At 36.3% G+C, this 58,309-nt stretch overlaps 8 protein-coding genes and 1 non-coding gene across 9 annotated transcripts; 5 read left to right on the top strand and 4 right to left on the bottom strand.

Annotated features, from left to right (window-relative positions):
• Positions 1–6,907: 6,907 nt before the first annotated feature.
• On the top strand, positions 6,908–8,408 carry LOC140760357 (transcription factor MYB36-like). The gene is made up of 3 exons (XM_073097290.1): positions 6,908–7,105; positions 7,284–7,413; positions 7,518–8,408. Exons 1-3 carry the CDS (start codon positions 6,970–6,972, stop codon positions 8,230–8,232), a joined length of 981 nt encoding a protein of 326 aa, XP_072953391.1. The 5' UTR covers positions 6,908–6,969; the 3' UTR covers positions 8,233–8,408.
• A 9,426-nt stretch (positions 8,409–17,834) lies between these two features.
• LOC140760318 (protein GLUTAMINE DUMPER 4-like) lies at positions 17,835–18,706 on the top strand. Its single transcript, XM_073097240.1, has one exon. It carries the CDS (start codon positions 17,945–17,947, stop codon positions 18,425–18,427), a length of 483 nt encoding a protein of 160 aa, XP_072953341.1. The 5' UTR covers positions 17,835–17,944; the 3' UTR covers positions 18,428–18,706.
• A 3,645-nt stretch (positions 18,707–22,351) lies between these two features.
• Positions 22,352–22,424, bottom strand: TRNAK-UUU (transfer RNA lysine (anticodon UUU)). The gene has a single exon. It is a non-coding gene; the product is annotated as a tRNA-Lys (tRNA).
• Positions 22,425–27,678: 5,254 nt separating this feature from the next.
• LOC140760105 (mitogen-activated protein kinase kinase 5-like) lies at positions 27,679–29,458 on the top strand. Its single transcript, XM_073096918.1, has one exon. It carries the CDS (start codon positions 27,800–27,802, stop codon positions 28,892–28,894), a length of 1,095 nt encoding a protein of 364 aa, XP_072953019.1. The 5' UTR covers positions 27,679–27,799; the 3' UTR covers positions 28,895–29,458.
• A 321-nt stretch (positions 29,459–29,779) lies between these two features.
• On the bottom strand, positions 29,780–34,527 carry LOC140760426 (U-box domain-containing protein 35-like). The gene is made up of 10 exons (XM_073097362.1): positions 34,350–34,527; positions 33,876–33,973; positions 33,653–33,774; positions 33,339–33,535; positions 33,205–33,250; positions 32,841–33,114; positions 32,655–32,756; positions 32,143–32,568; positions 31,317–32,069; positions 29,780–31,008 (listed from the first exon to the last, which is right to left on the bottom strand). Exons 1-10 carry the CDS (start codon positions 34,525–34,527, stop codon positions 30,904–30,906), a joined length of 2,301 nt encoding a protein of 766 aa, XP_072953463.1. The 3' UTR covers positions 29,780–30,903.
• Positions 34,528–36,763: 2,236 nt separating this feature from the next.
• LOC140760425 (pathogenesis-related protein PRB1-3-like) lies at positions 36,764–37,303 on the top strand. Its single transcript, XM_073097361.1, has one exon. It carries the CDS (start codon positions 36,764–36,766, stop codon positions 37,301–37,303), a length of 540 nt encoding a protein of 179 aa, XP_072953462.1.
• Positions 37,304–37,741: 438 nt separating this feature from the next.
• Positions 37,742–38,919, bottom strand: LOC140760345 (pathogenesis-related protein PR-1-like). The gene has a single exon (XM_073097274.1). The coding sequence runs from the start codon at positions 38,869–38,871 to the stop codon at positions 38,383–38,385; it is 489 nt and encodes a 162-aa protein (XP_072953375.1). The 5' UTR covers positions 38,872–38,919; the 3' UTR covers positions 37,742–38,382.
• A 3,580-nt stretch (positions 38,920–42,499) lies between these two features.
• Positions 42,500–45,215, top strand: LOC140759876 (anthocyanidin 3-O-glucosyltransferase-like). Its single transcript, XM_073096552.1, has 2 exons — positions 42,500–43,058; positions 44,214–45,215. Exons 1-2 carry the CDS (start codon positions 42,560–42,562, stop codon positions 45,083–45,085), a joined length of 1,371 nt encoding a protein of 456 aa, XP_072952653.1. The 5' UTR covers positions 42,500–42,559; the 3' UTR covers positions 45,086–45,215.
• Positions 45,216–47,674: 2,459 nt separating this feature from the next.
• LOC140760169 (diacylglycerol kinase 7-like) lies at positions 47,675–57,911 on the bottom strand. The gene is made up of 12 exons (XM_073097007.1): positions 57,414–57,911; positions 56,019–56,141; positions 55,743–55,880; positions 55,578–55,663; positions 55,106–55,193; positions 54,928–55,003; positions 52,723–52,805; positions 50,317–50,387; positions 49,139–49,216; positions 48,933–49,020; positions 48,717–48,833; positions 47,675–48,107 (listed from the first exon to the last, which is right to left on the bottom strand). Exons 1-12 carry the CDS (start codon positions 57,753–57,755, stop codon positions 47,949–47,951), a joined length of 1,449 nt encoding a protein of 482 aa, XP_072953108.1. The 5' UTR covers positions 57,756–57,911; the 3' UTR covers positions 47,675–47,948.
• Between the last annotated feature and the right edge of the window lie 398 nt (positions 57,912–58,309).

Here is a 58,309-nt window from a genome sequence, read left to right as displayed (position 1 = left end):
CTAATTAAGCAAACAAAGATAAATTAGAAGGATATAACAACTGCTGTCCTTGGGCAGCTCTTTAGGTTGAGTAAAATAAAGAGCTCCTATCTTTGAAGTCCAAAGAGCTTCTTAACAAGACCACTAACACAACCTAGTATTATATGTCATCATTCCTTTCTGAAAGTCAACTCACCTTATCCTTGAGAGAGCAGCAAACTGTTGAATCCATTGGAATTATGCACTTTACTCTTTATTTCTAATAATGGAGGTTACTATAATTTAAGTTGTTTAGGTGACTCTGCTCCATGAAGTCACAGCTACAACTGGAAGAAGGTCAGCTCTGCAACTATCTGTTTGGAAGATTTCCAGACTAATTATTCGTCAAGATTTAGCTAATTCTACTGCTTTCATGGCAATGTCGGATTTTATTTTCCTCTGTGTACTTCACATGCTGATTCTATTTCTTCTGAGTTTTAGACTCTAAAACTCATATAATTATTATTGTCTCTAGACCACGGATTGACACTACTTTAATCCCTTTATTACTTGAGAATAAGGTTTAGTGCATCTTTTCTATAACCAAGCAAGATTGGAGACTACCTTTGTCATGACATTCTATGCTTAAAATGCAGTGACATTCTCTATTCAACTGCTACATTTTATGTAATCTTGGCATGTCTCTTAGAGTAGATACAGTCTTGAAAGTTAATAAGCATTATATTTTCTTTATAGGGCTAGTATCATTGACTTCGAGTACTTTAGGTTGCTTGATGCTCTTTTGCCTCTGCAACATGGATTTGGAAACAATCTGTCTAATGAAGTGACTGATTACCAAACCACACCTAAGAAGAATTTTAACATTTCTTTGATGCTTTAAGTCAAACATATAAACTACTTGAGAAGATACAGATCATCAATTTTTTTGTTCAAAGTTCATCAATCATTGGTAGAATGGAACACATTTCTAGCAATGTTTAATGTGTTGTTGTTTTTTTTGGGGGGAAATTAATTATTGCCTGAGTTAATTAAAGATGCAAGAGAAAGGCACTACTTGAAGATAGAGAAGTTGGTTTGGTACATGATTGATAGTAGGTGGAAAGCTTTGGTAAATGATAGCCAAATCCAGCTTAGCTTAGAAAGGAATCAATTTACCAGAGAAAATAATATTAGATGGCATTTAAACGTGTTTAAAGAGTGGATCCATACATGAATGCCTGCATCTGTCACTGACCATGTCATTTCTTTTTCAATTGAATTAGCCTCAAATTCAATTTTCTTTTTCTTTGACAATTTGCACCTGGTATATTTAATTTAATGTAAGGCCAGTCATTAAGAAACACCTTTTCTTTTTCTTTTACACGTCTTCCAGATAAATGACAGATGAGCTAATAAATATTCCAAGGGAATAAAATCTTTCATAAGTTTTAATTTATCTTCATTAAATAATATCTTAAAGCATTGCGACAAACCTAATAACGTCTTAAGTTTTGTACGTGTTTTACGCATGACTGAAAAATATATTTATATGTCTTTTCATTAGGTATGAAAACAAAAATTGTACATAATTATAACGACTCAAATATAATCGGCTAAACTATATATATATCATCACGGTCTGCATCATGTCCAAGATATCATTATTCTCCTAACGAAGAAAATCATAAAACTTACCCCTTATTCTATCGTGATTTAAAATTATAATATCTTTAAAAAAATAATAAATATTATAGATCCATTACTTAATAATATATCCTATTATTTAAAAATTCTAATGCAATTTATGCATGTATTATATATATAATATCCAACCACTAGCACAAGTAGTTGATGTCATACCATAATGAAATTTTGAATCCCAATTTAGACATGAAGAAGAATCTCCTTTCAAGGACTATTGCACCATAGTGAATTAATTGCGACTAGAGTAATGGTTAATAATCCAACTTAATTATCAAAAATAATCACCATATAGCCTATAATCTATGAGCTCTTAAATTATCAAATAACAAAAAATATATATAATCTATGTCATGCTTTAGTCACCTCTTTAGCAAGACAGAATACCTGAAAAAGATGATGATTTAGTATAGCAGCTATGAATACTTTTGATACGGTAAGACCTTTCCATAAGCAAGCGAGAAGGGAGGAAGAGGTCTTTAGCTGAAGAATGCTTGCTTATGGAAGCATTCAGATATCATTCGACTTATTAAGCTTGGTCTTTTGGTAGGTAGGGCTCCTAATTCTTCCAGATTTACTTAGAACTAGAAAAGGAGTACATAAGGTGGACCAAGGTGTCAGTTGTTTTATCTTGTTCCACAGTTCGATAGTTTTTACAATCAATCAAAAGTCAAATAGTAAATACTTTTTAATATCCTAACCTAGATATTAGAACATCACTCAACATACATTGGGAGTATTTTGGTGGTATTGTTATTTGGAAGTAAGAATCTGTTACTCTAATACCATGTTAACTAATTACTTAAGCTAATTGAGAATAAAATTTTTAATTTTATATATTCTAATAGTGCAGATAGAATAAGGGGATAAAAAAAAGATTTTCTAACTCATTTAATCTATTTTGGTACTACTTCGAGTATCAGTCTATGGTTCGAATAACTCTAAGCATGCCTATCATCAGTTTATGTTACTATATTGATTGTATGTATCTGACGATTATAATCATACTCAAAAGTGAGTGAAATTGTATGATTAAAAGAGAGCAAATTGGAATCTTTAGATGTATACAATTGAATTATGGAATTTTTATATAATTGCCACTAAAAATTTTCAAAATAGTGAAATGCTCTTTGAAAAATATCATTCTATTAGCTAAATCTAACTAATTATTATTAGAACACAACTTATATCTAGAAAAATATTTTACTCTTGCATAAATTATTAAAAATAATTTAAAAGCTATCCAATATTATATCTAATATTATAGTATAATGAAATATATCTTATTTTATGTGAGACAAAAATTGTTGATAATAAACATTTTATATTCCAAACTTAAAAAAGGGGGATAATTTAGTCAGATATATGTTTTTATTAACTTTAATAACAATCTCTTAGGAACACTCTGTTAAAATATAATCATAATAGCAATTCTAAAAGAATCAAAACATTTTAGTAGCAATTTTGATAGTTTAAAGAATGTAGTGCCAATTATGATGGTTTGAATATTTTTAGTGACAATTATGTATAAATCCCTTAATTTATAGTGTAGGACCTCAAACTACATTAAGTCTTAATCAAGAAATGAAATCAGGGAAACCAGCATATATTAAGTCACTTCTCATCTCTATCCATTCACGCAATTAAATGGTCGGATCCACTGGTGTGTTATGGATGGAAACAGCAGTCTGGACTTTTGCAGTTGTACTAGCTACTAGTGACAGAATGAGACAAAGATGCCACGACATGGATTACTTCATTAATTAGTTAGAAAAGGAGAGTGAGAAAGGTTGACAATTTAATTATAAGGGTTCTTCAAGAGGAAGGAATGACTCGATTTGCTTTTCTAGTTGATGCTTTGGATTTCTTCTGAAGTAAAAAATATATAGGTTATTACCTGGGGTGAGTGAGTCATGCGATATAGTGCATCGATCTTATGCATGATTGTCAAATATAACGACGATTATTGCACACATATGATGATCATGATTGTATTTCAATTATATATAATGAGGCTTGTATGATTAGAACAGATAGTGTTCATCTTGCACTCTGACCAAATTTTAATTAAGCAATTATATTTTGATACCGGCAAATGAAAAGATCTAATAATGAGCTATTAGCATACTACCATTTCTCATTTATAAAAGCTTGGTATTTTGGATTTGTTTCTAGTTCATGATGTTTTGGATTTTTTTTTTTTTTTTTTTTTGAGGTGAGAATTTTTGTCAAAGTATGTCATTGAATACATATTAATACATTATTCACGTACATTTCACATGCTTGATTGTATTGAGAATCAAACACAATCATTAAATGTACAAGATAAATACATTGACGTTCATCTAACAGCACAAGATGTGGCCGTTATTGTGTTCCAAATCAAATCAAAAGATTTAATAATGAGCAATATAGCATAGCTACTATTTCTCATCTATAAAAGTAAACTCTAACTATGAGCTGGCTCACCCATTTCGGTCTAACCACATTTCTCCTTATTAAAAGTTGGCAAATTTGTCAAGCAATCCAACCGATACAAATGCAAAGGCAAGTATATGTCAAATGCTAAATCCAATTAGGTCCATCAACATAATCCCAGTAATAATTCCCACTTCTCTTTTTCCTCTTCTCAATCTTTTCTAATCCCTGTTCTTATCCCAACTGGCTCTTTCCAAAGCTTTCAGAGTGGTCTTTGTGCTGACAAGAGCGAAGCTCCATGAGATTCCCAACATTGGGCAAAGACAAGGATAAAAATGACAACACTCTTCCCCCTTTTCTTCTCTTTGCTTGCTTATAGTTTAGCCTTCTTGCTTTATGTTAATTAAATGTTTGGGAGTGAGGGATTCCTTTTGATATTGTTTTAGCATATCTTTTGAAAAGTGGTAGTGCCTCATTAAGAACCCAAAAAAAAAAAGTAATGCCAATCCCAACACCTTCATGTTTGGATTTTCTTCCTCTTACCATAGAATAAGAAGAGAGTCCATCCACTTGTCCAATAAAAGATTACTTGGTGCTTTAATGCAGACATTTTTTTAAAAAAACTTTAATGCAGACTTAGCTTGCACCAATCTCTCTTCTCTCCTTTGTTTCTTTATAATATTGATACAATAATAATGAACTGGAAAGGTAAAACAAAAAATGGATGATCTTACAAATTAAATCAAAAACTATTTTAATTTTCTGTGAACTGGCCTACTTTTGATTTGATTATGGTGCATGAGATATAGAAGATGGACCATTAATTAAATGACTAATGGTCATGTTAGTTATAGGGTTGTTGGGTCTCCTTGTGACTTGGGATAATAACTTGTTGACCTAGATTTCGACTGACTAATATATATATATAAATATATATACATAATAAATGAATGTAGCTTAAATAGCCCCAATACATGTTTTTCTACGTTAGTTAGGCGTTTGAAGAAAAGCTCTGAAAGGGAAATAGACTTTGTAGATAGAGAAGGGAGCATATAACACTAGAGTGAAAGCTATTTAGCACATTCTAATGAAGATTTTGTGGGTAAACTATTGAGCAGTCCAAATTGGAGTTGTCTTATCTCCATATAAACACATAATTAGCTAAAGACAATTGATAAAAAAAGAGAGAGTAAAACTGTGGGTCTCTTGATGAGTATCCTAGTGGTTAAGGCACTCGATTTCTATTGATGAGTTGGGAGTTTTACTGACAATGAGTGCTTTAAAGTAGTCATATTCAACATTTGGACTGAGAAAGATTTCCTTAATATTTTATGCTTATACATAAATATAGAATAAGAATCAAGCAAAGAACAATTTCTTAAGATGATATTGAATAATGAAATCTATTGTACCAGATGTACAATAAGAAATAATTGCTCTAATTTTTATGTTAGATGACTAATTTATTGTAAACTTAAACTGTTAGGAAACGAGTTAACAAAATATATATATCATGTTAACACATATAATAGAATGTAAGCAGTTAAAAATAGAGGGTATAATAAATTATGCATGCATATTAGCATGGTTTAAGCCTAATAAAAAGCAATAAACTAGCTTTTAATTCATTAATTTGATTGAAATTCAGTTGGTACGTGTTAGTCAATGCATAATTTAAACAGTAATTATTTTAATGGCCACCTTTGGACTGTTGTCTCCTAGCCTCCTAGGTCATACTTTCTGGGTGACCTTATGTGGTGTATCCAACCCATCGTGATCTATTTGGTCTTCAAAAAATCACAGAATAACTTTTGTAGGTTAAGTAATAGTGTTAGGTACGTCTCATGGGATTGATTAATTTCCATATATATATATTATTTAGGCAAGGTTCATGCACAATGGCTGCATCCATACCACATTGGAAATTTGTCAAATTATAGAGGTTGAAACTTGATGAGAGCAAGAGAAAATAACATTTAATTATATACTTAATTACCTTAATCATACATACATATATATATGCTCAATATTTCCTAGGTTTATTTGATCAGAAGTAACAAACACAAATCTGATGATCTAATTAGAATAAATGATTATATAGCACCAAGCCTCTTCTGTAGTAATTTTTTCTTCTTTTTGAATATTCTTCTTAAAATATAAAGGTCTCTTTAGAAATGTAAAAATGATAGGATTTGAACACGATTAATTGATAATGAAACCATTATAAAGAAAGGCGAAAAAAGAAGATATATTTCACTCTACATTTTTCACGAACTTATGATTCATAATCTACTCATTCAGTTTTAACATCTCAAGCTCACTAATTTTAATTTTACTTTAAGTAATCAATCTAAGTTAACCCTGGCTAATGAAAAGGTATCGTCAAAGAATATTTTTCTTGGTTTTCCAAGAATATCGAGCTCAAGCTCTTCAAAAAAAAAAAGAAGATGCTATTCTTGGAAAATCAAGTTTAATTATGGTAGAACATTTTGTATTTAAGATCTTTCTGTTAATGCAGTGCGTTGCTTGGAGAATAAATTAAGCTCAAAAATATAATTCTGGAATATAATTTTCTCTAAAAAATCTCCTGAAAGATTATATATATAGTAAGAGAGGCAGGAAAAAAAAACCATGCATCGGAAGATGTCGTAATATTGTCCCCAAATGTGATCCAGAAAATCCCAGGAGTCCGTTCACCAGCAGATTTGTCATATAATATATGACCATCACATCAACTGAGCCCTAACTTTCTCTCTGGTGACTTCCTATAAAGCTTGGCCAAACCTTCTTTGGTTCTTCCTCAACCAAGCCTAAGGACCCATTCTTTTCTTTTACCTTTTGTGAACCTAGAGAGAGAGAGAGAGAGAGAGAGAGAGAGAGAGAGAGAGAGAGATGGGGAGAGCTCCATGCTGTGACAAGGCCAACGTGAAGAAGGGACCATGGTCACCTGAGGAGGATGCAAGGCTCAAGGCGTATATTGAGGAGCATGGCACTGGTGGCAACTGGATTGCGCTGCCTCATAAGATTGGTTAGTCTGTTCTTGATCCATTCCTCTTTGATGCTTCTTATCATCTTTATAAATCCTTGAGTAGGTTTTAATATACCCTTTGGGAGAAGAAATTATGAAGGTAAAGGTTGCAAGTAATAGTACTCAAAATATATCTTCTTGTTCTGAGATCTATTCTAATTATTGATAATAATTTTAGGGTTGAAGAGATGTGGGAAGAGCTGCAGGTTGAGATGGTTGAATTATTTAAGGCCAAACATTAAACATGGTGGTTTCTCTGAGGAAGAGGACCATATCATCTGCAGCCTCTACATAAGTATTGGGAGCAGGTAGATCATATCTCAATTTTGATTGCACTCCCTTAATTCTCTTAAAATTAGGGTTGGTAAATCAATTAACTGGAGTCTAAATTACAAACATATTGTATCAATAGGTGGTCAATAATAGCAGCCCAATTGCCAGGGAGAACAGACAATGACATCAAGAACTACTGGAACACTAAGCTGAAGAAGAAACTGTTAGGCAAAAGAAGAGATCCTTCCCACTCTCGCCGTCCCCTCGCTAACCAAGACGCGAACGAGGAAGCCAACGATGGCGTTCCTTCGCAAACCCTAAGCGCGTCGGCTCTCGAAAGGATGCAACTCCACATGCAGCTCCAAGGCCTCAACAACTCCTCCTTCTCCTTCTACAGCAATCCAGCACTATGGCCAAAGCTATTCCAGAACCATCAGATTGATGCCATTGCAGCTGCTGCAGTGCAACAGCCCCTCCAGTGCAATGGTAACAATGGAAATATGCAGGAAACTCTTGATAGCTCCAAATTAGGGTTTCCTTCGACAGCGAGCGCCGACACCATCGCCGTGGATAATTCCGGCGCGAACTTGAGTTCGAGGGCTGTAGGGCTTCAGGCCGAGCTGCACGACTTGCTCTACGGCGAGAGCGGCTGCAGTGCATTGCAGGAGGAGCAGGCGCCATTGAGTGAATTGGACTGTCTCAAGGAGATGGGTGGAGAAAAGGAGAGCATCAACTGGTGGGCTAGTTATGGTAATTTGGATGGGAAAAGGTCTTCTGGTTCATGGGATTCCTGTTCCAGTACTCTTCAATCTAGCTCCATGGTTCAAGATTATCTACTAGGATACGAGTTGTAGGCGTGCATGCATCTTTCAAGTTGAGATACTATAATGTCGATACAAGTGAACCCCTTTGAGTATTACAATCATGTTGTTGATATGTGAATAATATTACAATCTACTGTTAACTACATCTTGTTCTACCATTCTGGATGTACAATATTTTAATTGAAGAATCTTAGATGTTAGTTTCATAGTGGCTGGTTCCATGTAAGTGTTCTTTTCTGGCTAAGATTCCTTGTGAGATTTATGCTGATATATATATTGCTTGGCGGAAAGAATCTACTACTTGGATTATAGCCATTAATCTCATACTTTTCGATCAAACCAGGTGGCATCTATTACTCATGCTACTGAACAAGACAGGTATTGCAGCTTCTTTTACTCCTATTAATGTTTCCTTTATGTGGGTATATTTGAAACTTATCTTCTTGGAAGGTTCTAGTACAGATGGATACTGTTGAATCCTTTGCTTTTGGTTAGATTCTGAGGAAATTCTGAATTTATTGTACTTGGAAACTAAGGATAAGAGGACTTGTGCATGGACTTAATGCTGGTATGACAAAGGAATGCTTTCATGAAATTCGTAGTTAACTCATTCAAAAGTCTACTTTAGAAGAAAACAAGACTGTCAACTTAATTAGAGTTCTAGCTGCTCAAGGCATAACTAAGAAAGATTAGGAATAGGCCTAAAGCAAGCAGGGAGCCAAGAACAATAACTGCAGCCATTATGCATCTATGGCTAAAAGTGCTACTCTTCATGCAAGAAGAATTAACTGCAGAGAGAGATGTACATGCAAAACCTTGAATTGCCAAAAAAAAAAAAATTAATAGTTGAGCTTTTTGGGTGGCTAACAGAAGATAAACAGTACCAGGAAAAATAAAACTAAGATTAGGATAAGAGAAGGCAAGGGGAAAATTTTCTTCTAAACAGCCACCCCAATGTAGTCCAATGGTCTGATCTTAACCCATGGGCCATGCGGAGATCTTATGTCCGATTCCCTCCATGAACATAGAGATTAATATTTGATAGATTTTTTCACTAGAACACTAAATTACATTGTTTGGCCCTTTGTGGCTCGTTTTCTAGGAAGGTATATATTTGATTTAATTATCTAATTAATTTATGATTAGCCTGTAATTATTATAGGTAAGAAAATGTACTAACTTTTATCTAAGATCTACAACAGTCAAGAGGAAATCTTCTCTCTCTTCCATTCTGGGGTTAAAAAAAGGACCAGTCAAAGGAAATCAATGCTCCCTCATATAGACGACGCTCATGACAGGAGAGTGAGAGGAACTCAAAAGTCTTGGACTATGTAAAAGGACAAAAAAAAAGTTGGTTTGAAATTGGATAGGTAGATAGAAATAATACCAACTTGGAGTTCCTGGATATAACAGCTGTTAGGCTATTCTTGTTCTTGATTTAGAGGGTAGTTATCCCTAGTCTCATGTTTTCGTACGTGATTGGATTGCGATAATATAATAGAGAGGCCAAATACGATGAACATTTCATGTCCACCTCTAAATTTGGCATGGAATATGGATTACATAAGATATGGTCTCAAGTTACAGGAAGGAGTTGCTCATGGTTTAATCTACAGTTCTTTGGAAATGAGATCTGGAATATAACATGAGGGCATACCTAGCTATATTCCTTGTTAAGTGTAGAATTGGCGTCCTACAGTGAATAATCTATTGTTCAAGAAGAATAATAGCATAAAATTATAGACGTAGAATAAGGCCTGGCACCCAAACCTGGGCTTAAGAGGCCCATTGGTTTGGGCTAGGCTAGGACTGTATAGCCCGGTTTAGCTCTGATTTTTTATTTATTTTATTTTATTTTGTTTCATATTTTTTTTTTTTGAGAAAAATATGAAATCAATCTATATGGGCAATGGTTTGTATCTTTTTGAGGTTTGATTTTTATAAATGTAAATCTTATAATTTGTTACCTTATATGATCACTCTTTAATCTATGATATCCTTCGTTAGGTTTTCCTTTTGACCTATATTGTTCTCTAATTCTAACAGTGTCTTTTATAATATTAACTGATTTATAAAATTAACTTAAAAAAACTAAATCCCTATGGATTTTAGAATTATATTATCTTCCCAGGACCAATTTTATAATTATTAGGAAAAAATTATTTTAACTTAATTTATAACAATTTATATAATATATAAATAGCATCAAAGATAAACATTCTATATCTAACATTATAATTTTACTATAAATATATTTTATTATATTATCAAATATATTATACTCACGTAACAATGTGTTCCTGAACCTAAACTAGGATAAAGATTTGTCGTAGGCAAATTTGTTTGGGAGATAACTTTCTTTTATCCCAACAAAAACCTAGGATAAATTTAATCAAATAAACTGAGTTTATATAACTTTTTTTTTATCCCAACAATTTATCACTCAATGAATTTCAAGATAAAGGAAAATTTGTCACGGATAGATAAACCATCTTATCCGCTTTTGCTGATGGGGCCTTAGACAAACCCTATGTTGGATAAATAGTTTAGACAACTAAGAAACAGACTGCAATCCAATCATAGTGTACTCTAGGCAAATCATAGTTGCGTGATAGCTTAGCTTTCTTTTTGAAGAATTAGATGGCACGCCTTTTAGTAAACCTAAAACGAACCATAACAATATGGGATTTTTACTTAAGTGTCACTATACAAAATTAAAATATCATAGTATTATAATTGCTATCGAATTGTTCTCGAAATTTAAGATCTTTTAAATAAATAAAAAAAACCATTCAATTAGTTAAATCTAACTAAACACAGTTAAATTAAACTTAGATTAAGATAAAGACTTAAAATAGTTTAACAACTATGTAGTATTACTCAATATCATATTACCGAAAATAAAATTTTTTATTATGCAAAACAAAAATCATCCGTAAATATTTTACGCTCTAAACCTCAATAGAATAGTATTTTAATAATTTACATGTATATGCTAATCTTAACAAACATCTGCTAGGAATATTCTTTGAGTATTTTGTTAAAAACTACGTATGATGACAGTTGTGGAGGACCGAGAAGTAATCTAGACTTGGCTAAGAAATTTTATTTAAGATGATAGTGGTGGACAATTTGGTGGTGGAATCAATTGAAATGGTGTAATATGGAGGATGGAAAGCGTAATGGATAATGGAAGTGATGGATCTAATACTTAGAAAGGAAAAATAGGGAAAAATGGTTGACCCTAAAGAAGAAGCAAGAGGGACTGACGAAAGAGAAGTGAGGAGCTAGCCAACGGCTAAGGTTTGAAGGAGGGGGAAGAAAATGACCAACCCAATTGGACTAGGGTGATCGACAACCGAGAAAGAAAGAAATGACATCGGCTTGACAGTGTTGGCCTTAGATTGAAGGGGAGCATTGAGAGAGATAAGAGGTAGGAGAAGATAGAAATGTCAATTGTCTTCTATAATATAAAAGTGTTTGCCTGCCAAATATTTAGATACTAGCTAAAAATTTAAAATTATTTAAATTAACCTAAATACAAAATGATCTCGACATTGAATGTTCAAACGTCATTAGGTAGGTGTTCGAATGTTTTGTCAAAACTCCAAATCTGCACTCTAGATTTAGGCGTTCGAACGTCATTGGACGATGTTCAAATGCCAAGGATGCTCTCGAACTATAGTGTTCAATCACTGTTGGACAGGCATTCAAATGTTTTGATGAAGACTGCTCTTAGATTAAGGCGTTCAATCACTGTTGGACGACGTTCAAATGATTCAACGATTTGCTGCCCCTTGGATTATGGCATTCGAATACCTCGATATAGATTTTTCTCGAATTACAGCATGTGAACGTCATTGGTCAAGCGTTCAAATGCCTCAACGAAGGTTGCTCAGATATTTCGCCATTCGAATGTTATTGGCCAAGCGTTTGACTACTGAGCCTTATGCCAAATAAAAATATAAATCACTAATATTAAAATAAACAGGTTTGACCCAGCAAACGTAATCCCCCTCGTGAGTTGGCCTAATTAGGCTCAAATCACATCTAGAAAATTTTAGTGCTAATTATAATATTTTAGAAGTTTTGAATGGTAATTGTGTTAATATATAGATATTTTTTTTAGCAAGATTCACTCTCGAAATATTAAATGAATATCTATACCTAGACACCCTGAATTTTTTTTTTAACCCTTTGAAATGCGCATTTCATTAATTATTGGTTCGTTAGTATCATATGATCAATTTTAAGCTATCTAAGAATTTTTTCTTTATTTTAGGGAAAAGAAAGATAGAAAATTTGAGGATAATATTATTACTTGATAATTTTTTTATTAACACGGTTAAAAAGCGATATGTACAAAAAATAATAATAATAAGGGATGTATGTGGTAATTTGACAATAGTTTAGAAAGTTATAATCCAATTATCCTATAATTAAGTAAATAAAAAAGTGAAATTAAAGAATGCCAAAGATTCACGCGGTGAAGTAGATCATCACCAATATATATATATATATATATATAATAAAAATAAAAAGACCATCACCCCATCTCCACTTCCCATATGGTTCTCAGAATTAAACCCCATTTGCACCCCCAAAACCCCCCCTCCTCCTTTTCGCGCACTAGTCTCTAGTGGAGAACAGCGTTGCTTTATCCGATGCGACCTATCGTTGGAGGTGGAGGGGCAGCGATAGAGAGCCCCAATCACACCCCTCGCAATTCTCCCCCCCCCGGATACCCACCTGCCACTATCCCCATGCTTATACGCCCTTATCCGAGTCTGGCCCTATGGAGACAAGCAGCATCTCTCATATTCTCTCTCCCCCTCTCTGCCTCTCTCATGGCTTGGCCAAGCTGCCCAAGTTGCAATCCCCGGATAGCGACCTGCCGTATTCGTATGACGGATAAGTTCCTCGATTGATGTCATAAGTCCACCTGCGAGGAGAACAAGGGGGACCCACCAACATTTCAGGAATTAGTGCGCCCGCCCGCCCGCCCTTGTGGTCCTACTGCTTGGGTTTCTAGATTCTGCCATCTTGCTTGCTTGCCTGCCTGCTTGGGTTAGTGCCGTGATTTGGATTGCACGCAGGTTTGATCGATGCTTGATCACTTCTTGCAACACTGCTTTCTGTGGGGCCGTTTGAACGATGGTGACGAGGGTGGGATTGGGATGGGAATATTTGTTTTGGTTCCATGAGGTGATATTGTTCTTCCGGGAGATCTTAGTGGATATGGTATAGCATCCGTTTTGGGATTAATAATCAGCAAGATTGAGTAACTAAAAGAGATTATAAGGATACTCAATGATTGCTTAGGCTACTAACACATCCCACTTGTTTTGCTAGCTAGGTTGATCTTTTGCCAATTTTTCCAACATAAATATTAGAAAGAGCTGCTCCTAGATTGCAACACATGCACGTCCATGTGTCAACACGATACGCGCGAGACACGAAATAGAACAGGCAGAACCACATAATTTATTATAAATTATATTATTAATTAAATAAATATGTTAATATATTCATATCTAAATCCATAATAATCATATGAGACAACTACATAATCTAACAAAAAGTTAATCTGCAGGAACTTTTTGTTCTCTTAATATAATAAAAAATTAAATCTCCTGAAAAGAATAAAAGCCTATTACTATCTCTTTCTCTTTGAGTTAATTCTCTGTGTACTTATTTATAAGATTATTCACAGTACGGTGGAAAGTCATATATCTAAAGTAGTTATTATATCTCATGGTTTCAAATTCCAACCGTACATTAAAAACAGATATATGATAAGAAATAGATATATTTTTATTATCATTGCCCACGTTTTTTCCCATCCTGCAGCCAGACGGCTGCAAACCAAAGGAGGCCAAATGCGAGCAGACTGCATATTATAGAGAAAAGATTCAGGTGAACAGTGTGCAGCCTCTCTATATCCTAAGAATATATATGAGAATATGATGCACATCTCTATATATCCTGCAACTTTGTTAGGTGAGGTGAATGCAAGTAGGAGATAAAGCTCATATTGGTGCAGTAGCAGTAGTAGCTTAAAGCTATCTTAAATTCTATCAACTCCACTAGTGGAAATAATGAGAAAGAGAGAGAGAGAGAGAGAGAGAGAGAGAGAGAGAGAGAGAGAGAGAGAGAGACATTCCAAGGGCACAAGTGATGATCACAAGAGTGGACTTTTTCACTCATCCAATTATATTTGAGCTTCCAACTTACCCAAACCCTAAATCATATGACATCATCCATGGTGAATAGGAAAAATTATTCTGTGTCATGTCATGGTATTTAGTTATGCGATGCGCATTTGCCGCGAAAGCTGCGTGTGGCATGGTGGGGTATCAAATGTGTCATGCATGTCGCCCAAATCATTCATGTATGTGGGCATGCCGTATAGGTTTTGAGGAATGGCCATGGGATATGGAGGCCTATGGGAGAAATAGTAATAGTAATAGTACTGGTTGTACTGAAATGGATATAAAGAGTGGAGTTTTTGATCAAATTATACCATTTTACGAAATGCTAAAAACTTTATCCAAAAAGTCGTCACGTAGAATAGGAAATCTATTTGACATAATGATTCGTAATATAGTTATTAATCTTGTTAATATAATAAAAAGTCATCATTTCTCTATGAACAATATGGATAGTGATTTATATTATAAAGAAATACTTCAATAGTTTTATAAATAAAATATGAGAAGCGATTCGTGTGATGTTAAACTGAAAGAAATTATACTTAGTTTTGAAATAAATTTGAACGTGTTATACTTTGATTAAAAAAAGATTGTAACAGTAATGGTAAAAAATAATCCTAAAAAGTGTCTGCCATGGTGAAGCATGACAGGTACTAGAAACTTCATGATGTACTTTGGTTAGTATTTTAATAGATTCAGGAATAAAGTGCATGAATGGAATGAATACTTAGAGGTTGTTTGGTTTGGTACGTTTCATGATGCAGCATTATTAAATAAATAATCATTGTTAATAAATATCTTATATATTCTGTCCACTAATTGTATGAATAAGCTCGTTTTGGCCATTAAAATTTCGGAATTTTTATATTACATTTTATATACGTAGATTTAGTTTTTTTTAAATATATGAAGTCAAAAGACCCTTAGAACGAAATATATAATATTTTTAATAAACTTTTCTTTTCTTTTTCTATAGAAGTTTGACAATATAATCTTTAATTTGTTCTGACAGTACATGGATGACAGTTCTGATACTTGTTACAAAATTCAAAGTATGAATCATATGATGTTCATAATGGCAACAACTCCTGACGTCCAAATACTCTTTGTCTTGCATCGTGCTCAAAAAATAATTTGCATGGCTACAGATCGAGGTATACTAATACGAGAGAAATGATGATAATAATAATTGTCAGCGAGCACTAAGTTTTGTTCTTGGGAAGTCTTGCCGGCATGCAGTACTTTCTTAGAGAGGCAACATTGATTTGGGTGGCATAATTATGACCTTCTTGTAAATGTTTACATGGCCTTTTAATTAGTAGATGATCATGGAGGAACTCTTTTCATTATAAGTTTAGAGTTAACTTAGAGGGATAATATGTAAATTTTTAAATTATTTTGGATCATTGGAACCAAAAAACCTAAAATAATTGATATTTTGGTTTAACTTGACACCAGATTATGGATTTAATGTAAAACTAGAATGTGAATGATATTTTCTTAGGGATGGTTGTTCTTTTTTACATCTACTAGGTGTAAGTTTTGTGTTATTTTCCATTCATATTGTTAAATCATATCTTTTTATTTGGGTTAATTACATTTTGCTTATTGCTTAAGTATTTAATCTTCATGTTGTCTGAACTACAGTATAGCAATTACTTTTTGTATCATATTTACAACCTAATTGTCAAATTTAAAGACTTATTACAAACAAAGTTGTAGGAAATAGGAGAAATTTTTAAGCATCTAAATACTTAATATCAATCAGATTTCAAATGATAAAAATATAATATTTGCACTTTAATCTAGAGTAAGGGAGTTAAGTGCTCTTGCACAATTGAGTTAAATCACAATGCGGTAAAGTATAACTTCCCCCTGTTAATTATCTATCTAGTTTATTAGGGATGTTTGCCTCATTTGTTTTCCAAGCTAATTAACAAAAAAATCTTCCAAATTAATGGTGGGGGCAAAGGATCCAATTAATATTCTTTATCCACAGTGGTCTCAAATAGCAACCAATGATTGCATTTATTGCAAGGCCGAGTATGGCATGTCCTCATTCATGAATCTTGACATTAATTATTGATCTCTTCCTACTTAACAATGCATGCATCACAAAAGTTTCTCATTAAATTTTTTTAGAAAAAACACTCAACTATTATTAATTGCACAGCTTGGTTGCTGGTAATCTCCATGCGTTCTCTATTTACATTCCTGTGTTCACCACTACATCAAACCACGGATGTTATTATAATGAAAAGAAATAAGTGCTCGCCACCTTTCCTCTCTCACCATACTTTTTTTTTCTTTTTTTTTTTCTCATACAATAATGTTACATGCACCTCAAATTGTACCAAGAAAAAAGAAAAGAAAATATAGTTGATGGGACAAGTAATCACCTATTGTAAGGCTCAAATAGAATACAATGATAACGTGACTTTTAATTAAGGCAAACTCTAATTCCCCTTGTTCTTTTTGGCTCGATTCGGTTTATACTTAGACAGCATTGAATTTATTATAATTAATTAATATCATAGTTAATATTATCATTCCATACCATGCCGAGATGTCCTTCTTCAACCAAACAAGGGCTTAATTCTCTTGTGGTCCAAAGTAGATCCTAACTATTATGTTTTCATCCAAAACCAACTAGATTAGTGCCAATTTTTTTACCACAAGTAAGTTGCTACATAGCCAAATTACCACTCCTATTATCGAATTAATCAAACTATATTTATGTAGAAATAATTAAACTGTGTGAATTACTAACAATTATATCTTCATCAACGGTTGATTAAAAAGTACAATTTATTTTGATGCTGAAATGGAACTAAACCACGAGAAGATAAAGTGTATAAATTACTCCTTAATTGAATAATGACTAAGAAATTAAAATAGTCAATTATATCCAAGAGTACATTTTGTTTGTATTCTCCTCCCCCTCTCCCCTTGTCCATTATTGTTATAGTGCGCTTCTCACTATACTTTTTTGAGTGAGGGGTGATCAAATCACTTGGAGCTTTTCCACCTCTATTCATCTGAAAACTATTTCTAACTAACAAAAAAATTATATTTTTTTCACCCTCCTTTTTTGTATATGATTAATTTACACTTTGCTGGGGGTTTTTATACGATTATTCGAATTTTTTAGTTGAAACTCTCTCTGATATTAATTTGAAATAATTATAGGCATCGAATGATATAAAAACTTATATATTATCATAGGGCGAATTTCCGTATTCAACTTTTTTCCTTTAAGAAAGAGAGGAAACTAAATTCTGACTTTTAAGCTATTCTGTAAAGAATAATAGACACAAAAGAAAGGGTCCAAATGTAAATTTTCCCACAATAACATCCATCAGAGCTTATCCCTGTCTCTCCTCTTATATATACAGCCCTCTTCATTCCACTGCTTCCAATATACAATTCCTCAAGAAACAAAGCCCTCTCTCTCTCTCTCTCTCTCTCTCTCTCTCTCTCTCTCTTTCTCTCTCTGTCTTCTACTCTTCTCCTACAAGTATAACACAAGAATGAGGCCAGGAGCTGGGTTCAACGCCACGGAGGTGGCGGCCGCGGCGGCGCCGGCGGTGGCAGGAGTGGCCCACTCGGCGTGGCACTCGCCTGTGCCGTACTTGTTCGGCGGGCTCGCCGCGATGCTAGGCCTCATCGCCTTTGCGCTCCTGATCCTCGCCTGCTCATACTGGAAGCTCTCCGGATATCTCGGAGCCAGCGGCGACCGAGACGGCGGCAGCGGCGCCGCGGCCCCCGAAGAGAAGCCCGCCTCGATGGCCGCCGTGGTCGCGAGCTACGAGGAGAAGGTCGTGGTCATCATGGCCGGGGACGAGAAGCCGACGTTCCTTGCGACGCCCATCTCGAGCCGCGCGTCGTCCTTCGGCGATCACGGCAATGGAGAAGGCGACGAGAAGATGAAGAAGAAGGAGGCGGAGGAACTGCCTAGGGAGACCCGAAAAGAGAACGAAGATTTGGACCACAGTAATAATAGCCATATTTAACTTTTATTTCTCTCCTTTTTCCTTAATTTTTAGGGCTTTTTCCTCTCTTTTATTTTATAAATTTATTTGCGTACTCTTTGCCTCTGCTCGGAAGTGTGTAATTGTATAGTATGGAGAAAAAAGAAAGTGAACGGAAGAGTGGCTTCTTTTTTTCCGGCCGTGCGTATCAGCTAGTGTGTAAGTGGAGCTGCTGCTTTTTCTTCTCTCTTTTCAAGCAAAAAAGAAAGAAAGTTCTTTTCCTATTGGCAGTTTAGAATAGTTCTCTCTCAGTGGGATTCCCAAGTTTGCCAAGTTATTCTTTTCTTTTTAGGAGTTTTTTTTGTCTACATATATATATATATACCTTTCAAAATCACTTATTTATATGTATACTAACTAACGAGTATTCTTATAGATTTGAATCGCCTAATGAGCCTGCGTAGAGTTACCATTTGTCTTCCAAAAAAAAAAAAACCAAAGGTTCTCCTCATTTAAAGCATATAGTGTTCATAGTTCAGTCTTCAGTGGATATGAAGAAGTTGGTGGATAATGCAGTAAGTAAACAGTTCTTTCCATCCATTATTTATTCAGCCATTACAAGTGCGACGCGGCAAGCCGAATGAGAGAGCTCCACAGTTGCATAATAATGTGAGTGATGACTATCTAGAGCTCTCATTGCAACCTCTGTTTCCATTTATCTCACAGTTTTCTTGAATCTAAAGAAGGACTAGTCCTGCATATAATATTATATGAAAAAAATATTTTTAATTTTTTTCTCATTTGAAAAAAAAATTGTTTACTCACCAAGTACCATGTTAACATGGTATCAAAGTAGAGCTTTTGAGTTTATATCTTATTAGATTCATCTATTATTTAGAAAATATAGTTTTTTAGTTAGTGAAATTAATGTTTGATGAAAATAACCTATATATAGCCGTTTTTTTAGTTAGGGCTCTTCTAAGTCCTTTAATGAACAAATTTTGTTGATACTTGGTTTAACTTCATTAATACAAGTAGCCTACATCCCCTAAGTATTTTAAAGCACCAGCATGCAACTTAAGTTGCTATAATCATCAATATTCATTTTATAGCAGTACAGTCATGCACTAGTTTTTCCCCAACTTGGTCTAAATTTATGCATGGTATAAACTATACCGGCATTGCTAGGCTAAGAATGTTACTATAATTTCCACCACAAATCATGCAGCAACTTCTAAAACAATCAGATGATCGATCAAGGAAATGGTGGGTCATGCATGGATCCATGGAATGAGTCATATTCGACTGCGACGAGACGATGGTCGCCACGGTTGGCTATGGACATTTTTTTCCCTTTTTTTATGGCACTATTTATGTCAATTATTGAAGACATCCATCGCCATGAGTGATGTATGTGAGAGCACGATTGATGTCTACATGACAGGCTCGATATATATGTATATATATATATATATATATATATATATTAGATTTAATTGGACTAACAACCCTTTATAAGACATCAAGAAACTTTAGCCCTTTAGAGTAGATTGAATCTCTTTAGAAAGGGGAGAAAAAATGGTGCAATTTCTCTTTTGTTTTTATTGCCTCAAGAATATCTTACCGACAATATGAATCACACTCAAGGGGTGTATATGATATATAGTAAATCAGCATTTCTATTGACGAATAATCCATGCTTAAGTACTTATCACTCTTTGGGTCGTAATTAAGCTTCTATTTGCTCTTAAGTGGGGATTTAATGATGTTTCAGTTAAACCAAAGCTACTGAAATTTGAATATGAGACTACTTATTCAATATAAGTCTATTTAACCAACCGAACACAATTCCTTTTGCCTCAAGAATATCTTATTGTTAGAACGCCTAACCCATAGTAATCATAGAGACGAGAAAGATTTAATTATAAATATATAACGACTTATCTTTTATAACATTGTATTGTTACCTAGTAGATGATATTACCGAGAGGCATCTCGAGTATTTTTATATTTCAAAGTAATGGATTATTCTCTATTTCGTCAACTATTAGTAAATCAGCAAGACCAGTTTATGAGACTTAATGTGGAAATGTATATGAATATTGATGAAGAATATTGTTGGTTGTTCATTTGCACAATTGGTGATTGCATGGTCCTATTGAGTGAGTGTTAGGGTTTTGGAAAGTGAAGAAGTGAAAGGTGAGGAGGGGGAGAAGGTGGCCGACAATAAGATGCCAGGAAGGTGGTCAATTGCCCAAAGACTAGCTTTTTACATGCCACAAATGAAGGAAGGGACAAACGGAGTAGGGTCCTTTGTGCACTATAGCAAGTGCCAAAAGCTAGAGAGAACTCACAAAGGAAGCAATGTAATATGTCTACATGATCCATTGAAGGGATGGGGCTTTTGATTCAAGAAGAAAGTACTTGTAAAAATTAAAAATGGTGGATGGTATACCAACAAGAGTTAGCAGCAGTGGACCATTTCATGCCGGCTTGTTTAGAGGTGATGATCAAATGCTTGTTTTGGGAGTTAATTAGTTGCAAGCATTAATTAGTAAGTCGTTAACGGGGTTGTAAATAGACTTAATAGCAATTTACTTAGAAAATATTGGCTCTAATGAACCACGTTGTTTCCAACATTTTCACTATTAATTTTGAATGGAAAATTTATTAATTGTATCTTGATTGGAAGAGTTAATTAAGTGTTTAAGTTTAAAATGTAATAATAATAAGTTAAACTTAGGTCAAACAAGAAGAGGGTAAATTGTCAGTTAACCAATATAGAAATATACACCATATAGTTATCATTAACCAAGTTATTAATTAACTTCTTATTCTTTAGGAATAGCTTCCAAAATCTGCCATAAAGCTGAGAATTTCTTAGCAAAAGTCAGATATAGATCCACATCACACAGCTTAAGTACTCTTCCAATGCAAGCTGGAAAATGAATAGTCCTGCTATGGAACCATGAACCATCTTCCACATAGAACCGAGCTGAGAATTTAATACATGAGTTAATTCAAGTGAGACTTCTTAAAACATTATCGTTTTAAATGTATTTTTCTGAACTTTTTTTTTATCCACGTAGATTCTTAGTTGAGAAAGTTCATGCAATTACTTCTTTTTAACACAAAATATCTATATAAGTTTTTTTAAAAAGTACATAAGATATGTGAAAAACTATTATAAATATTCTTTACGAGAGTATCATCTCCCATAAACCATATAAGAGAGAGACTCTCTGGTCGAGGATATATATTCTTTTCCTACTATCTTTCGTCTCTCAACATTTGATATCCTTCAACAAAAATTTGACTTAGATTATGAGTTATAGGTGTGCTTGGGAAGGGGTCCCAATGTCTGATTCTATTGTACATGTTTTGGCTGCCATCTTTAATGGCTCTTTGTAGAAATAATTTTACTTTAAGTCACTGTTTTATATATATATATATATTATAAACTAGACAAAATATATATAACTATATTGACATCTAAACTAAGAAAGTAAATACACAAACAAATAGTAATAGCTCAGAGAGTCTAAATAAAATTGTCTCTTGCCGATATTTAATACATTATATTATCTTTCTCTATTTAAATAGGGAGAGAGAGAGGGGGAACAAAGAAACTTTTTAGATCGAAGAGCATATGCAATAAAAGAAATATTGAGAAAATAAATACATAAATAGTAATAATTCAGGGAGTCTAAATAAAATAATCTCTCGCTGATAATTAATACATTATATTATCTTTCTCTTTAAATAGGGAAAGAGAGAGAGAGAGGGGGACAAAGATAAATAATTAATTTTGGCTCAGTTGCTATGGTTTTGAGAGGTACTGATGGATTGTTACTGGGAAGCTAAGTAAAGTAGCTCATTAGGTTTTAAATGACATCGCACTAATAAAATTAGAGGCAAAATTACGTTTAATAGCTAATTAATCCGAATACTGAAAAAATGCAACAACGCCGTCTGTGGGAATCGAACCCACGACCACACGGTTAAAAGCCGTGCGCTCTACCGGCTGAGCTAAGACGGCATTTAACTTGAAGTATTATATCATAATTAATAATCTATACTTCCGACACTGTTAATTCCCCAGCATTACCAGACGACTCCTAACTACGGAAACCACTACTCATTCACAAGGGGAAATTTAACGCATGATTTTTATTATAGTCTAGTAATACTCAATCATTGAGCTACAATAATAATTTAGTATAATTTCTATGCTTAGTTCATATATAAATTTAGAGCTTCATCGCACTCGGGGCGAGAATTTGTGAACCCAGGCCCGGTCCAAGCCCGATGGGCTAATCTTATTAGACTCGGGCTCGGGCTCGGACTCGGCTTGAGATATAAAGTCCGCAAAGTTTCAAACTTAAAATTCTAATTTACTCATAACTTCATAACGGCTCAGGAAGATGTTATACACATGGAAATAAAAATTGAGGCAATGAATTTAATGATATATTCACTTGTCCTCACTAATAAACTCCATGATATTATCCATGACTATAATGCTCTACATTGCTGAAATGAGAGCCTAGTATTAGAAAGAAAGGTGGTTTGCTATTTGATAAATATTAAGAGTAATGTATGTTTATATTAACTGGGATTTTATTATCTTTCTTACAGTCTCTTATATTTGAGCTGATGTTTGCATATATTGAGCCGTTATTTTATCTATATTATAAACTTTTTAAGGGTGCATATGTGAAAAATAAATTATTTAATTAGCACCAAGGCATCAAATTAAACAACTGGATACGACCAAATCAACATGGGTCCAATATTTATTTTTATTTTTGGTCCTATTTTAAGGTGAGCCCACAAAGATTAGTTGTTCAAAGGGAAGACTTAGTTTAGAGAAAGACTCATGGAAGTCCAAGGAAGAAAACCCCATCTTTGAAACATTCTCCTGAAATCGAAGTCGTTACGACTCCGTCAACCTCATCTCTTTTATCTCTCTAAATCTCCATATTCCACACTCAATTTCCTCTTTTCTCCACTTAGTCAGCCTGGGGAAACCCCCACGAAGCCGACGTGGAAATGGTAGGTCAAAGGCGACGTCTGAGTTCTCGACGTACGTGTCACAAGTGCCACGTATTCAAACTCACACGTCCCATGTGGCTGGCAGTTTACGTGTGGTGGTGCATGTCCTTCCTTTCCTTCGAGTCTCCTTTGCCTCTCGTTTGGTTCATATATGAGGTTCTTTCTACTTGTAATTATTAAGTTATTGTTTAGTTAGACTTAGGTTTTGATTGGTTGGTATATAAACTTCAAACGTGAATAAGAGGTATATGCACACACCTATGCATACCAACCAATGAATAGTTATTCGCAGCAAGGGAGACTTACATGTACACCTAAGGGTGTTGCATTTCTAAACAGTGATGTATTTAGTTTGTTACTTAATAATTTAGGGTTGGTTTGATTAGTACGTAAGCCTCCCTTATTTATAAATAGCATCCAAACACGAAACACCACTCTCTAAAAATATGTTTTAAGTGTTGTTAACATGGATAACTTCTATCTTAATGATGGAGTAATAGAATTATCACATCTTTTCCTTAACAAAATGTGCATAGATTATTTTTATTCTCATTTAATGCTTATACACCAACAAAACATGTAAGTGAATGTGTTAGTTTTTGGATTATTTATACATTGTATGATGTTGTGAAGGACTCAACCTTAATACGAGTTACACGTATTTTGTAATTTATAAATAAGGAAGGTTTATTCATAAATAACATTATATGAACCCTAATATATAGAAAGATGGTGCATATTAATAAAGATATTAGTATAATATATATATATAAATATATAATATTTATAAATACCTAAAATCTTATATTAATTTGCCCCCGTGTGATTTAGACTAATGTGAAACTATTAACTTTCCATTCAAACTTAATAGAAAAAATATATATTACCACTAATAATCATATTGTTTGAATAATTATGAATCTAAAACCCATATTTGAAAACAATATGTTTTTTACTTGAAGAATAAAATACTATGAGTAAATTTGATGGAAGGATAAAGGGAATTATGACATTTTAATATTTCTTATGGTAAAAAAAAAAAATTTAATAACTTTTTTATATTTTCTCCTTTTTAAGTTTGGATGAAAAAATTCATGTTTAAATAAAAGTTTATCAGTAATTTTATTCTAGGCAAAACTATTAGGAGCAATTTATAATTTACTTTTATTAATTATGTCATAAAGTCAATTCCCATCAATAGTAATTATAGGAAAACTATAATGGTCCAAAAGGATTATCTCTAAATATTTGTGGAGGTTGTGATAATTATGAAAAGAACTAGAGAGAGGTAATCAAACAAAACTAAGCTTATTATATACTTGCTTCACATTGTTGACTTAACTAAGCATAAGTTTCTAGACTTATTAGTTCGTCATCCTTGCGTCAACATTAGCAATCCCATAACCATGTTGAGATACTCAATTCCAAGTGATCATAACTATAATATTTCAAACGTTTTCCACGAAAAAATATTTAAAAAGTCCTACCTGAAATTATTCAATCAGGGGGTGGAATTGCAAATGGAGGGTGCTGAATGCAAATTTACCTTACAAATTACCTTATTAGTATTATAGTTTATCGTTAGATTCTTAGAACTGCAAGTTGACTTGTTGGGGTGCATTAATACAATTAAAGAAGTTAAAAGTTAAAACTTTACCACTTTATATCTTGCCAAGATTCTATCTATCATAGCTTTCATACGGAAGCTATAGAAAGTCGGCATGTCAATATAATTAAAAACAAATTAATATAACTCGTTTTTATTCAACTGCTACAATCTAAAAAGAAAAAGAAAAAAAAAACTGATGGCAAGCTCTCTCACTTGATCACACGATAATGACCTTAGTTTTATAAAATAGCGATTATACGGGATCTTTTCTCGTGACAAATTGACTATTAATCTAGAATTTTATTTAGTTTTTAATTTTTTTTTTGACATAATTGCCACCGAAAACTTTTAAACTATTATATGTGTTATTATATTCTTTAAAATACCATATTTGTCCCTATAATTTTTTGATTATGTTAAATTTCTCGTTGTATTGGGCTGTCAAAATGGCTCATTAACTCGTGAGAAGCTCAAACTCTACTCAAGATCGGCTCGTTTAATTTTCTAGGTTTAAATAATAGTCAGGAGTGCCGTCAATTTTTCTTTTACCCTCTCCTAGCTCGAGGAGAAGCCTCCCCTCTCCTATTTTTTATTCTTCTTTTCTCTCTCCCTATTGAAGCTTCCTATATACCCTCAGCCACCGTTTGACTCTTTTTCTCATTGCTTATCTCGAACTCCTCTTTCTCTATCTCCACCACACACTCTCTCATCCAAACCTACTTCATTACCGCCTATCTTGTCCTTCAAGCTCACATTCCTTCCTCTGCCTAATTTATGCTTTTGTCGGTGCTCCCCCATCAAATTCGAGATTCACCAGTTCCTCGCTAAATCCAAGCCCTGCCGTCAGATCTGAGCTTTGTCATCTCACCTCCATCTTCCACCCCGGAGTCCACCCATCTTCTACCTCGGCTCACTTCCTCTTTCAGACTACACCTTTCTCTCTCTCCTCCTTCGCGTGATCCCTTTACTACTACCGTAATTCCTTTATCACCACTAACCTCCCTCTCCTTCTGGTTCCCAACAACTAATAGTTTTTACTATCTTGCTGGCTAGGCAAGAATCCATTGGGTGGGTACAAGTTCGAGACCTATTCATAGTAGTAACTTGTGCTAACTGGAATTTTAATTCAATATTCCTAGTGTTGATTGAATTTGAACAACATGTTTTTGGGGGTTTCTTGGCTCTATTATTTTTCTTTGCCACACTGTTGGGTTTAAGTTGTTAAAATATTTTGTTTTTAAAATTTCTTTTGTTCTTGGTGGGTAATCTTCCTTTTAAACCATGTCTTTGATTATTTGATTGATAGAATATGCAGGCTAACTCAAGGCTCTTTGCTTCTGGGAATTGCTAATGTTATTCTTCATTTAATTATATTAGTGTTTATTATAGTTCAAGTGCATACTAGTTTGTATCCACTCTATTTTTATGTATTAAGATTGCATTATTATAAGTTTTGGATATTTATGAATTGATCTAAATTTTTGACCTTTGTTCATAGTAATGTTTAACCGTTGTGTGAAATATCCTTACAAGTCATTTTATTTATAATTCTTTTATCAGTAGCAATTCTTGCTCCGTAAATATAATTTTCTGAAGATAAAGCTAGTGGTTGCTCATTGTTGTGTATAGATACATAAGCGGCTAAAATACAAATGGAAGAGTTTTTTTTATCAAACTAATCTCGTTCCAATCTTTATTTACCAATATAGACCGTCACTCAAACTTATTACTAAAATAGATGTATTGCACTCTAGCTCTCTAAAAAACGTTGAATTTAGAAGCATTTTATCTCAAGGGTAAAAACATAAAACGATTATGAGTTTAGCATTTTATATATTTCTATAATTAAAAATTCTATTTTAATAACAAGTTTGAGTGACAATCTGTTTTGATAAATAATTAAAATTAAAAATTGTGCTAGTTTGATAAATCACTCCAAATGAAATATCAAATTATAAAAGAAGTCAAATGACAGAACCAAAAGGAAATCCAAGTTCTTTGGATGGACTTGTACTTTCCAGATTTCATATATATATAATATATATATAATATTATGATTATCTTTTATATTACTTTTATTGGTGACTCTAGAAGATATTCATGCAGAAAGAACAGGGTTTGAGTGGAATGCATCCATATGTCAACATTAGAATGGGTATTTTCAAAAATAAGCAGGTAACAATGCAAACAATTGTTTTTTAAGTGGTATACATGCAAGAAAAAAAGAGAAATTACATATTTATATTATGGCTAAATTTAATTCATACTCTTATAGTTTTATTTGCGTAGCTTTATCTAATTACGATTATATTAAAACTAAAATAATTATTTTTTCTATCATATTTGATTAATATACGGGTCGTATTTAAAAATACTCTTATAAGTAATAGAATAAACTTTTCGTATATAAAAAAAATACTAATTAGATTTCTATATATTCAATATATTTATTATATCTAAAACTAATTGGTATTAATTGAGACAAATGAAATCATTAAAATAAAATAAGTTTACACTAAAAAAATAGAAAATAAGAAGATATCTTTTAAGAAAAAGAAAAAGAAAAAGAAAACGGCAAACTCCTCAGCCTCTTTCTTATATAGAGTAGACTGCCATATACAATTCCCTGCTTAAATCTCTCTCGATCTATCTGGTTCTCTCTCAATTTTGTCATCAAACTCCATTTAGTCGTTTACTCATATTTCCAAACTTAAAACATATATATAATAAAATCTCCTCCTCTTCCTCCCATGCCATCCTCTTCCTCCTTCTCGTCCTCCTCTCCTTTCTCTTCTAAAACTCTGACTCAGACCACCATGCGATCCGGTGCACCACCCAACAACCGCCCGGTGAAACCCGATAGCCCCAACCCGACCCGCAACCGCCGGCGGTCCGACCTCACCCTCCCCCTCCCCCGCCCCGAACCGTCCTCCCTCGCCGTCCCCCTCCCCCTCCCTCCCCCATCCACCTCCTCCACCCCGTCACCGGCGGTGGCGCCGCCGATCTCGGAGCTCGAGCGAGTCCGTCGCCTCGGGAGCGGCAGCGGCGGGACTGTCTACATGGTCATCCACCGCCCTTCCGGCAGGCTATACGCCCTCAAGGTCATCTACGGCCACCATGAGACCGCAGTCCGCCGGCAGATCTACCGCGAGATCGAGATCCTCCGCACAGCCGACAACCCCTTCGTCGTCCGCTGCCACGCGATGTACGACCACGCTGGGGAGATCCAAATCCTCCTGGAGTACATGGACGGCGGCTCCCTCGACGGCTGCCGCCTCGACTCTGAGCCCCTCCTCGCTGACGTGGCGCGCCAGATTCTCGGCGGCCTCGCCTACCTCCACCGCCAGCATATCGTCCACCGCGACATCAAGCCGTCCAACCTCCTCATCAACTCCGCCCGCCGAGTCAAGATCGCCGACTTCGGCGTCGGCCGCATCCTCGACCAGACCATGGACCCCTGCAACTCATCCGTCGGCACAATCGCCTACATGAGCCCGGAGCGGATAAACACCGATCTCAGCCACGGGATCTATGACGGATACGCCGGAGATATCTGGAGTTTTGGGCTCAGTATCTTAGAGTTCTATCTGGGCCGGTTCCCCTTCGGGGATAACAGCGGGAGGCAGGTGGATTGGGCGACCGTCATGTGCGCCATTTGCTATTCCAGTCCGCCCGAGGCGCCTGATACGGCATCGCCGGAGTTCAGAAGCTTCATTAGCTGCTGTCTACAAAAGGATCCTTCGCGGCGGCTCACGGCGCCGCAACTTTTGCAGCACCCATTTATTACCAAATACTCTTCTATACATCTTCCTCCTCCTCCATCTACTTCTTCTGCTTCTCGGTGACTTTGATATTAGATTTCTTCTTCTCGACCTTACAATTTTACCGGATACCCAAGTGGGTCTCCCCCCCGAGGAGATGAACTGATCGATCGTAAGTGGAGAAGATCTAATTTTGGAGTCGCCAAGCGCCAGCCATTTACCTCAACTAGGTTTCACGGTGGAAAAGGTGTGATTTTTACTCTTTTCTTTTTCTTTTTTTTTGTCTAAATTAAGCTTTTAGTCTATTCGCGTTCTCTTGTTCTTAGTTCTTTAATGTAAAAAAATATGGAATTTGGGCGATCTTGGAAGGCGGAGGAAGAGATTGAGAAGGGGAAAGAGGTTGAGAAATCATGGTGGGCTGTCGTTTCTGTTGTACTGTAACCTGTGAAGGGATTTGGTTGAGATTGATGGATGTACTATGAAAGCAAATTGCTAATTGAAATGGGAATCAATCCCCTCGTTTATGCGCTCTCTCACTCTCTTCTAGGGATTCTTCTCTGCCCTTTATTCTTTTGTCTTACTATTCTCATGTGCTTGGCATTGGGTTATGGGTCGTTTTGTTTTCATCATACTTCATACTTCATACTTCATACTTCATTATTATTATTATTATATCTTCTTTGGTAGCGAACTTTTACACCAGAGATAAATGCTGGGTGTTGAGAGAGACATATGCATGGAAAGAGGGAAAGCGAGCAACACAAAGAAAGAGGAAGATGTCTACCTCCATTAATAGAATGCACCATGCATGTGATAGAAAAGAGTGATGTACAAGGCCTTCCAGTCCCTGCACTCTTTGCAAGGTTTGGAGGGCTGCTTTAGGGAATAAATGGTACACTAAATAGGATGGTGTGCGAAAGAAAGAGAGAGAGAGAGAGAGAGAGAGAGAGAGAGAGAGAGAGAGAATACTCCACTGGATGTCAGGCATGGCTTTTGGAGATATCCATGATAGAGTGAAATCTTATGGGGTGGAAGGATGTGCTTCTGCATAAGAGAAGACATGGTATGATGCCTGTGTTATAGCTCTGTAGGCTAATGTAGAGAAGCATTCTTGCAATCACCTACTATACTCGAGTCTCTCTTTGAAATACTGATAGATAGCTGCTTCTTTGTGCGAGTTTTTTTTTTCTTTTAACTTCTTTCTCAGTAATCTTTGAGGTGCTATGAAATCCACGTATTATTTGTTTACCTGATAGGAAAATTATTCCAATGCGTTGCTTCCATGCACTCAACTCCGCAATCGCCAACATTGAACAGTCAAATAGATTTCAACAAATTCCTACACTCAAGGCTGCGAGCTTTCACACATATCGCAAGTCTTCTCAATGCAAACTGGCAACTGGTCTCAAGATTTTCTTCTAGGAATAGAAGGGAGAAGTTCCTCTCCCTTCAAAATGGAACGATCTCCAAATTCAACTTCGATCAGATCCACTCTTAACAGGGTTCAAAGGAAGAAGGTGTTTAATGAATTGAGATAGACTAGAAACCCATCAAGAGAATAGTTTCATCACCATTGGATCTTAGCTAGAATCTCTAATATAAATTCACAATATTTCTTTAATTACACGTTGCATGCATATATTGTAAATCATCCAAGCAGGGGTCCTCTGCTTTGCTTTTAGGACCACCCTCCCTTGAATTTGAAACAGGAATTGTAACATTAAGAGCCTTGTTACATATCATTATTTGTGAGGAAAATAAGTATAGTTTTCTTGACCTTTTGACAAGATAAGAATGCAGCATCTGGCCGCAAATAAATGTGTTACAAACTACCAAACGCTTAGAGCATTCAAGGGCTCTCTGCCTCCACTTCTTTTTGTAGAATCTAACACTACTAAGGGCAAATATATCCTTTTGTATCACCATATTTGCCATTATTATGATCTTTTATACATAATCGTGTAAAGCTTATATAATAGTTGTTCTTCATTCTCATACACTGACACTTCTGCATGGTCGCTATGAACCTGCATAAAATAAGAAGGAATTAGCGAGATTTGCTGCCCCTCGAGTTCTCTTCCATACTCTTCTTCTTATGTTGCGTTCGATCTTCGTCCAACGATTGATGATGAATCACTCGATTGAGTTCTTGAACTATATCCAGAATGTGCAAACAACAATGGGTCACTCATGTAATCCTGAAGAAGAGAAGGACAAAAAAAAAAGAACCAAAGATTAGTTCCAAGTATTCTTATGCTACTGAAACTTTGATTGGATTGAAATCTACCTACATTGCTAGTTTAAATGAACTCTTCACTAAAGTTAAACCTAAGTAACTGTTAAGATTTACTTACACTCATTTCAGTTAAATTACTAAGATCTTAATTAGTTAATTAAGAACTTTAGAGGGTATATAAGGTTTAAAAAAAACGTAGCATTTGCATAATATAATAATAGCTTGAGTTAATTATGATATCAAGTAGATTGATTGCTACTACCAGCTTACCTGATGGGAAAAATGACTTTGAATTGGTGAGAAATCTGTGCTTCTCAGAGTGCAGAAATGCATATGCGCCTCTCCGAGACCTCTCAACCGGTCCAACGCCGGAAGCACGACCGTCGCGAGGTCCGGCCGGTCCTTCCTCCTCATCTCCGCGCATTTGAGCGCTATCTCCGCTAGCCGCCGGGCCTCGTCGACCGGCCAGTCGGCCACTGCCGGGTCCAACATCTCGGTGAACGTCCCGTTCTCGATGGCACGGCTGACGTGGTGAGTCAACCCCATTGGCGGCCTCGCAGTCACGATCTGGAGCAGCAACACGCCGAGCGAGTAGATGTCCGACTTCACCCCGAGCATCCCGGTCTGCTGGTACTCCGGATCGATGTAGCAGAACGTGCCGGCCGTCGACGTCATCCGGTACTGCGTGACGTTGTCGGCGACCGACGGGGGGACGAGGCGGGCGAGCCCGACGTCGCTGATCTTACTGACGTAGTTCCGGTCGAGGAGGATGTTCCCGGGTTTGAGGTCGCGGTGGACGAGCGGTTCCGGCTTGGTCTGGTGGAGGAAGAGGAGGCCGGTTGCGATCTCGGCCGCGATGCGGAACCGGTGCTGCCACGGGATCGGCGGGGTGTTCCCTCGCCTGAAGAGGCGGTCGTCTAAGCTGCCGTTCGCCATGTACTCATATACCAGGCATCCGTACTCCGGGCATGCGCCGAGGAGCAGCACCATATTTGGATGCCTAATGCAGCTAAGTACTTCAACCTGATGGCATAAATAAAGTTATCGTTTGTCAGTTAACGTTTTAGAGAAGCTGACGAGTTAACTGATTCTATACCTCTTGCTGAAATTGTGATCTCCCTTGAGCTGCATCAGGGCGTAACACTTTGATGGCAACTTGAGTGTGATCAAGAAATGACATGTATACCGGACCATAGCCGCCCTCCCCGATCTTGCGGCTGTCGGCGAAGTACTCAGTGGCCACCTCGATCTCCTCGATCGTGTACTTCCGGTATCTAACCTTGGGCGATTGGTCTCCGAAAGCGTTCCTTTTCTCCTCGGTCCGTTTGAGTGCCATCATCTCTAAATTGGCCCTCTTCTGCGTCTCTAGCTCCGCTATCCTTCGTGCGGCCTCAGCTGCTTCCATAGCCGCCTTGCTCTTCTCCTTCTCCCTCTCCACTAGCGCCAGGGCTGCTTCCTCTGAGACTTTAGCTTCTTCCAGTCTCTTGTCCTCGTCCATCTTCCACCGGTGAAGCTCCATCGCCTGCGACGACCAAGAAACGAGTTCGAAATTAGCATATATTTATCTTCGCTGCTTTACGTGATTCTTACAACGTAATCTTTTGCTACCTTTTGTTTAGCAGTCAGTGCTTCTTTGCATGCAGTGCTGTACATATCCATTGTTTGCTTGAGTTCTAGCCTCAACCTCTTCATCTCTGCTTCCACATCATCCTGCAAAGATTATTACTACATGTTAACTGACGAGATGCACATCTACACAAGATTGTTTGCTATTTACAGTGAACTGAAACTTACTAAGCCTTGTGATGACCATGATGTACCAGTGCTGCTCTGCGAGTACGAAGAGAACTCGTAGCCGGTGGAGTAGGAATCCGTCGACTTCATCGGCGTGCGTGCCATCTCGAAGCTGCGATCGAGGCCGTCCGATCCACTGGACAATCGCGGCGGAAGCGGGCACCGGTCGATGCTCGGCCTACCGGAGCTGACGAAGGAGATATCACTGCAATCCGACGAGGAGAAGTCTGCGTACGACTTTCTGGTCCCCCGGGTTCCCCTCGTAAATGGCGACCTTTCCATGAACAATTTGTTTCATACCCAGTTCCTCATCTAATTAATGGAGAGTTATAAGCTAAGCGATTCTTGCTACAGCTTGACTTACCTGATAGAGTTGTCATGCAGACTTGGAGTCTCACACGGTGAATCTTCTGGCCGTACAAGAAAACTCTCTTTGTGGTCAGCTAGGAATTGGAATCAAAGAGTACTAATTAACAATGTGATGGGACGAATACAAACCTTTTGACCAGTTGTGGCTCACTGGTTCGTGTTTGTAGGTTGGGTGGTTCTGGATTTGAGCTCGGAACTCTGAGACGGCCGGCGCCGGGCGAATGGCATTGCGAACGGACGACACCTTCCCTTTGTTGATGACGTAAACGGTGCAGAAGTCCGGGGCTCCTTTGGAGATGGTGGTCGGAAGATCTGCATTCTTAAACCTTCTGAGAAAAAAAGGAAGCTGAGATAAGAAGCTGGTTTACAATTCGTTTCCTTCCTTCTTTCTTCCAACAAAGACTTATATAAAACACAGGAACTTGTTAAAAAAGTATGATCACCTAACAAAGCCTCCCTTGGACGGCGCACCGAGCACTAGCTTCTCGATGGCGGCGTAGGCGACGAATTCGACGATCGCCTTCACTATGTCGGTGTCGTCGAGCACGACGTCCTTGCTTGTGATCTGCGACTAGGAGAGGACTACTGTGAGCATTTGGTACGTGATGAACTAATTAATGTTATATTAGACCATTTTAATGAGGAAGAGGAGATGTTGGAACTGACGTCTTTGCGTGTGCAGAAGCAGCGAAAGGGGAGGAAGATCTCCTTCGTGTGCGGATCCGTCGCGGATCGGTACCCGGTGGAATTATCTTGTGCACCCGCTGCATGCATTAATTGCATGGGACGTGAGGCATGCATCCATGGCAACTTTGTTCAAAATATTAGTATTAATATTAATTATTCCCACTAAATCTTTTTAACATACTATAATTACCAAAAGAATCGTTTGATTCTTTAAGATTACAAGCTTAACGACAAGAAATTTCAAACTTAAAAGTACAGGTAGAAGATTTATATTTGCTTAAACAATAAGGTCATATTATGATAATTATGAAAAAATTAACAGTTTAAGTTTAACCTAAACGACAAAAAAGGGTAATTAAATTTTAGGCATAACATAACACATAACACATAACAACAACTGGGCGTTTTAAATTTAACCCATTCAAATGATGATAATAATAATAAGGATAATACCTGGGGCACCCTTGGTGTTGACATGGACAAGGGTGAGGATTTGTCCCTTGGAAACGAGATTCTCCGTCGCCCATTTCAAGGCATTTTGGCTGCCTTTGTCTTTGTCAATACCAACCGCCACAAGAGGGCAGCTGCTTCCTTCCTCTCCACCATTCTTCATCTCAGTTTTCTTCCCCATAAGTCCTTTCAATAGTTTCCTCTCTCTCTCTCTCTCTTTTTCTTTCTCTCTCAAGTTGTTCCTTTCATGAACTCTCCTTATCCTTCTTAAAATACGTCCCTCTCTACTTGAGAAGGAAGAGGAGAAGCATTGCCTTCGCCTGTCTCCCTCTCCCTCTCTATAAAAACCCTGCCTCACGTCTGGGGTCCGCCGTGAGTTGCGGTTTGTGATCTTGTGGCCGCTAACTGCTTTCCAATATATGGGGTTGACGACTTGTCAACCATTTGAATCACAAGCCAAAACGTATATATTTAGATAGGGTATGTTTGAAACCAATTAATTCTAGGAGGACTTCATTTGAATTTATCTAGATATGAATTTTGATAGACTGAAACCAAGTCTATCTAATATTTGTTCATTTTCATCACCTTCTTTTTCTCTATCTTACCCATGGACTAGTTTTGAGATTATTTTTCTTTAAGAAAACAGAGAAGCTAATTGAAGTGGCAAATGGATAAATTTCATCTAAATCTGGCCTCAGATCATCAGATTTCACTGTATGTCTGTCTCATCACTTAATGACTCGAAACAGCAGCTTATTTAGATAAATTAATTAGAATTCAAAATAAATTGAATATTTTTTTCAGTCCTCACGAAATGAATTTCTACATAGCAAAGTGAACAAAATGTTCAAAATGATTCATAGAAAGAATATTACTATTGTAGCCCCGTAGTTCAGATCTTATCAGGACATGAAACCCTAAACCCTAAACCCTAAATGACTGATATCATCGTTTGGATCAGTGTGAATTTTGGGATTCATATTTAGTGAATTTTTCACTCTAAGCGCTGTATGTGCATAATTTTAAACCCATTATGGTATGTCTATGAGAGAATTGGCTCAATTGTTTAACTTATATTATTTGAGAATCTATATCTCATATTATCTATGAACAAAAATATTTAAAAACAAAATTGATCCAAAATGTATAGATTTTTAATAGCATAGGCCTATAAGATAGGATTATAAGATAGGATTATATCTTGAAAAATTTTAACCCTTGCTTGCTTTGAGTTAATGGAATTCCTGACCTCCGTCGGGACCTAGCAAGTTCAGTAACTAAATATTTTTTATTTTTTTATTTATAACTAAATTCACTTTCCAAAAAATAATATAAATATTTTAATATAAATTTAAATTGATTCTAATTTTAGCTTTGATATGATTTAAATATATAGACTTATTTTTATTTTATTAATAAAGTCAAAGGGCATTTTGATCTATTAATTTTATATATCATTTATTTTCTTCTAAAATTAATATATTTTTACTTTTTTATATCACATCAAAAATAATTATTATAACTTAATCTAGTTCACAACAAAACACTACATTTACTTAGCCTAATCTAAGGTACATAAATTAAGACTAAAATATTGGGCTAGCTGATCAAGTTTTGGACTTAGCCTCAAACCAAACATAGCTCAGCCCATAGAACCACATTGATACTAGAACTAGAAGCTAAGTCGATCTTATTATTTTCCACCAATTTTAGTTGCATTTTATGGCTTAGTAAGCTAAGAACATGTTTAAATCTCAGTTCTAGGATTTAAGAACACCATCATTTCCTACTCGATCTGAGGATTAGCTTGTGATAACTGTAGTCAGAAGTTAGTGACAATTAAAAGTAGCTTAACATGCCATCAAATGCAACACATGGGACCATGTGATTTAAGTTCGAAGTTCAAGTTCTTCTTCTAAACCTTGTTCTTTATGCGCATATTCTGGAAGAATATATATACCATCAATAATTTAGAGGAGGGGGAGGGGAGGGGTTGGTTAGTTAACTTAGAGCTTGAGCAAAGAGCTTAGATTTTAATTTTTTATTTTTATTGTGACATCCCTAACTTACTACTACTAATAGATCCACATAGTATATAGTCCTACAATCATGCCTGGATATGCTCTAAAAATGATTGATAAATCTCCAAAAAATGATTGTAGACAGTTAGGGACGTTAAAAGTCAATCAGGTTGCCATGTTCACTAGCCTGTTTCCTTTCTTGATTCATGTGCTATCACATGAAATGATTCCACCCTACTTCATTCTAACCACTCTAGGCCATCCATAAATTATTAAAAAGATCTACCACAATGAGCAATCTTTAATCTTATATAACTGCCAATAACCAACAGGAAACTTCCATCGTATCTCATACAACTAACTAACCAATAACCTCTCCATCTAGTCTCATCCATGAATATCAACAAATTCCCTTCATATCTTATCTTGGGAATCTTCCTCTTCCTTTCCTCCTCCCTTTCGCCCTCCTTGAGCCACGAGCTTCAAGTGTTACCACCGTCGAGGCGGTTGCTACAAAGCAGTCTAGCGGAGCAGTTTCTCACATCCCATAACATAATTCGGGTCAGCCTCAATTTACCCTTGCTCCGATGGAACAGTACTCTGGTGAATTACGCCGCCTGGTGGGCGAATCAGAGGAAGGGAGACTGCGCGCTAGCGCATTCGGATAGTAACTATGGGGAAAATATATTCTGGGGCGGTGGTAGTAATTGGCAGGTGGGCGACGCGGTGGCGATATGGGCGGCGGAGAGGAGATACTACGACTATAATTCAAACTCATGCAAGTCGGGCCAAGATTGCTCACACTACACCCAAATGGTGTGGAAGCAGAGTGCTCGGCTTGGTTGTGCAAGAGTTGTGTGTGCTAGTGGTGATACCTTCGTCACTTGCAACTATGATCCCCATGGGAATGTTATAGGAAAGAAGCCATACTAATACTAAGTAGCTAATTGAGGCACTATGTCTTGGTGCCAGGAAAGAGGTGATTTATGTCAGCGTTTTCGCCCTTCCTGAAGATAGTAATTAATAAGCTTGAGTTGTTCGATTGGAACTCATTTACATTGCTAGATTCAGGCCCATTCCTTCTAATCGGATCCCAGTGAGCCGAAACTGAAGACCTTTAGGCCCAATGAGGGTTTTGCTTCAAATAACTACTATTTATTTGGAATTAATTTTCTATAAGAAGCATAGTTAAGGAAAAAAAAAAAAGAAATCTTAGTGGCATTGATATTATATGAGTATATTTAGATTCAAATCCTAGCAGCACTGATTTAATTGGGACATTATTAATTAAGTTTTCACCCCTCTCTCTCTCTCTCTTGAATGAAAAAACAAGAAATAATGGAGTTTGCCCAATTAGAGATTAAAAAGTAGAGAACCCCAATCATTCATTTAAGGACTTTTGGAACTCTTTCTTAGATCTTTTCTTATATAGATCCATTCTATGTAGTCAAAAGAGCAAACAAACAAACAAACACAAACAAATCCATTCTACATAATTTTACATGCCCCACCTACAGACTAAAAAATAATGGCATTCTTCTTCCATAGATGAATGATCATCTCATCTTACCTTTCTTCAACCTTGTCTATTTAACCTTTCTGGGAGACAAAAGAAAGCCTCCTTCCAATCCATCATGTGAGAAGCTGACCCAAAAGCTCCTTCTCCTCTTGTAGCAAAATGATACCTACCACATGTGATCTCCCAATCCATTCACATGCTTCTCTTAAGAATCAGATTCTCTCACTCCTCCCCTTTACCACCTTGTAATCCATGAAATGCCATCTCACAGGAATCAAAATAATGCATTCCGATTAAGCAACCAATAAGGCTTGCAATCAATCAACAAACAGAAGGGTGGAATAAAAGAATGTGCAATTTATTAGCAAGATTTTTTTTTTTTTTTTGAGTGCAATTTTATTAGCAAGAAGGTGGTAGGTTATAAAACAATCTATATATATATATATATATATATATATATATATATATATACGTATAAGTAGTGGTATCAAACTCAGTAGGGCTTCATGCCCACGTAGTTGCCTGGGGGATCATAGCTACATACCACAAAGGTCCCTCTTCTACTGTAGCAATTGACCATGGCACAGCCAAGCCTCTTGGTGTTCCTCCAAACTATTTGAGTGTAATGGCCACAGACACCACGGCATGAGTTGGTCCAGTAGTTGTATCTTTGCCTTTCTTGGACCCAGGCCCCCACGGCCTGGGCCGGGCTCCAGCCCCTGCCACTGCCCCAGAAGAGGTTCTCGCCGAACGGGCCGTGCGAATGGACCAGCCGGCAATCGCCGCGCCGTTGGTTGGCGTACCAGTTGGCGTAGCCGGCGAGGCGGGCGTCCCAGACGAGCGGCGGCAGCCCGACGGCGGCTCGGGCCGCGTTATGCGGCCGCAAGTATTGTGCCGGTTTTAGCCCATTTACTACATTGCAGGAGAGGAGAGACGAGGAGAGAATGCTGATGAAGAGGAGGAGTTTGTGAGAGGAATGCATAGCTTTTGGAGTTTTGGAGGGAGAAAGATAGAAAGAGAGTGGGAGTTGTGGTGGTTCCTCTAAGAGTTTAGTTATATATATATATATATATATATATATATATGGACTATGGAATGGCCTGTTGTTGAAAAGAATTGAGCTTTATTTTAAAATAATATGAGCAGGTAGTTGTTGAGTGGCACCCATGTTCGATAGTGATTGCAATATAGATTCGAAGGTCCACCAATGGAGGAATAAGTTATATGTGCCATGATTATTTGGCATTCATCAAAGTTGTAATCTATCAAGAACCAGCAAGATAGCAATCTATAGCTTCTTGTCTTTGGAGATTAGAAAACTAATTTATTTGTTATCCTAAAAGCTATTTAGATTATGGGGGTGTCTACATAATTGCCATTGAAAATTTTAGAATATCATAATTGCCACATAAATCAGTGTGCTCTTTTAAAAATAACATTCCATTAGTTAAATCTAACTAATTATGATAAAAACGTAATTTAAATTAAAATTAAAGAATTTAAAAACTATATAAAATTGTACTCAATTCTCTATGCGAGATAAAAATACTGATAAATATTTTACATTCTAAACTTAGCAGAGCCGCTATTTTACTTATTTAATAATAAACTATTAGGAAAGTACGTTAAGAACTAATTATAATGACAATTCTGAAAGTAGCAATTCTAATATTTTAAAAAAAAATGTAATGGCAAGTATGATATTTTTAAAGTTTTCAGCAGCAATTATGTGAATTTTTCAGTAGTAGTAGGTTGGTTTGGGGTGATTGTTTAATTAATTAATTAATTAATATTATTATTAGAAGATTGTTTTAGGTATTGGGAGCCACCTAATGATATTAATGGCAAATGGCTTGACAGAACTTCTGGCGTGATAAACGGAGAGTAGTATATATCTATGGCTTAAGATGACAAAGTCCTAGATATGCCTTTCAAACATTCTCCTGTGGTTGTTATTAGAAGACTAATTTTATAATTAAAAAGAAGCAAATGAGCAATGACATCTTTTTATGAGAATGATGCTGTCTTTGGCTCAAATTCATCATAAACAATTACATAACTTTTAGGCTTTTCTTATCCTACCACATCAGATGTCAAACGTCTGTAGTAATACAGAAGACGTGCAGATTTACACTGCACTACTTCCACCTAAATTCGATTCGATGACATGTCTAGATAGATTAGGTTGAATTGGCTAGCATTAAGAAAAAAAAATTAGAGTATAAATTTGGCGTGGTCCTATTTGTGTACCAATGTATTGATCACACATATTTAATAGATTCAATTGACAATCTCCTTCACAGAAATATATGGCTGGCATATGCTTGTATACGTTATGCATGATTTTACCATGGAATAGTATGATTAAATTAAGAGATGAATATTGGGATAGAGAGAGTTAGGTAGACTATAACTCTTATCATTTAATAATATAGATTGTGAACTTGGCATGTGACCTGCAGAGTTAGAATAAATGCTCACCGTTTTGGAGATATGACGGTGGCTAATATTTAATTCTAGGGTAATTTATATACAACACCCTATGATAAAAATTAATTGGGCTTTACACCCTATATTTTTATTATTTATAAATTAAGCCCTATAATTTATCGAATATGTGCAGAAAATATTCTATGTTAAATTTGAACGTGAGAATATTCTATTAAGTAGAGATATATTATTTCTAAAATGATTAAAATGTTCTTAGTATGATCTAGTTGAGAGTATTTTCATAATTTTTTTAGTATAGTTAATTTAAGTTAGAAATTTAGTTAAGTTTAACTTAATAATCTAAGGCAAGATTTTTTCTGCACATATTTATTAAATTATAGGACTCAATTTGTAAATAATGAAAATATAAAGTGTAAACTATAATTTTATTAAAAAACAGTTGGTGCAAATTTTCCTTAATTATATACAAATTTATATTAAAAAATATCATATATTTTACTTTTATTATTATTTCACATCTATACTTATCATTTGACCGGTGAATATTGCTTAAAATGTCTCAAAACCACGTGGAATTAATTTTACTCTAATAACCGCTAGTGGAATAGAAATAATTTACTATTTTTGAAAATAAAAATGATGTGAACCGGGTCGGATCGGATCACATCAAAGGAAAATTGGGCTTAATGGATTGAGTCTAATATCTTATTTGGTTATTCGTATAGTTGGTTTATTAGTTTAGGTTTCTAGAATGAGCTTCTATAAATATATGGATAAAACTCTAATTGGAGTGGAATGATAATTGAAATCGGCATTATGTTTTTTCTTCTTCTTAACTGTCTCTAGCAATTGGCGCCCTCTCCGAACTCTTTCCTTCCACCGCCCAAGTCTTTGGTCGACCTTCTCTAACTCCTAATCCTCCTCTTTTATAACAACTTCTCCCCCTTCATATCAAGAAATTAACTTGGTACATATCTAGCCATTGAAGGGCTATCAAGTTAGGGTTTATCTGACCTTCGGCCACTGTTCGACCGATATCTCAAGATCTATCCGCAGCTTCTTTCGAAATTCACGTCCTCAATCTAATTCAGAACCTCGGATCACGTCGGTTCGTAACAAAAAAATTAACTATACTAATACGATAATATTATCTATAGAATTTTATAGACATCATACAATATGTCTTTTTAACTATCTTATCTTGATCCTATTATCTATTACTCCTTTCTTCTCAACACTTTATCTTTACAATATGTTAATCCGTTCTTTAATAAGATAATCAATCGCAATGATTCATATAAATTTTCAATTAATGGTGGGGATTAACAACTTGAAAAGCTTATGCCAACCAGGTATGGTCCTTGTAGGATCTAATGCCCCATGAAAGGCAAATCCAACCAGTATTTTTTGTCCTTAAGCATCTCCCGGAAGCCCTACAACTTGCTCTGCTTAAAGCTCAGGACTACAAACTTCTTAATTTTACTATTGTGATGGATTCCAAGTCTCTTGCTCAAATCATCAATATGATATCAACTGCTCCCTAGAAATGGAAATATCTCCCTTTGCTCCAGACTCTTAATTAGCCAACCTGAGGACAGAACAACCTTATTATTTTGTCTACAACTTCTCAATTTTCTCTGCTCTTCTAGATCTCTTGTATACAGACATAGAGACTATCTGCTTGATACCTGACATGATTTTGTACCCTTTTTATGATAATATAATATATTTCTTTCTTATTAAATTTTTTTTATGAAAGACCTTTAAAATATCTCTTTCGTTAGATTTCTTTATTAAAAATCACATGTATTGTGTCGTGTTATTAATGCATTAATATTATTTTAGAGAAGAGAGAGAGGGAGAGAGAAAAATTAAGGACAAAATAGTTATTTATTTTGTTAACACTATTGAAGGGTTAAATATTTTTCATATTTTAGGAGATCAATATGTAATAAATAAATAATAATAATAATAATAATAATGTGAAAAGGTGGGCATTAATTCAGGATCATATGAGCAGCAACGATGTAAAAAACCACCGAAAGGAAGGGTGGTAGGTAGGTAGCGAGGCTAATATCGCACGAGTCAGTCACGTGCAGTACGGCTAACAGTGTCGGCTACTTGGCTTCGTCCGATTGCTTTATAAGTCGCGCTCCTCCAAGGTAACCGTGCACGTTAAGACTCCTCTCTCGTCCTCCTTCTAACGTTCGCCGGCCGCGATGTGCACCGCCTCGTCCCACGTGGCTCTCGTCGCCTTCCCCTTCGGCTCGCACCCCGCTGCGCTCTTCCATGTAGCGCGCGCGCTCTCCGCCGCCAAGCCGCCCGGCGCCGCCTTCTCCTTCCTCAGCACGGCGGCGTCCCTGGGACCGCTCGCCTCCGACGGCGACAACCTCCGCCTCGTGGCGATCGACGACGGGGTGCCCGACGGGCTGGGGCCCCCGCCGCCGCCGCCTTCGCCGGAGGTGGAGCGGCGGATCGGGATGTTCCTGGAAGCGGCCGCTGCGGGGGGGATAATGGAAGGGGTGAAGAAGGCGGAGGCAGCCGCGGGCGGCGTGGCGGTGAGCTGCGTGGTGAGCGACGCGTTCATGTGGATGGCGGCGGAGGTGGCGGCGCAGCTGGGGGTGCCGTGGGTCCCCCTCTGGCCCGGCGCCACGTCTGCGCTCTTGGCGCATCTTAACACCGACCTGATCCGCCGGACCATCGGAGTCGGTGCCCAAGGTTGTAATTTCTCCAGTAACATCGCTCAGATACCGCTATTCTTTTAAAATACTATCACCGTCATTAAAATCTATTATAACTCTTTTAAAATTGACTTCATTATTATTATTAACTCTTTTAAGATTAACAATATATTAAAACACAAAAATATCCTTCTTTCTTATTAAGCTTTTAAATTATTTTTAAGTAATTTAAACAAGGGCAAAATAGGTATTTAGTTTTAATCATAACTATTTAAATTTAAAAGAGCTACAGTAGGAATTATAATATTTTAAAATTTCCAGTGGCTGTATATGTAAAAATGCTTAAAAGATTCTGAAGCTAACACATATTTAACTTTTTAAAAGCTAACATTCGTCGCACTTTAATTAAACTATATTCCACTATCTAGGCTCTAGCTCTCGATTTAACTGACATTTATTATTATTATTATTATTATTAGAGCTCTTCTTCTATGTCGTTCATATTTATCTATCTTTCTAACACCCTTCTGAACTTTATAATTGCATGTATATCCATATATTTCTAAAAATATCTTATTTGTATATATGTATACCAACAAGTTCTTCTGCAAGTAAGCCCTCAAAAAAATATTTATTTACATATATATATATATTTAAATTCATTCTATATTTATATGTTAATGTTATTTTTTATAATTATATTATCTTAATAATTTATCAGATAAAAGATATATATAATATTAAGTGAGAGTAACGTGTGTATATCAAACTAAGAGTATTTATAGATTTTTATAATTAACTTGACGAAAGACTAAACTAAATTTGATAATATATAGAGATAGAAAATTAAATTTGAATTGATTAATTAAATTTTATCTCCTATAGAGATGAAGAATTAAATTTAAATTAAACTATATCCACAGACAAATCTAAATGAAAGAAAAGAATGTTTACCCTCGAGTCAGAGTCACCTAATTTTTGAAGAATTAATATATCATTTTGTACGTAGCGTAGAGTTGAAATCAAGACGAAGACTAGTAGATATTATAATCGTTAGACTAGGATTTTAAATTTTTGAGGGGTATTGAAAGTATTTGCCATATTATTACTATTTACAATTAGTACTATTGTTACTGTACTGCTATTGTAGTATTACTATTACTAATAATTTTGACAATGCACTTAAACGCAGTTCTCCTCAAACCCGACGACCCTCTCCATATTATCCCCGGCCTCGCGACTCACCGTCTCCGGGACCTCCCCGAAGGCATCGTCTCCGGCGACCTCGACTCTCTCTTCCACCGCCTCCTCCACCGCATGTCCGAGCACCTACCCCGCGCCACAGTCCTAGTCCTCAACACCTTCTCTGGCCTCGACCCACTTGTCGACGCCGACCTGGCCACCGTCTTCCCGACCTACCTCCCCATCGGCCCCAACCACCTCCGATCGTCTCCTCCCGCCGCCTCCGACCCCTTCAATTGCCTCACCTGGCTCGACAGTCACAAGCCAAGAACCGTCGCCTACGTCGCCTTCGGCACCACCGTGTCGCTGCCGCCGCACGAGCTCAGAGAGCTCGCCCTCGGCCTCGAGGAGAGCAACGCGCCGTTCCTATGGTCGTTAAAGGAGAAGGAACGGAAGAATCTCCCTCCAGGGTTCTTGGAGCGCACCAAGGAGAGGGGGCTCATCGTGAGCTGGGCGCCGCAGGTGGCGGCGCTGAGGCACGAGGCGGTGGGGGCGATGGTGGGCCACGCCGGGTGGAACTCGGTCCTGGAGGCGATGTCGTGCGGGGCGCCGATGGCGTGCCGGCCCTTCTTCGGAGACCACGGGATGGCGGCGAGGTCGGTGTCGCACGTGTGGGGAGTCGGCCTCGAGTTCGACGGCGGAGCGCTGACGAAGGACCGGGTGGTGGCGGCTCTGGATGTGCTGCTAAGGAGTGAGGAGGGGAGGAGGATGAGGGAGAAGGCGGGCGAGCTTAAGAGGAAAGTTTTGAAGGCGTTCGAAGGTGAGCAGGGGAGTTCAAACGAGAATTTTAGTAGATTCGTTAAGATAGTTTGTGGGCTCTAATAAGTGCAATGTCTTAAATTTGGTTGGATGGCAATTGGTTCTTAGTGTGTTTGTTTGCTTAAACGATCGTTGTAATCTTCTAAGCCTAACGTAATAGTACTTATAAACTGCTACTAGTTTGAAGTTTGAACTCATCTTTATTTTTATACTTCTAAATAAGATATTATATGCGGCACGGCTACAAGGACATTGAAAAATCTAGCAGTCTCTGCTAGTGTTGGCTTCTTCTTCCCCTTTCGCCGAGGGCCTACCCGGCCGGCGCCGTTGTTTTCTCCCTCCTCCTCCCCTAGCCGATCTTCGCCCGCATATCCTCCTATGCCCTCCCTTGGCTGCTCAGCTTGGAGAAGGGAAGGAGTTCTTCTTTCCCCTTCCCAGAACTTTCCTCTCATTTCCTCCCTCCCACTTCCTCTCACCTCGAAGTTTTGCAAGTTTGTTGAAGTCCCCATCCCTCCCCACCCGTCCTCGTCGCTCTCCTTTCTCTCCCCCTATAGCTCTCGACTGGCCATTTCCTCCAGTCTCGATCTCCTCCACAACTGTCGCCGCCGCTCGTCCATCTCCACGAAGCTATCCCTCATACTATCGTGGTTCCGCGTCAGTTGTTGGTTTGGATGACCTCTTTTTTTCTCTTTGTCAAGAATTGCTTGTTGTGAGGTTGTCTGTTTGAGAGAGGTTGTATTTGCTATTGTAACATATAGTTAATCTTTTTTATCAATAATCAGTTTGATAAAAATTTAACGGTTAAGATCTTCAAAGGTATAATAGAAATAAAAGATATTATCGGTTCAATAATTAATTATTATTTTTTAGATATGTAATCTTACATATTACTTTTTGATAATTATATTATCTTAATATTTTATGAAGTAAAAGACATATATATTCTTAACTAAGAGTAATGTATATATATCAAACTAAGGATATTGATGTCTTATATAATTAACTTGATAAAATTTTAATTACATTTTATCTGTTTGATTATTTTTTATTATTTGCATATATCTCTCATTAGTTTAAGATTGATTTAAATTAAATTTTAAAAGATAGAGATGGAGAATTATATTTAAATTAAAGTTTATCTCCAAATAATCAAAATTTAAATTATTTAATATTAAATTATATCTCTTATTATTAAGGCATAATTATATTTAAAAAATAAATCTTAATGGAAGAAAATAACGTGTAGAATGTTTCTTCCATATCATAAAGTTGATTGTTTATCAATCAGTTTGATGAAGATCTAACAATTAAGATCTTCAAAAGTATAATAAAAAAATTAGAAAGTTAGGCACACGTAATTAAATCTTCTTAATAATTTTTTTTTTTACTTAATATGGTTTTGGAACCGGTATCAATTTTCGGATATGAAAATGGGTTATTATAGGGTTTGTGGTGTTTGTGTTATAGGTTTGCTCTTTTTAAGTTTATTGTGACATAAGACTTGTTTTGAAAACGATTGTCCAATCTCCTCTAATTTTTTGTGAGAGTGATTGTAGTATATGACTTTTAGAAGGGTAGATGCCCTGTTTGGCTGTTTCCGTCTCTCTCTGTTCATTATATCGAGTCATAATTACTAAACTGAATGAATCATTGATCTACATATTCTCAAAATTAAAAAGAAAAAATAAAAATACAAGTACATTAATCAGAGAATCAATTTTGTTTCTTTATTTATTTTTTATATTTTTTACAAGTACATTGATCGATCTAAATAGTCTCAAAATAAATTAAAAATAAAAAAGTACAAGGACATTAATCAGAGTATAGATAATCAATTTTGTTCTCTATTTATTTTTTATATTTTCTTTTCTTTTAGTTGTTCTAGCTTTTATAATTTATTTTTTATTCCATTTATTTATTTAATGAAGAGAAAATTGAGATAACAGTAATTCATCAAAGTAACCCTCTTATCTTAAATTACATATAATTAAGTTTTATCTTGTTGTAACAGATAATAACTGTCACCCTCTTAAATTAAAGGTAACCAAACATTGTCACCAAAAACCCTTCCAAAATTGCTGTTATGATTAAATTTTGATAGAATTTTTATAGAAAATTCCTAAAATTATTAGCATGTGAACAAATGATTATAACGCACTTCTTAAAGTTTAAAACGTAAAATAGTTCTAATTGCTTTTTTTATTATTAAAACATAGAGGTGTGTACTATAATATCGATACTATTAGATAATTTTAGGGCCATTTGAAGCAATTTATACAAGTTCGAACTAGTCTTTCGTTTATCCAAGTTTAGTTTTAACCAAGGCTAGTTAGATTTAATTGAATGAGTATTTGATGGTAATTATTTATAATATGTTGAAAGATTTCAGCGGCAATTATGTAAAAATACCATAAATAATTTCCCACAGACATCTCTATTAATTCAATACAAACAGCAGAAAGACGCTTTCTATCCCTACAGTGAGTCAGAATCTGATAGTTTATGAACAATAAATGCAATACATCGTGATATGCAAAGTTCATATCAAATTAGCACTTCTTAATTAAACGAACCAAGTGCAAAACCTATTCGCATTGTAAAGAGATTAGGGCCTTTCTCCAAACTCGGGTGCAATTCATAAATCAACTCAAATGTCAAGACAGCAGGGGGATTTTTATTAAGCTGCTGAATTTGTACAATGGGGAAGAATTTAATTGATGTTCATTCAAATACATGCTATACATGATGCTAGAGTCCGCTAACTGGATGCCACAATACCTCAACCAAAATACTTCCTAATACTCTACAAGCGAATCTCAAGAAGTAACCAGAAAGATAACAGCACATGAGCAGGAGTACCACCATGATGCTGAGATTTCAGTCATACCACAGAAAATATGTACCTGATTAATGGTGGAAAATCAAGTCACTCTCCACTTATCATGAGTGAATGAAAAGGAACTTTCTTTATCTCCACAAAGGTTGAATATTCCCTGCTTAAAGGCTGCTTCCATGGCTCTCCATCCATTTGCAGATACGACCGGTTGCACTGGCTGCCTCTAATTTCGAACTTGATTGCTGCAGCCTAAAAGGGAAACAGCAGCTTAATCCACATTATTTAACTAGGGGCATTTTTGCGACTATTTTTAGGAGCAACAAGAAATTACATCTAAAGAATTATATACAACAAGAGTTGAGATCCTCCACATAACATGCAGCAGGATGTCGACAGAACCTTTTGCAGAATTTATTTATTTATTTATTTTTAAAGATCAGATTTCATAGGTAAACAATGAAATTTGGCAGATTTTCTTCTGTGTAAATTAAGGAAAATGCATTAGGCACTATCTATAATACTGATGCAGGACTAACTATGGAGAAAATACTTCCATCCAATTATGCATTTCAATAAATCAAGAACATAAGTAGTTTTACAGGTCAGATATAGTGGAAGGCCATCTAAATAGCAGTGTAATAAATCATTATTGCATTCGATCAAACTGTATGAGTAATGATTGCTCCAGAATGTCAAAGTCTTAACAACTTCATCCATCTGCATTATGTACAAACAGGGCATTTAAGACTTGTGACTTATCAGAAAAAAGTAGTTTCCAATTCTCCATTACTATTTGCTGAATATTTTATGTTTCTTTAAATCATTGAAATGAAAGGTATTTCAAAATAGCATTGATACCTGAGCGATGTGCTTTGCAGAAATAAGTTCAGTCATGACGACTGATGCATGCCACCCTTGTTTTAGACCAAATATTTCAAGCAAACCGTCATCTGCATGAGCTTCAACAAAGCCTCTCTGAAGAAGGCAGATAGCTTAATACTAACTCGTCACTGTACTAACAAAGTACAAGTAGATGGAGTGAAATGTGTGATTCTCTTGTATTTCTCATGTTACCTTTTCTAGATATTCAGGCGAAAGATTACCCCAAGGATGTCTTCCACTTCCATAGTTGTATAGATTTAAAGCAACAATTGACCTGACACTGCAGATAGAAAACCTTATCAGCTTAGAATGTATGGGACAAAGTTTAATAGACATACATAATTGTGTAATTGTTTGTTGTTCATTAGATAATTGTGCTACTAGAATTTATAACTTGCCTTGAATGAATTGGAACTTGCTCCCATTCTGAGCAGTTTGCCTTTTTAATATAAAGCCGCACAATACTCTTAAGTCCCCTGCATGGAAGAACTTTTCAGATCAACACATTACAAGATTTGTAACCTATGATGTGATAAGATAGTTCTGCATCAAAGATCAGTTAGAAGCAAAGCTCAATGAAGTGAAGCACACAACAAGCATTCAATAAGGGAAGGAGCAAAACCTGAACCTAGAATATCCCAGAGTACTAAGTATAAAAGTGTATTATTGTATAGATGGCAGGCTGTCGTTGAACTTTTTGGAAGAAGAAAGACATAAAAAGACAAGAAATTTCATGATATGACCCATACATCCACATCCTAAATCAGATTCTGGAATGCAATCTGATCCTTGGATTATCGTCTGAGGAATAGGAAGTGACCTAACAACTGCAGTATAGAAAATGAGAAATAATAGGTTTAAAAGGGCTACGACAACCATGTAGATGAGGCCAAAGAATATTTGATTTTTCCAGGATATTCTTCAGCTAGAAGTTACTTGTGGCATATTATATGTAGAAATGCAAGTCTCTTACATTTCAAGCTTATCTGAAAAGAGTAATAAACATAGAAAGGCAGCAACTTAGATTATAAATACTTGAAAGGGACAACTTAGCTAATCTGGTGTAAATGTCCTTTGTGTGATTTCATTCTTCCAATACCTAATAACAAAAGGTATGCATGAGCAGAAAACATTCACCATATATTATATAAATGTTCCAAAGCCAAAAGGCAACAAAGGTTGTTCTGGCAAGCCCATTCGAGAGGAGACGAATTGAAGTATTTCACTGCTTTATATCTCATTATGGTGGCATCTAAATCTCATTATCTCATCAATCTATTCATGAACCGTCAGGATAGGTTGGGTCATCTTCTTTATACCAATGAGGAAGTGATTTTGTACATAATTTTATTACCAGGCCTAGGACAATTAACAATCAATTCAAAAAGGTGCATAACATCCAGAAATGTCAATATGAAGATTTCATTTATACAATTACTACATAATTCTGGCAATTCTAATATAGTGACAATATGGAACAAAAGAAGAACCAAAATATAAATAAAATCTACTAACAGACAGCATCTCAAGCTAGTAATAGAACATTATGCAACAGTGAAAATATAAAGCAGCTGACCTTAAGTTCGGACTGCTCACACAAGGTGTACAGAACCACCCCTGGGTACAGCTATATCTGGCATAAATCAACTAGCAGAAGGGGGAACAATAAGTCATCATCCATATCCAATAAGATCAAACAATGGTTGAAAAGCAATATCTCAATTTCTCAAGAGAAGAGTTAGGCTACAAAGTAGAGGATGGATAGTACTTAATATATCTGAGAAAAATGTAGGTGAAAGATGTAAGTATCAAAACTCAAAAGAGAGAATTTGCCACATTTGTGAATTTCCAAATAGATGGCAATGGATCTTATTACATGACTGTCAGTTCTTAACTCACCAATTACTTTAGAAGCTTAAATTGTTCGAAAACATTATTTTTAAAAAAAATTAAATTTTTTTTAAATTTTCTAACATCAGTCACTGCCATGTACTGTTGATCAACAAACTTATGAAATGGTAATCAATGTCCTCAAGAAGGGGATCCATGAGGACCACAACCTAAAACAATATACTTCAATGAGTGACCAGACTGTTTCATATAAACTGATGGGATTAGACTTCCATTTTTTCAGATATATTCTTATCTCAAAATTAGATTTATTTATAGATTATCTTTTTTGGTCTAAAGTTCCTAAAATCTAGGAGACATGATTGTTATCCTCTATGAGATAAGTTTCATTAGGAATTGGTTGATTTTGAATTTCAAATGGCCATCATTTGTTTATAGATTAGATTAGGAAAGTTTTTGATTAGTTTCGATTGTGGCTCCTCACATCTTTAACATCTTTATATAGAGCTGAGAGGAATTCTAAAAAGAAGAGAATCTATCACAGAAAATTGAATAAATTAACAAAGTATTAATTTCATGGAAGCTCCTCGCATCTTCTCCCCCTATTCTCTTTTGTGGTGGATTCCAGTCTTTTTAGTGGAGAATCTTCTTATTTATCAGAATATGTTGTATGGATGTATCAAAGTTATGTCATCTCTCTATCTTGTATCCATCTTCATGTTTCATTTGTATAGGAGATATCATTCATCTTGATACCATGCTTTAGATTAATCTAGACCATGTGACTGAAAGTTTTAGTTCTTTCAGCATTTTCCCATGTTGCAAATGTTCTTCTACTGATTCACTCTTATAGTACTCCTATTAAGAGAACTTGTGGTTAAGCATAATGTGCAACTTGAAAAAAAACAGCAAGTAAAGATTAAGACGATTAAATCTAGGCCATGTAATGTTGTCAGAATTACTACAATCAATGTTTTGAAAAGCGGTTGCAAGTGGCAAGTAGTCATTCCACCACCTAGCGTCTAGGCAAAAGACAAGCGACAAGACAAGTGTAAAAAATTATATATATAATATAGATTAACAGATTATTACTGATTTACTTTATTAATTACTTCAACAAATACTGGCCAACTTCAATTAGGAAATAAGAAGTTAAGAAGTAACAGATTAAGACAGAATTGATCAATGGAAAATAAAAACTAAAAACCCGTTTGATGTGAGAGTTGAGAGAGTGAGGCTATAAGAGAGGGAGTGAGAGAGAGAGAGAGAGAGAGGAGCAATGGATTACCATCCGTTGTGGGAGAGAGACTGAAAGAGAGAGAGAGAGAGAGAGAGATTACCGCCCACTGCCACCAGCCGCTCGCGACTTTGCTCTGGGAGAGACTGGTGGTCACCTTCGTTGCCACAAGCCATGGAAGAAATTTTTTTAGGATTCGATAGTGTGCTATATAGAGAGAGAGAGAGAGAGAGTGATCATGATCATGTTGGGTTTTTTTATACAGCTAGTTATTACACCCGATCCGCTAAAAAACCTGACCTACTAAACTATTCACTTAAATTATTGGTGGGCCAAAGTGCCGACCTGCCTAGACCTAGGCATTCCCCTGCCATTCAATACACCGATTAAAATCAAAGTATTCCCATTGCTAATTCACCTAATGTGAAGCACCATCCACATAAATCCATATAAAGGCCTATGAAAACATGAGTCCAGTGCTGAACTAATTCTTTTTTACGCCTCTATGGTCCAGGCAGATTACACTACATGGAAGAGAGACCCAAAGGCCAAGGATATTAAGTTGAACATATTAGTAGATGTTTTGTCCAACAGAAGAAAAATGGTGATTCTGATTACTGATTAACCACTTTGGAAAAGCATTTTGTAGAACAAACTACTGCAAGGGTAAAAATGAAAGAGATGAAAGAGCTCCTTCACGTAGATGGTGGAATCCATGTGCCACCTAGAATGTCAGTCGGATATACTGCTAAGTAGAATAATTGCAAATCATCCAAAACAAAGTGGAGTAGCCAATTATTTTTAGGTACAAGAATGTGATAAGGACAAGAATAACAAAAAAGAATATAAAAATCAGAGTCTGTAATATGAAACAACGGAAGAGCTCAATAATACCTTATTTGAAATTGGTCCTCGTGCAAGGTAGGGTTTTTCATTACGTAGATGGTGGAACCCATGTGCCACCTGAGCATCCATTCCTACATATAAAAATAATAATGTAATGCTTGCAAGAATAAGGATTAAAGACAAGGGTTAATTACGCTGACACCCCCTAAACTATACCTAATTTTCACAAAGACCCCTCTAAACCTTTTTAGGTTACAATATCACCCCTAAATATTAGAGAAAATTTCAATGTCACCCTTTTGTTAGTGTACCGTAAAAAAAATTGGGCGAATCAGCTTATGTGGCACTCATAAATTCTTAGAAATAACCTAAATGCTATCATAAGTCCTTTAATTAAATTAAGATAAAAGAATATATGTTATTATAATTAAATTTAACTTATTATCAAAATTTACGGTCTTCCTCTCCATCTATCATCCTTCTCCCTTCACCATCGCCGACCACCCTTTCACCATCGCCAGCCACCGACATCGCCTCCCGCCCGTCGGCTTGCAACAACCATGAACTAGCCGGCCAACCTCCCCGCTATCGGCTTGCCCTCCTTCCCGTTCCCCTATCTCACTATCGACAGTATCAGCTAGGGGCAATACCGACAAATTTAATCGCAGAGCTTCTGCCTACAGTTATGGCAAGGGTAAGGGCCAAGCAGGCCGAATCGTTCGGGTTCGACCGCTTGTGCATGTGCGCTGGTAAGGAGCTGAGCAGCCTTGGCAACGACAGTGAGCGAGGCCTCACCTTCTTGATTGGCCGCTTGCACATGTGTGCCAGTGAGGAGCCGAGCAGCCTCCGCAACAACAGTGAGCAAGGCCGTGGGATGAGGAGGCCACGGCGAGCTTGCTGCCACGCCGCATGGAAAGAGGAGGCCATGGGGAGCTCGCTACTGCACCACTTGGGAGGGAAGGCCACGGCAAGCTCCGCTGCCGAGCCGCGTGAGATGGGAGGCCGCAGGAGAGAGAAAGCATGGGAGGGGAGTCGACGAGAGAGAAGAGAGTAAGGAGGGAGAAGATATAAAATATTTAATATTTTAATTTATTTTTTAAAAATAATAATATTGTGATATATTAATTAGGGTTATAGTTGGTCATTATGCATTTTCCACTACCTTTACCTATTTCACTGTACCCGAAAGTTTAAAGGTGACATTGTAACCTAAAAAAGTTTAAGGAATTTTCGTGAAAACCAGGTATAGTTCAGAGGAATGTTAACGTAATTAACCCTAAAGACAATTAATTTACAAAAAGGAGCTCATTTGACAGTTAGTGTTCTCCCTAGCCACAAGTAGTTTGCTACAAAACTAAAATAAGAAACAATACATAAGATTGCAAGTAAATGATAAACATGTTGTAACCAGAAAACTGAACAATAGACATTAAACAGAAAGGATAAACATGAACGACATAAACAGACCAATAGGACACTTCACAAAATACCAAATGTAATTTTTTTTTATGGGGCTCTACTCTAGAGGTTAAGATCATTGTTATAAGAGGAAAAATGGCTAGTAGGCCAACATATTGATGCGGTTTGAGAAAAGAAAATGTAGAAAAGCGACTTTCCAGCAGAAACCCCTTGAAATGGAAAGGTGAAGATTCTTAACTGAGACCAAGTAGCTGGCCATCTGACCTTGATATAGGAACAATACAAATACATATCAACATGGATCATGCTACCACTTATCCCATGTTATATTTGAAGTTCCTTTAGCCTTAATATATTAATAATAACAATAACAACAATAATTAAACTAATTGTGCCATGGCCAAATTATGATACAGGATAAAGCAATACAGCAATTCATGCCGTTGTCCCCTTAGGACAGAATTTCTGGCAAAAATCCTTGCTATAAAGAAGTGATGATTCAGAAAGGGAGCTGGATACTTGTCTTTGCTCTACGAACATTCAAAATATATATATATATACATGGAATGGATCATGCTACCATCCATCGGATCTTAGTTTCAGTCATCCTTACAGACTTATGAGGAAAAGAGATTGTCTTGCAACCCAAATTCTTATAGTAGACAGCGATTAATGTGATCATCCCCTTCCCATAGAGTATGTCGATTTATGGAATATAAAGTGTGTGCATATTTAATAAAATCACAGTAACCTTATTCAAATCCATGAGAAAAATGATAATATAAATAGAACTGAGCAGTTGTATAGGATTCTTAAGTTGCTTAAAACACATACCAATGCTAAAATAGTTATAGAATATTCCTTGATAACAAGAAATCTTTTCTGGCAGCTCTCTTTGGCTATCCATATCCTGCCAGTGTTGGAAAAATAAGTTTATGCTGGAGAGATTACTGAATGCGATTACTATGAATTATAAAGTTCATGATTCAAAATGACTAGATAAAATAAAAACCTGACTCAAATCAGACTGATCCACGTGCTTAAGCGAGTGTGGCAGGTCTTCAATTTCTCCTCCTGGCGTCATAACCTCAACTTGCCAACTGTATGAAGCCAATTATAATTTTTTTCAAGATAAAGATAAAATTGAGACATTGAATTCAATAACCTGTTATACAAATTGACAAGCAGATAACAGTACTTCTCTCAACATTCCTCTAATATCATAGGTTGTATAAGAGACAATAAAATTGCAAGCCATGGGAATATAACTACATAAATGGTATGCATGATTTGCCGGCCAAACATAAATCAAATATCCTACAAATTCACAAATTTAGAGGGCATATAGAAAAGTATAAAACAGCAGCTGTGTGAAGAAGCTGAACTTTTCATCTATCAATAATGAGAAAGAAGTTTAATTTATAATTGAAGGGAAAGAAAAACTGAAGGTCCATATAACACATCTAGGAAACAATAACACTTGCCTATCGAGACGGCAGATAGGACCAGTAATTGCCTTATTGAGAGAATTCTTAACAGCTGAACGCCATGCAAAAGGAAAAGAACCACCCTGTAGAAGTACTATTTGAGTAGATTGATGGTACAAAAGAAAATTGTAGTAAAACTATACAGTAAACAGAACTTCTTACCCAACTAAATGTCCTAGCAAGATCATTGCCTGTACCAAGTGGAATGATACCAGTTGGAGGAATTGGCTCCCTTTTCATCTCAGCAAGTTCTGCAAGACTTCCTAATACCCAACCAACGGTACCATCACCTCCTGCAACCTGCCAAGAAGAATCAGCTTAGACTTTACATGCATATTAGCAAACCATCTCAAGTCAATGATGCCACATAATAGAGGCACAAGTTATGCTGAATAATTTTAAAAATTAATTACTAGTGGTAGAACCATCAAAACATACCATAATTCTCAACCTCTCCCGAGTGGCTCTTGCACAATCATCTCCATGATCCGCTAATTTCTCCAAGCAAGTCAAACCGCATCGAACAAAATCATAAGGCTTCACAACTGAAAGATCAAATACCTGCAAATAGAAGTTATATTTTTCAAGTGAATGGCAAAGATAATCCCGTAACCATAAATGAACAGACTGGACAAATAGGTTCACTTTGAAAATGATGCTTCTGTCTCTGATCAAAGATATGTACTAAGAGTTTAATTAACTAAAAGGGAAGATAATAACTTCCCAACTACATCAAAGTAATCACAAATATGCCAACAGTAGTCCAAGAAAATGTATATTCCTCAAGTTCTACCCAAAAAGAGTATAAAGGTATTTTAAAGTTTGACTACTAAAATCCCTAAAATCCTGATTTCCAGGATAAACAGCTTGGTCAAATCTAAAGTAGCTAAAATCCATAATGTACAAGCAACCACCTACTTCATATGTGGTATTGACTTAAATGTTAAATGTAATCTAGGATAACATATTTACAAAAGAACATAGATGCAAAGGAAAGATAGCCTCTTCTACAACTCTCAGGCTGAGTAAGAAAACATGTTTTCATAAAGATTTCAGACATTGCTAACTATCAAAGAATACTGGGCTCTTTTCCCCTTGTTTATTTTCTCTTCTCTTATTCTCCACTTTAGACATCTCTCTGTGGAACCTACTTCTTCTTAGTGCCAAATGATCCCACCCCCACTACGAAGAGACAGAATCGAAGAGCAACAAATTCATCAAAAGGGAAGAAACATAAGACCAAAACCAAAGCAATACAAACATCTTACAAGCAAGAGACAGTACACAAGCAAAACCATGAGTACCAAGACAGGCACAACTACTCTAAATCTCTAATTTCATATTTTCATCAGAGTGTACCATTATTTTTCAGTTCCAATGCTTTCAGATGCACAAATTAAGCCAAATGCAACAGGCCCATCACAGAATCCAAGATTTGCTGCCTCACTGTTATGTACCCACTAACTGACACCCTCTAAGTCAATCATAACAGTACAACATATTCATTCTCTAAACCAAGATATATTGATATCTCGATGTTCATATATATTACAAGTTCTAACAGCCGCAAAGCACGCAGCTAATGGAAGAAAAGAACGTCCACAAAATTACCGCTTAATTTATACGGAATTCCGTGCAGCTCGGTAAGAAATTATCAAGTTATCATTTTACTACTTGCAAGTAACAACAGCATTATCAAAATATTCGCCTGCTAACATCGAAACCAGAAAATAACTACTTTATTAGAATAATCTACTCTAATTTCCGGAAAAAACCTAACCCAAGAATCTCTCAAGAAACGTCAGGAAAGAAGAGGGAAGCGGTACTCCTAACCTGCTCCTCGCTCATGAGCTCCTGGAGCCGGACCTTGAGTACTGGCCCGTATCTTCCCCCACTCAGAGAATTAACGAAGACCACCATGGGAGCCTCCGGGGCCTCCTCCTCCCCCGATCTCTCGACCGCTGCCGCAGCGCAGCTTGGATCTTTAGAATTCACGGCCTCGACCACCGCCCTCCTCAGGTACAACGGCATCACGATCCTCCTCCTCAGCTCCTCCTTGTCGATCTCCTTCCCAAAGACCCCACACCCCCTTAGCGACTCCCAGATCGATACCCTCGCCGCCTGCCCTCTTCCTCCCGCTGCCACCACCGCCTCGTCGGCCTCCGATCTCGCCATCTCTCTCTCTCTCTCTCAATATTCTCTCTCTCACACAATATTCTTGCAACAGTGAACGAAGAATCGAGGCGAAGCAGAAAGGGGGAAATGGGTATCTTGTTACAGTGACCCAAGGACTGCTCCAAGGAACTGAGTTCTCCTAGCGGCTGGCTTTTTTTAAGAAACATAAACACCCTGCGTTTCAAACCTCATATTTTATTATTTCAAATCGCACCTTTCCTTTCTCTAAAATAGAGTTTTTGACCAAACTAGCCCTCCCAAGATTTTTTTAATTGAGTTAGAAATTTAAATAAAAAATTTAGGTATAAAAAATATAAGCTAAGGCTTTGGAAAGTCTTGGAATTTCTCTACATATTACTTTGCACTAAATCATTTTGTTACATTCGAATTTAAATTTGAAAATAGATTAAAAAGAAACTTTGAGAGGGCTAATTTCATTAAAAAAAACTCTCTAAAGTGTAGCATGATTCTCATTCTGCTAGCTAAGGAGTGAGATGCAAATAGAGAAAATACAGGGCTTAAACAGCAAAATAAAAACATAGAATATGGAAATA

The sequence above is a fragment of the Typha angustifolia genome, chromosome 5 (assembly GCF_048772165.1).
Source record: "Typha angustifolia cultivar Huaian chromosome 5, ASM4877216v1, whole genome shotgun sequence".
Taxonomy (NCBI): Eukaryota; Viridiplantae; Streptophyta; class Magnoliopsida; order Poales; family Typhaceae; genus Typha; species Typha angustifolia.
This window is presented reverse-complemented; position numbering and strand designations above follow the sequence as displayed.

Bases quoted from the DNA above. Each gene is read 5' to 3' on its own strand.
- LOC140760357 (XM_073097290.1), top strand. From the start codon at position 6,970: ATGGGGAGAGCTCCATGCTGTGACAAGGCCAACGTGAAGAAGGGACCA. The intron at 7,106-7,283 runs GTTAGTCTGTTC...TAATAATTTTAG, and splicing joins TGCGCTGCCTCATAAGATTG to GGTTGAAGAGATGTGGGAAG. The intron at 7,414-7,517 runs GTAGATCATATC...TTGTATCAATAG, and splicing joins TACATAAGTATTGGGAGCAG to GTGGTCAATAATAGCAGCCC.
- LOC140760318 (XM_073097240.1), top strand. From the start codon at position 17,945: ATGAGGCCAGGAGCTGGGTTCAACGCCACGGAGGTGGCGGCCGCGGCG.
- LOC140760105 (XM_073096918.1), top strand. From the start codon at position 27,800: ATGCCATCCTCTTCCTCCTTCTCGTCCTCCTCTCCTTTCTCTTCTAAA.
- LOC140760426 (XM_073097362.1), bottom strand. From the start codon at position 34,527: ATGGGGAAGAAAACTGAGATGAAGAATGGTGGAGAGGAAGGAAGCAGC. The intron at 33,115-33,204 runs GTAAGTCAAGCT...GTTCATGGAAAG, and splicing joins CTGCATGACAACTCTATCAG to GTCGCCATTTACGAGGGGAA. The intron at 32,569-32,654 runs GTAGCAAAAGAT...TGGTCGTCGCAG, and splicing joins CACTGACTGCTAAACAAAAG to GCGATGGAGCTTCACCGGTG.
- LOC140760425 (XM_073097361.1), top strand. From the start codon at position 36,764: ATGAATATCAACAAATTCCCTTCATATCTTATCTTGGGAATCTTCCTC.
- LOC140760345 (XM_073097274.1), bottom strand. From the start codon at position 38,871: ATGCATTCCTCTCACAAACTCCTCCTCTTCATCAGCATTCTCTCCTCG.
- LOC140759876 (XM_073096552.1), top strand. From the start codon at position 42,560: ATGTGCACCGCCTCGTCCCACGTGGCTCTCGTCGCCTTCCCCTTCGGC. The intron at 43,059-44,213 runs GTTGTAATTTCT...ACTTAAACGCAG, and splicing joins CATCGGAGTCGGTGCCCAAG to TTCTCCTCAAACCCGACGAC.
- LOC140760169 (XM_073097007.1), bottom strand. From the start codon at position 57,755: ATGGCGAGATCGGAGGCCGACGAGGCGGTGGTGGCAGCGGGAGGAAGA. The intron at 55,194-55,577 runs GCAAGTGTTATT...GGCTTCATACAG, and splicing joins CCTATCTGCCGTCTCGATAG to TTGGCAAGTTGAGGTTATGA. The intron at 48,108-48,716 runs GTATCAATGCTA...TTTCCCTTTTAG, and splicing joins CTGCAAAGCACATCGCTCAG to GCTGCAGCAATCAAGTTCGA.